The sequence below is a fragment of the Typopeltis vanoorti genome, chromosome 2, assembly GCF_054136105.1.
Source record: "Typopeltis vanoorti isolate ZY-2024b chromosome 2, IOZ_Tvanoo_1.0, whole genome shotgun sequence".
Taxonomy (NCBI): Eukaryota; Metazoa; Arthropoda; class Arachnida; order Uropygi; family Thelyphonidae; genus Typopeltis; species Typopeltis vanoorti.
In genome coordinates, this window is record NC_143550.1 from 154,990,493 (window position 1) to 155,043,350 (window position 52,858).

The following is a 52,858-nucleotide window of genomic DNA, read 5'->3' on the forward strand; positions in this document are numbered from 1 at the left end:
AACAGTTGGCTATGCCCCTGACCTGGTTATTTAATGAAAGTCTTGTAGTGGGTAAGAATCCTAAGGAGTGGAAAGAAGGCAAAATAGTACCACTACATAAGCATGGTTCTAAGACAGAAGTCTCCAACTATAGAACAGGCTGTATAACTGCAGTTTTGGTTAAGCTGTTTGTGAGATTGGTAAGGAATAGAATACAGGATTAGGTTGATGGACATAGCATTCTTTATGATGGTCAGCATGGATTTGTAAAGGGTAGGTCCTGTTTTAGTAATTTACTTGCATCTTATGATAAGGTGATAAATGTGTTAGATAAGGGATAATCATATACAGTGATATTCTTAGACTTTGCAAAAGCTTTTGATAGATTACCACATGATAAGTTGGTGTAGAAGCTGCAGAGGATAGGTAGTATATTGATTAGATGGATCAGAGATTGGCTCTCTGAATGATACCAGCAGGTTGTGTATAATGGAGCAGTCTCTCAAAAAAGGAGGGTAATCAGTGGTATATCCCAGGGTTCTGTTCTTGGGCCCCTGCTGTTTAACTTGTTTGTAAATATATCATGTGGACTGACTGGAGATCTTAGTTATTTGCTGCTGATGCAAAGTTAGCAAGAATTATAAGTAGCACTGTTGGTGTTAATTCCCTTCAGGAAGATTTGATTAGACTTTTTCTTTGAACAAAAGAGTGCGGTTGTAGTTTTAATATTAATGTGCAAAGTGTTGCATTTTGGAGTGTAGAAATATAAGGCTGTGTACTATATCAATGGTGCCGTACTGCAGGAAGTGGTTGAGAATAGAGATTTAGGAGTGATGGTTGAAAGTAGACTGAAGTTTAGAGGGCATGTTGCTAGTGTTGCACGTCGTAGCGCTTCTATGATAAGAAGTACTCTAACATGTAAGGATAAGGACGTGATTGTGCCACTGTATAAGGCACTGGTCAGACCACACTTGGACTACTGTGCTCAGATCAGGTCACCTGGTTTTCAGTGTGATGTGGAGACATTGGAGATGGTCCAGAGAGAAAGATGAAGACAATATTGGGACTCTGGAATGCTGCCTATGGAGAGAAGTTGAAGAAATGTGGATTGCAGAGTCTGGTCGATAGGAGGAAGGGAAGAGATATGATAGAGACATTTAAGTTAGTGAGAGGATTTTATTAGATTAATCCAGAGGGGATTAATCTAATAACAAGGTAGATGGTGAGAGGGGAAGAACCAGAGGTCCTGGAAGTTGTGTAAAAGTGTGGTGAGGAGGGGGTAGGTGTGAGGAGCAGATTTTTTTATGGAGAACTGTCAGTGAATGGAACACTACTAGAATGTGTTTTTAATTCAAGGAGTGTTAAGGATTTTAAGATTCTATGTGATAAATATGTTGTCAGTTGAATGAACCTCCCATGATGAGTCTGCCGACTCCATAGATAATAATAACAATGCAAATCATATCTATGAAAAGCAATTAGCCTATACAGTGGTATTAGTACTATGGGTGGGTGAAGGGGCTAGTAGTATTAGATTATTACTCATATTATTTCCATGGGTGGGCTTAGATGTTCTAGAAAACTTTCTCTAGAGACAAACATTTCAAACCACTTCAAGTTTTCAACAAGTAGAGTGGTGGTCTCACACCAGACAATCAAATTAATCTCCTCGAATGTCCCATAAATGAGGAGATAAGTGGAACTGTCAGTTCAATGTTACCAAGTATAAGGTTTTGAAATTTGGTAAGCAACGGTGGGATGCAAAGTATATACTTAGTGAGGAAACTTTAAAGGAGGTAGAGGAAATTAGAGATCTGGGTGTGGTGGTGGACAAGGACATGAAATTTAGGGATCGCATTGCACAATTTGTGAAGACAACACATCGGATAATGGGAAGCAGAGGACCCTGACATGGAGAAATAATTATGATGACATTATTGTGCACAGATCTGGTCGCTGGGTTTTCATGGTGACAAGGATATGTTGGAAAGGGTCCAGTGAAGATTCACAAAGGTTGTCAGTGGTCTTCTTTGGAATGTAGAGTATGAGGACAGATTGAGGAAATGTAAATTGGAAGGCCCTGTGAATAGTAGGAAGAGGGGGGGGTATGATTGAGATATATAAGCTATTCAGGGTTGTTGTTAGGTTGAAATGAAGAGATTTTTCATAAAATGGGACAGGCTGTAGAACAAGAGGCTATCACTGGAAATTGTATAAAGAGGATGTGAGCAGAGGAATGAGTCAAAAGTATGCATGAAGAGTGGTTGCTGAGTGGAATGCAATGCCTGAGTGTGTTGTGAATGTAGACACATGACACATTGAATCATTTCAAGGCATGGTTGGAAGAGTGAGCATTGTGCACAATAGCGTGTACCTCCCATGTTGAGTCCCTGACTGCATGGAGGTCAGATGTTAATAATAACAATAATAATAAATGCAACTGCACAATGTCTCATAAGTATATGAAAAATACATAGTCATTCTGCAATATGAGTGGTGAAGTGACAATAATTTCTATGAAAAAAGCATGCTCCTCTGACCAAGAAAACATGAGTTGCACATTGGATATAAAATGGAACATGAGAACTAGATCTTGTCTCCCTACATATTGTTACTAGTGTAAAGGACATTTAAAAGCAGTGTTTTTTTTAATTAAAGATACCAAAAAATTATATACTTGGTTTAATCTTTTATTATTATTATTATTATTATTACGGGCAACTCCAGGGAGTCATTAGACTCATCGAGGGAGGCCCCAAATCATTTTCATCACAACTATTCGACATTCATACAGTATCTATCATACCTCGCCTTAAACTCATTCACTGTCACAGCATCCACCACAGACTCAGGGAGCGCATTCCACTCATTCACTACTCTAAAAGTAAAGAACCCAGCTCTAACACCTTTACTAACCACACTTTTGCCCAGTTTCCATGGATGTCCCCTAGTCCTCCCACAACCAGCCCTGTTCTTAAAAATATCTTCTGAATTAATTTTATAGAAACCCTTCAGTAATTTGAATGTCTCAATCATATCTCCCCTCCTCCGCCTATCAACCAATTTATGCAACCCACAAATCCTCAACCTGTTCTCATACGGTTCATTCCACAGACCTGCTATCATCTTGGTCACTCGCCTCTGGATCCTCTCCACCTCCTCCCCATCAAGAAGAAACCTAGGTGACCAAATCTGAGCACAGTAGTCGAGATGAGGTCTTATCAAGGCTCGATACAGAGGAACAATAACCTGCTTGTCTCTGCTTGTCAACGTATTTTTCAGCAACCAAGTGATTTGATGAGCTGATTTGGCCACTTTTGCAATGTGTCCCCTAAATTTCAATTCCTTATCCACCAACACTCCTAAATCTCGTGCCTCATCAATTTCCTGGAGCACGGTTCCACCAATGCAGTAAACTGCCTCCCATCTTTTCACCCCAAAATGCATAACCTTACATTTTGCCACATTAAATTGACATCCATTCTCCCTAGCCCAGACCTCCAATCTATCCAAATCATCCTGCAAAATTTTGACGTCATCTGCATTCACTATTGCCCTACCCAACTTCGCATCATCCGCAAACAAATGAACTGTTCCTCTCAGATCCTTTCCTATATCATTTATGAACATTTATAAAATTTTATCCAAGTGTAAGCAAACAAAGTTTGCACCTGAAGTATTTTCAGGACCGGGGCAACTCATGGTAATAAGGTGGTATGACTTCACATCACTTGCCTTAATATCCCATAATCCAAAGCACATCTCCTTGCAGACATGTATAATGTTAGCATTATGGGAAGGGTCACTACCCAGACCGGTTTTTACCTTTATTGAGGTCTCTTCAGTGGGACCCAGAGGTGATACTAAGGTTGAAGTAATGCAGAAGTCATATTTCCATATGCAAGTTGCCAAAAGGTTTATGGAAATATCACTTCTGCATTACTTCAACCTTAGTATCACTCTGAGTCTGGCTCCCACTGTAAAGACCCCATAAAGGTCAAAACCAATCTGGGTAGTGATTCTATAAAATTAAAACTTACTATTGCATATTGTTTCAAAAAAAAAAATTAAAATTTTTTTTTGAAACAATATGCAATAGTAAGCATACTGGCACATTTATTAACAGTGACATATGGATGGGGAATCATTTTAATTTTCAACTTTTCCTGCTAGCAATGAATGCATACCAGCACATATTGTTTTACGAAACAAGTGCTAGTTAAAAGATATATATTATCAATTTTATTAATTTGCTATTCTATTGGTATATGCAGAGAGAGAGAGAGCATAAATAGTGAACAAGAGATTGCCACTCCTAATGAATAAAATATTATTAACTTTTTTTTTTGTGCAAAGTCAAAACTCTACTAAGAGACCTGAAAGTGCAGCAACAAGTTATCACGGACTGTATCTAGGATATAATACAGAATGACTAATTAAAAATCAATCAACACAATAATAGCTATACCAATGGCATTTGTATTTTATATAAAACCAACTTTTGGAAAAACTCAACAGAAAAACCATTAAAAGATCCTCTAATAGCAGCAATCAAAAGTCTCCACACTGGTGGAGATTTTTAGATATGTGGATGTGTGTGACGTGAAGGATCATAATATCCCCCCCCCCCCCACACACACACAGCTCTCTTTCAAGAGTATGCATGAGGTTATGCCTGCATATGTTTGCATATTTTGGCCAAACAAGCTGGCCAACAGCAAAACATATGAAAGAATATTTAAGGTATTGGTTATTAGTTAGAATTACTGCTAAAGCAACTGAGTCATATATTATCACTTTCAATATATTCTCTGACTTGTTTGCCTGTTTTCCAGGATGATAAACACCAACCATAACATTAACTACAACAACAGCAGTCTACTTCATAAAACTGAATTTAGAGAAGCTGAAGAGGCCACAATACATCAGCCCAATAAAAAATGTTGTTTAAAAATTATTATCGATAGGGAGATGAATCGTTGTTGAAGCACTAATACTCAACCTATCTTGCTATGCTTGAAATCTTGGTATTAATTTGTCATATTTGACCTGCCTCTCCAACAAAAGGCTACTATAATCCAGATGTGCTTTTCCTATTTATATGCTAGAGCTGAGTAATGTATAAGGCTGCCACATCATAAATCATCTAATAAGCTGTTCACATAGAGAACTAGAGACAGTGGTTTAATACTTCTTTTGAATTCTCACACCTTCCTGCTATCAGCATTCAATAAATTTATCCTTTTTTCCTTTTAATTCCTATGTAGTGAAAGAACACTGGGATTTCTATTGGCCTGCTAGCATAATTTCCTCTCTTAATCTGATTTTGTCTTCCTTACCATGTTAGTCACTGTTCTTACCAACATACTGAAAGTTTTTGAAAGTTTATCTTTCACTTGGTTAGACTATAATAAATTTAGTTTAATCCTTTATCCAAGTGTGAGCAAACAAAGTTTGTGCCTGAAAATATCTTCAGGACTAAAACTGGGGTAAGGTAGTACAACACCTACCTTACCCCAGTAAGGTAGTACAACACCATATTCAGTCCTGAAGATATTTTCAGGTACAAACTTTGTTTGCTCATACTTGGATAAAGGATTAAACTAAATTTATTATATCTTACCAATATAATTACTGCTCAGTAAGCATGCTGATCACAGCTGATCACTTTTCTCTTTATATTCCCTCCAGAAGTTTTTTTTTCTTGCAGCTCATACTCAGTGATCCAACTTATCTATTTAACTCCAAACCAAACCATTTTGCCGTGTTGATTATTACTGGCTCACATATACGGGGCGGCCATAATTAAACTTTCCCTATTCAGAGCCTTATGTAGCTCAATCTGACAACCGAAATGTCATGAAATTTGGCAGGGAGACTAATCAAGACATGGAAAGAAGGATTCCACAAAAAGTTCAAAAAGTCGTTGATATTGGAATATGGCACTGCACAATGTAAAAAAAAACAAAACATTCAAATGGACAGACAAATGAATTACAAAGACTGAACTGAAGTGAAAGATTATTATCTTTATGTGTTGGGCTTGATAATATGGCAAAAAAACATTGATATCAATTTAATTTAGCACAGTAATCACAGTATTACTGTTATTGGAGCATAAGTGTTGTCACAAACCTGTTGCACAACTTGAGCACACTGAGTTCACCCATGTGAAAGAGGACCTGGTTCAATGTGGTCACCATTTGAGTGGACCAGAACTTGCATCCTGTACACAGTATTCTCAACAGTAGAAATTAATATGTCTGAAGGAATGGTCATCACAGCCTGTGATATGTTGTTCTTTATGGCTGCCCACTTCGAGCCACTGCCATGATAGACGCTGGCTTTCAGGTAACCCCACAACTAAATATTGCATGAAGTAATAGGGGAGTAAGGTGGCCATGCAACTGGAAAGAAGTGACTAATCACTCTTTCTTATGTGAAGTGATGCCATAGAAGCTGTTGTACTGGTCATGCAATGTGGGAAGGTACTCCACATTGAAAAAAAAATGGCCTCATCTAGATATTGTTGTTGCTGAAGTGCAGAATGATAAAACTATTCAGTATATTGGAATATTTCTGTGTAGTAATGGAACAAGTTACTGGTGCTGTCAAAGTGATGTCCTCAAAAGAAGAATTGCCCTATTATAAACTATGCTGGGAAGCCACACCAAATGGTAATTTTTGGTGAATGTAATGAGAGTTCCTGGAGCATATGGGGTAATTTCGAAGCCCAAATTTCACAATTTTGGGTATTTACAGTCCCATTCAGATAAAAATGCACCTCATCTCCACAAAGAATTTTCCAAGGTCAAGCATTGTTGACTTCCAAGCTGACCAGAAACATCACAGCAAATGTCAGTCACTTATAATAATCATCATGCAACCTGCTGTACACGACTGATCTTGTATGAATAAAATGTAATAATTTTTCACAAGATTTTCCATAACGTGGAATAAGGCATAAGGCATATCCATAGGTGTTGCTACTGCCAGCAACACTGTCATGTGATCTGTTGACAATCGTGGTGGCAACTTCTTCAATTACCTGTGGTGGCACTAGTTTCCCATCCTCTATCAGGTCAAACTTCTAAAGATCCCGTTTCTTCAAACTTCCAAATCATCGATCTAACTGCATTAGTTGAGAGAAGTCTTTATGTAAGTTCTGGTAGGTTCTAAATTCATGAAGAGTGGCTGATGCATTGCAATCTTTAAGATATAACTTTACAAGTGACATGCGATAAGGTAAAGGTGAGGTGCATATTGAACACAACTATCAATAGGAATGCATTTGTAAAGTTTTCTCTTTACTTTATAGCTTTTATAATGCCAGCAAAATAGGTGTTTAACTTCGTTTTATGCAAATTTTCAGCTTCCTGGACTACAATAGCACCATATTCTCCATATCAGTGACCCTTTGATATAATTTTTTTTTTTCATGGAGTCTTTTTTCCCCATGTCTTGATTAGTCTCCCTACCAAATTTGGTGACATTCCAGTTGTTAGATCAAACTACATAAGGCTCCGAATAGAGGAAAGTTTAATTATAACCACCCTGTACTCCTTAATTTAAATTATTACTCACCCCAATTGGAAGCAAAGTGCCTTGGTTGTACTAAATTCTTTGATGCTATCAACAGATTCAGCAATCTCAAGCCATAGGTCCTCTTCATCACATGTTGATTCAGGTAATTATCTCTCAGCAACATAAATTCCATCCCATCCATGTGATCTTAGCTTTTTCTTCTCCATCTTCATTTACAGCTGTTAGCATACAGAAACAATCAACTATATATTTTGCCTGCTGTGCTCTATCTCACATAAAATAGCCTCAAATGAACTACTTTTCATATCCTTGCTTACTGCTGAATCCTTGTTGGTTGCAATTCTTCTGATATCAGCAATGCAATTTCTCCCATCCTGTTCTGTCTATCCTCCATGAAATACAATGACCCTTACATTCTATTCTTATATCATCCTCTGTCAACTAGGAATACTAATGAAAATAATTTTTGGCATTAGTAGAACCAGTACCAAAAAACTTCTCCTATTCCTGATGCACTTTTGCAGTATCTCCTTGCATCTTGTAATTACTGGCCCATTCCAATTCAAGATCTGAAAAACTGTATTCAGCATTATTTTAAAAATCATCCCTATTCTCTCAATCACTCGCCCAAAGGGTGCCTACACACACTCACCTATGTACTACTCTTCTAATACTCTAATTTTCCTGATTTTGCATTTACAGTGTCTTACTGGACAACACTTTCTCCAGATATCTAACTAGTGAATTCTATCAGTCATGGATAAAGGATGTACATCCATCAAATTCACAATCCACACCTGCAAACTGTACTTGCCTTGTTTGCAAACTGTACAGTGCCCTCATTCTCAATTCCTATCATAATATGCTAACAGACTTACAATCTGAATTCTCTCATTCTTCCTTTTCACTTCTTCCAGTAATTCTTTCATATTTTCTCTTATTCCATACTCATTACTTTTCACATCATTTGTACCCACCAAAACAATCTGCTGACCCAATAATTAAACCATTTATCATTTATTCTGTATTATTATAACGTTTTATTATTTTATGTATATAAAAAATTAGAAAGATATTATTACTTTTTATTAGAATGGGAGACCATAAGAAAATTCCAGCTGATATAACCTCTACCAACAACTGTGTATATAAAATATTTACATGCAGACAGTATGCTACAAGGGGTCATGCAAAAAAGTATGTAATTTTAAAGAAGTGAGAGGAAAATCTTCCTGGAGTTGAACTAAATAAAAAAATTATACTTAAGAATTAAAATGTATGCATTTCAATTATTTCTTTCTTTCTTTCAGAATAATTCAGATCATTCTTCAGAATGGTATAAATTAGAATGGAATAATTTTATTCCCTTATCAATTAAAAAAAAAATTCCCCATTGTTTCTGGTCTCTGTTATTAACAAAACAAACATAGTCATTTACATGATATTTGATCATTCCAAATTCCAACCAAACATTGCAAAATTTGATGCTCTGATGTCTGTTATTTGCAGCTTTACTTGTCATCTGAGCATCAAATTCCTACTTTACATCAGAAAATAGTAAAACTCAGTTTATTCCGATACCTGAATGTCGACCTTTCCTTTTCATCCTAACATTCTATTCTTCCAAACATCATTTTATAAAAAAACTGTTTATTTAAAAAAATGGTTTCAAAAGCTTAAATTTGTGTACATGTATATATATACACATAAAATATGAAAAATATTAATATATTTATAATTAGTCTTATTCTACGCCTCTGTGAAGTCACACATTATACCAAAGTCTTTGAATAAATTTTTTGGACTTTGCTTGGAACTTTTGTGGAGGGTAAATAATTTACCCATTATGTTTATTTTATAACAAATCAAAAAATTTATGGAAATCAAAATTAACAGTAAGTATTAAATAAACTGAAATGCAACAGAAAAGAAATAACTGAATCATGCCCCATCAACCCCATTCATATTTAATACTTCCAAAAAAGTGACATTATGAGAGATTCCTCATTATAATTTTTTTTTCTAAGGACATCATAAATATCAAATGGATATCACTGCTGATGAAAGCGTTTTTTATGAACAGATAATGAGTATCTCCAGCGAAAGGCTTCAGAACACACATCGCAACGATATGATTCAGGCAAATGCATTAGAAGATGCTGTCTCAACAAATCCCTAGATTTGAACATTTTTCGACAGCATGAACATGGATATTTTGGAGTTGAATGAACTATGAAATGCTTCTTCAAACTATGAATCCTCTCAAAGGCTTTTCCACAGTGATGACAGATATGTAAATTCTGTCTCAAATGACTAGATCCTGAAATAAATAAAAAAAAAAAGAAGTAAACTGTCAAATAAACAACATATATGTATATCATTTAATATTTACTTCCAAAGAGATAAATTAATTTAAACTAAGAACAGAAGAGAGAAGCCGAACATGAGTAAAGAGAACAATATTCTGTTTTATCACTGCTTTTTATTATAAATATATCCTACAAAAAAAGAACAAAAAAAGTTTTAATAGGATTTTACAATCTTTTATTATGCGATGAATAATAAACTCAACTGATTTCAGCACTTCACTATGAGATCAGTTCAACAGAAGACTAACTTCTCATGGACAATTAAAAATATAATCCATAAAATTTAGCATACGAGAAAACAGTTTTTCTCATAAATATAAGTTACCATTTATAATTGGAGTAAAAGATAAAGCAAAACATCAAATGAAAAATTTTTACCTCAGTAATTAGTTCTAATTTAACAGTTCAAAATGTTATCAAAATAAATTTATAATATTTCTGTCTTCACATGGTTGATGCCAAATCTTTAATTGTCAATACTTGTGTATGAAATGCATGCAACTGAATACAGCTTTAAAATTCTAAACAATTGTATAATTATCTTAAAAAAAAAATCGGGATGCTGTAATGAATTATAACAATGTATTTTATAAGGATGCTTTTATTGTACACCCACACTTCATAGAACCAAGGTTGGCAATGTGCCAAGAATAGTCAATTCATGCTGAAGGGGAGAAAGAAATAAAGGATGTACGAATTGGTCACCAACACATGAAATCACGTGCTTTATATGTAAATTTCCTGACTGTTGTACAAGCAAAATAGTTACCACTTTAAGAACTAGAATTTTCATAAAAGAAAAGCAAATTTTCTGACGTATAATAATAAACAACCATCTCGCGAAATGCATTGATTACCCTAATATTGGAATGGATTCTCCTTCTTCTGAAATGCACAGAGGTGTCGTAGTGTCTCGCATCTGTGTTCTAGAAAACTTTCTCTAGAGACAAACATTTCAAACCACTTCAAGTTTTCAACAAGTAGAGTGGTGGTCTCACACCAGGCAATCAAATTAATCTCCCTGAATGTCCCATAAATGAGGAGATAAGTGGAACTGTCAGTTCAATGTTACCAAGTATAAGGTTTTGAGATTTGAGGTATGGGATGCAATATTTGACGATGGGATGCAAATATATACTTGGTGGGGAAACTTTAACAGAAGTAGAGGAGATGAGAGATCTAGGAGTGATAGTGGACAAGGACCTGAAATTCAGGGGCCACACTGCACAAGTTGTGATGACATCACATCAAATAATAGCAATGATGTGGAGAACCCTGACATGCAAAAATAGAGAGGTTATGATTCCATTGTATAAGGCCTTGATCAGGACCTCATATGGATTATTGTGCACAGATTTGGTTGCCAGGTTTCATGGTGATGAGGATATGTTGGAAAGGGTACAGAGAAGATTCACAAAGGTAGTCAGTGGTCTTTGGAATGTGGAGTACGAGGACAGATTGAGAGAATGTAAGTTGCAGAACCTCATGAATAGGAGGAAGAGGGGGGGGTATGAGTGAGACACATAAGCTGGCCAGGGGTTGTTATCAGGTAGACATGTAAGAAATTTTTCATAGAATGGGAGAGGGAAGTAGAACAAGAGGCCATTGCTGGAAACTGTATAAGGAGGGTGTGAACAAAGGAGTGAGAAGCAAGTTCTTTGTATGGAGGGTGGTTGGTGAGTGGAATGCATTGCCTGAGTGTGTTGCAGATGTGGACACATTGAATCAGTTTAAGACGCAGTTGGATGAGCATTGTATGCAATAGTGAGTACTTCCCATGATGAGTCTCTGACTCCATAGAAGTCAAATGTTGATAATAATAATAATAATAATAACAGTATTGGACTAGGGAGATGCATATGCTGTGGTAACACTTAGATTTTGCAAAGGCTTTTAATAGAATGCCACACCACATGTTGGTAAGTAAATTGAGCCAGATGGAATTGGATGATAGATAGATTAGTTAATCGAATAGGCAACTAGCTCTAAGGTAGGTATCAACAAATTGTGTATGGGAATGCAGTATCCTGACAGTCACTAGTGATGTGCTGCAGGGATCTGTTTTGGGACCATTGTTCTTTAATTAGTATATTAATGATATTGGGATGGGTTTACCTGGTGATATACAACTTTGCATCATCTGTTTGCAGATGATGCAAAGCTGCAGGGAGTGATGAGAAATCAAGCAGATGTTATGGCCTTGTGGAAAAACTTGAATAGAATGTGTGAGTGGTCCACATTATGGAACCGTCAATTCAATATTGCAAAGCGCAAGGTTCTGAAATTTGGTCGGCAACAATTGGATGCAAACACGTTCTGAAATATATATTTGGTGGAGAAATTTTGAAAGGGAAGGTGAGGAAATGAGAAACCTTGGAATGGTGGTGGACATGGATCTGAAGTTCAGAGGTCACATTGCACAAGTTATGAAAGCATCACATTACATTATGGCAGTGATGCAGAGGACCTTAACTTGCAAAAATAAAGAGGTTTGGTTCCATTGTATAAGACCTTGGTCAGCCTTGTATGGATTACTGTGCACAGATTTGGTCCCCATTGTTTTTATGACGATGATGAGGATGTGTTGGAAAGAGTCCAGATAAGACTGACTAAGGTTGTAACTCGTCTTTGGGATATGAGAACAGATTTAGGGAATTCAGTTTGCAAAGCCTTGTGAATAGGAGGAAGAGAGGAGATGTGACTGAGAAATTTAAGTTGGTAAAAGGTTGTTATCAGGTTAATGTGGTAGAAATGTTTTGCAGATTGGGGTGAGGGAGTAGAATAAGGGGACATACCCAGAAGTTGTATAAGGAGCGTGTGAGCAGGGCCATAAGGAGTAGGTTCTCTGCATGAGAGTGGCTGGTCAGTGGAATGCATTGCCTGACATGGCAGGCAATGCAGATACCTTGAATGAGTTTAAAGCACGGTTTGATAGGCATTGTGTGTGTGTAACAGTGCCTCCTGCAATGAGTCCAATGACTCCGTAGAAGTCTAGTGTTAATAATAATAATAATTTTAGTATATTACTATTAATTTAATTACTATTAGGTATTAAAAAAGTAAAGACTCAAAGTTTGATGATTGTAAGCAATATATTAGGGAACTGACAGTGCCTTTGACCTGGCTTTTCAATGAAAGTCTGGCTACTGGAAAGGTGCCCATGGAATGGAAGGAAGGAAGGTAAGATAGTGCCATTGCATAAGGGCGGTAGCAGACTGGAAGTGTCTAATTATAGACCAGTTTTTGTGTCATCAGTAGTTAGTAAGATCTTGGAGAAAGTAGTGAAAGACCGTATACAGCACTGGGCAGATGAGGGTAATGTTATCTGTGAGAGTCAAAATGGATTTGTGAAGGGGTGCTCTTGTTTTAGCAATATGCTAGCCTTTTATGATAAAGTTACAAAAGCAGTAGATGAGGGAAAGGCATATACAGCCATTTTCTTAGACTTAGCAAAGGCATTTGACAGAGTGCCACATGATAAGCTGATATTTAAGTTGTAGCACATAGGTCTGGATGTCAGATTGGTCAACTGGATTCAAGATTGGCTGTCCGATAGGTATCAGAGAGTTGTGTATGGTGGGGCAGTTATAAGGAAGCAAAGGGTTACAAGTGGGGTCCCACAGGGCTCAGTGCTGGGACCTATATTGTTTAACCTTTATATCAATGACATTGCCAGTGGATTGCAAGGGGATGTTCAGTTGTTTGCAGATGATGCAAAGCTGGGAAGGATTATTAGTAATAGTGCAGATGCGGCAGCCCTGCAAGAGAATTTGAATAAGCTAGATAGATGGGCAAATGAATGGGGTGTCGGTTTAATGCAGCAAAATGTAAGGTCTTGAGGTTTGGGAAACATCAATGGGACACTGCATACTCTATGGGAGGAGTTATACTGGAAGAAGTAGGGGAGACAAGAGATCTGGGATTGATGATTGATAGAAACCTGAAGTTTAGGGGACATATTGCAAAGGTGGTGAAGGTAACACAGAGGATTGCTGCTATTATGAGAAGGACACTGACCTGCAGAGATAAGAGGGTTATCATTCCATTGTATAAGACCCTGATCAGACCACACTTGGACTACTGTTCTCAGATTTGGTCCCCAGGATTTGAAGGGGATAAATTAACTGTGGAAAGGGCAGATAACAAAGATGGCTTCAGGACTGTACAATGTTAGTTATGAGGATCGGCTGAGGGAATGTGGACTGCAGAGTTTGGTGAATAGAAGAAGGAGAGGTGATATGATTGAGACTTTTAAGATTTTGAGAGGTAGTTACAGGGTTGACATTGGGGAGTTCTTTCGCCTGGTTGAACAGCATGAAGGAGTGATGACAAGAGGCCATCCCTGGAAGTTACGAAAGGAAACTGTGAGCAAGAGGGTGAAGAGTGGTTTCTTTGCATGGAGGGTGGTTGAACCTTGGAATGCATTGCCTGATGTAGTGATGAGAGCAAGAACGGTCAATGAGTTCAAGGAGTGGTATGATAGACTTTGTGTTCTTAGGGGGGGGCCTCCCCTCGATGAGTCTTGATAGACTTTGTGTTTCTTAGGAAGGACCTCCCACGATGAGTCTTTTGACTGCATGGAGGCCTGAATAATAATAATAATAATAATAATAATAATAATAATAATAATATATATTTTTGTAGTAGAAATAAGTAATAAAAATACAAATAAAGAAGTACAAAAAACTTATACATTTGTCGAAAATCACTGAGTTTGAGATTAACATATAAAAAATGCAAAGTAAATACTGATACTGTAAATAAAAAAAATATAATAATAATAAGTAAATAAACTATTATTAAGATTTATCATTAAATAGTACTTTAAAAATAAAAAGTGTTAACTTCTCATTCAGAAAATCCAGATCTTTGTTTAGTTACAAATAAGCCAGAAGTAGAAAAATGTCTTTTATTTTGGAATGACATAAGCCTAATTTAGTATTGCATACAACAATATTTTTAGGTTTTGTGTCAGTATACCAAATATATCTTCCTATAAATTCATTTTACTTCTTAATGATAAAAATATTCTGCTTGATTCAGTTGGCTTTGATGTTGAAATGAAAATACTCTTGCTAACTGTTTTTAGATCCACTTCTAATTCTCCAAGTTCATAATTTTTCAATTCTTCATGTGTACTGTTTTCTGTTTCAAGCTCTTCTAATGAAATACGCTTTTCTTTGAAAAATAATTCCAATATTGATTTTCCAGACAGCACAATTTTATTAAAAAAAACAAAAAAACTCATCATCAACCTCCTTTAAACAATCTGGATTAGTCAATTATTTAATAAGTGATACTAAGACTTTATGATTAAAAAAGTTGCTGTTTAATTTCTTTCAAAAGCTTATTACGCAGAACAGAATTTTTTCTTCTAAATTACAAAAGAGGAATTTAAAAATTCCTTTACTTTGCAAAGCAGATTTGCATCATGATTGCTTTTCACTTCATCTGCAAGTCTTATGGGTTTTAAACAATTTAATATATTTTAAGCAGTTTTTGTATACTTATCCTTCCATAAATAAGAGAGATTTAATTATTGCAAATAATTATTACTGGTTTTAAAATCCTTAAAAATCTGTCAATTTTAAGGTATTTTGATGTGTTTTTCAGAGCTAAATTGACTTGTAATTCTTTTTTTTTTTTTTTTTTTTTGTTCTTTATTATTTCATTTTTGCAAAATTGAGTTTCTTGTTGGAGAATATTTAAACAACTTAACAATATTTACCATACTAGATAATGCTGCAGAAACATCATCCTGTAAAGCATATTCCATATTATCAGAAATTTATTTCCTTTCTTCATCATTCTAATCATATACAATATTTTCTTTGTTGTGGTTTTCACTACTATCATTGCTATCTTTCAGTTTTTTTAACATAAATCACAGAAAAATGAAGTGAGTGGTTGCAACATCACTAATGAAAGGCTGACAATAATTTTCCTAATTTTTCCATAACTGCACTGCAATTTTCAAAACAAATCTTGTGTGGAACATATACCATGAATTCTTATTAGACCAAGATTTAATGAACTGATTATTATTATCCAAAGACCTATATGGAGTGAAAGACTCATTGCAGGAGATCTCTTTGTCATACAGACAGTTCATCATATCATGCCTTAAATACATTCCAATTCTCTCAGACAATGCAATCTAATTATTCACAACCCTCCATTCAAAAAGCCTACTTCTCGATCCCTTATTTACACCATCCTTATACATCTTATGTGGATGATTTCTTGTTCTCCTCCCCATCTCCCATGATTTTATGAAAAACATCTTCAAAGTTAATCCACTAACAACCCCCTTACCAACTTGTATGTCTCTATCATATCAATCCACTTCCTTCTATCCACTAGATTCTGTAAATGCATCTTCTCAATCTTTCTTCACTCAAGCTTGCAGAGACCAGAAACTACCTTAGTCAATCACTTCTGGACCCTTTCCAATATCTCTTCTTCCTTTTGAAAACTAAGTGACAAAATCTGTGCACAGTGGTCATATGTGGCCTAATCAAGGCCTTATTGGATACCTTGATTTGGATACCTTGGTTGTGTTTTGGATAGCAGTTCAGTGTTGCACAATGTGACCTCTAAATTTTAGATCCTTATCCACTCTCATCCCAAAGATTTCTTATTTCCTCCTCCAACAATATATCCACTTCAAGAATAAATTCCACATTACATATTTGTTTTCCATATTTTAAAACTTTACATTTTGCAATACTGAACTAGTCACCCCACAAGAGTGGGGTGAACTAGTCTATTCAAGTCTTCTTGAATAGACTAGTTCAAGTGCTTATTTAAGTCTTCTTGTAAGGACCCAATGCACTACTCCTCAGATTTCTTTCTAACTTTGCATCACCTGCAAACAACTGAATATAATCATAGAAATTTTCTCCAATATTATTAACATAAAGGTTAAACAGTAATGGCCCTAAAACAGACCCCTGATTCATACCACTAGCAACTTACCTCTTCCAGGATACTGATCCCCCCATACACGACTTGCTGATATCTATCCAATAGCCAATCTCCAATTCAATGCACTAGTCAAATATCAAATTCCATCTATTCTAGTTTGACTATCATGTGGTAATTCTAGTTAATTTATCATGTGGTAATATATATATTTATATATATATACATGCTAACCACTCGGCCAACCAGGTCAGCCCGGTTGGCCGAGCGGTTAGCGTATCCTCTCTCCAGTCAAAAGGCTGCGGGTTCGAATTCCATCATGGGCATGGATGTTTGTTTGTGAAAATACTAGTGGTGATGGTGGACAGCGGTAAATAGTGTTGGTGTAGATGATGAAGGTAGTTGCAGCTGATGGAGTTGTAGAGCAGGTGCCCTCTCTCGATGAGTCTTTGGACTCCCTGGAGGTGTTATGTAATAATAATATCAAAAGCCTTTGCAAAATATCTATGTATACCACTGTGTATCCATCTCTCACATCCAATGCTGTTGTCACCTTATTGTCATAAGTAGTAGATTACTGAAACATGACCTCCCTTTAGCAAATCTGTGTTGTACATCAAAGATAATTATCACTATGTGTGGATAGGCTTATGTTCGTCAGACATTTTTGTAATAGATTTCACGGTTTGATATGAACACAGATGGATAAGAAAATAACTATTTATTAACTTAAAAGGTAATATTTTGCTGGTATTATATCCTGCATCTTCAGAGCACACAACACAAAGTTTGTTACAAATGCAAAACAACCACAATCTGGTGTAACAGTGGGGCTAGTAAAAGTAATTGCAGCGTGCAACACAAGACTAAAGTCCCAATATGGCACCATCTAGGTTAAAAAAAAAAAAAAATTCTAAGTTTTGAAATAGTAGTCCAAATGATAGTCTTAGAAAGCTTGAAAAAATAAAATAAAATAAAAGTAATAAATATTAATTTGGTCTTAAGATGACTGTCTCCCAAATCTTTGGTAGATTTATACAGCCATACTTGTTAAGGTTTGGTGTATGTTTTAAGGCTTCTGTTGATTCCAGAAACAACCTCTCTGACTTGTAGAAGCTTCTGTGCATTACTTTTGTTTCTTTCCAATTGATCCTGTGTGCAGGGGTATCCAAAGCATGGTCTGCCAGACCCGACTTGCCATAGCGAAAGTGTCAGATATATTTTTTGTGTTCACTGAGGCGGATGTCCACAGTTCTTCCTGTCTGTCCGTAGTAGGCTTGATGGCAAGAACAGTGCCCTGTTTTTGATGGCAAGAACAGGGCACTTCATAGACTCCTGGATGTGATAAAGGAGTGCATTTCTCTTTAGGTCAATGTCAGTCATCTTAAGACCAAATTAATATTTATTACTTTTATTTTATTTTATGTTTTAAAACTTTCTAAGACTATTATTTGGACTACTATTTCAAAACTTTGAATTTTTTTTTTTTTAACCTAGATGACACCATATTAGGACTTTAGTTTTGTGTTTCACGCTGCAATTACTTTTACTAGCCCCACTGTTACACCATATTGTGGTTGTTTTGCTTTTGTAACAAACTTTGTGTGTGTGCTCTGAAGATGCTGGATATAATACCAGCGAAATATTAGCTTTTAAGTTAATAAATAGTTATTTTCTTATCCATCTGTGTTCATATCAAACCATGAAATCTATTACAAAAAGATAATTATCACTGTTGTCAACCTAGTTCTGGACCCTGGTTCTCACTAGCCTCACCAGCTTTCCTTGTAATACATCTAAAGATTCATGTTTCTTTGGTTTCCATTTTGTTCATTCGTTGATATTATTTTCAATGTGATGTGGAAACATTGGAGAGGGACCAAAGACGAGTTGCTATGACTATATCAGGACTCTGGAATGCTGCCTATGGGGGGGGAGAGAGAGAGAGAGAGAGAGAGAGAGGTTGAAGAAATGTGGATTGCAAAGTTTGGTGAGTAGAAGGAAAAGAGGTGCTGTGATAGAGACATTTAAGTTGGTGAGAGGATTTTACCAGATAAATCCAGATGGGATTGTAAAAAGAGTAGAAAGCAAGAGGGGAAAAACCAGAGGCCATCTCAGGAAGTTCTGTAAGAGTGTGGTGAAGAGGGGTGTAAGGAGTAGATTTTTACATGGAGAATTGTCAGTAAATAGAATGCATCACCAGAATGTGTTGTTAAAGTAAGGAGTGTTAAGGATTTTAAAATTCTGTGTGATAAATATGTTGTCAGTTGAATGAAGCTCCCACAATGAGTCTGCTGACTCCATGGAGGATGAAATAATAGTAATAAATTTTAGTGCATACATGCTGTATATATTTTCATAATCAATATATATCAATGTTACAACATACGACAGATTGTTTGGTAACTGCCTGCCTCTTTTAAAGCAGCTTTACCAAATAAAACTGCTCTTTACGATAGTATTAATTGAAATTCCATCTACTGCTTCAGTTATAGCAACTAATTCATCCACTCCTCCTAGCTCATGCAGTTTGACAAATTGAAATATTATGCTTAGGATTTCTTTTTAGCATTTGTGAAGTGGACAGTATTTACACGTTATATTTACTGCTTTTCTTTCTTTTTTTTTTTTTTTCATACTATTAATATGTTCGAGATGATGATGATGAAGTCCAGTCTTGATGATGATTTGAAACACATTTCACAAATGATTTTGCCATCTTTTTTTAAAATACTACCACCATTCTTGTATGGTTTACTCATTGTTAGGCATCACTACAATAAGATAAGTAAAATAGTTTTTATTCAAAAATAATTATTAAGAATTAAATAATTATTTTACTAACCTCAATTTCAAATTGTCTATGTACGAAGGATATGGGATTATAGGGAACTCATGTGAGATCAGATGATATTTTTTTTAATAATTGGAAAAGATTATTAAAAAAAAAACCCAGCTTTTTTTGACATTAATAAAAAATCTTGAAGATAAACATATTTGTTGTCTTCACATTGCCAAAATTGTGAAGACAACATAAAGGCTTCTGGGAATGATGCAGAGGACACTGACGTGTAGAAGTAGGGATATTCTTGTTCCGTTGTATAAGGCTTTGATTAGGCCACACATGGACTATTGTGCCCAGATTTGATCACTGGGTTTTCAGAAGGATGAAGAGATGTTAGAAAGGGTCCAAAGGAGACTGACTAAGGTAGTTTCTGACCCTCTGGAATGTCGAGTATGAGGAAAGATTGAGAAGATGTAATTTGCAGAGTCTGGTGGACAGGAGGAAGAGGGGGGGGATATGATAGAGACCTACAAGTTGGTAAGGGGTTGTTATAGGATCAATGCTGGAGAAGTTTTATAGAGAATAGTGGGGATCAGGTTAGAACCAGAGGTCATCCCTGGAAAGTGTATAAAGAGGGTGTGAGTAGGGGAGTGAGAGGCAGGTTTTTTTTGTGCAGAATTGTGAATGATTGGAATGCCTTGCTTGAGAATGTGGTGTCTGCAAAGAGTTTGAATGTGTTTAAAACACAGTATGATGAGCTGATAAAAGGACCTCCCAGATGAGTCTTTGACTCCATGAGGTCTTGGGGTGGTAATAATAATAATAATAATAAATGCCCTAAAGGGCATTTATCATAGATAAACGAATAAACCCCCTTTTTCATTGGAGATGACAATAACTTAGTCATTTTCACTACTTCCAAAACATAGTTTTGTCTGTTTTCTTGCAAAAAACAATTTAGTTCTCCTTCATTTATCTTTGATAATGATCAAGACCAAATCTGTCTCTCTTCTTGGACTGACTCTTACTCTTAGCCTTTCTTGGCATAATCGCATCTTGAGCTACTAAAAATACATAACATCCTTTTTCACTCAATACATTACTTCTCTTCAATATCTCACTTACAATACAATATCTCACTTATGCTGTACATAAGATCTCTCAAAAATTCTTGATACTGTTCAGAATAGAGAGCGGTTTGGCTGATTGATGACTCTCTCTCAAAGAATCACTTTTTTGCCACTGTCTCACAGATATTCTGTATTGTGCCTTGTTCACAGATATTTCCATGTGTGTTAGCATGCTGTTTAGTAGAAATGGGATCCATTATCTTCGTCCTCCACCATTTCTGCTAAACCTACAGTAAAACAGCTGCTCAACATCCTTTTATGGTTGAAATGCTCATTCTCTGAGCATGCTACTCCCAGTCATTTGTTCCATATACTTCAGTTCTGTGGAACAGCCTTCTCAATGAAGTATCAACAGAATATCAACTCCTCATCAAAAGAATATGAAGAGATTATTTTCCTACTTGATCTCAGCCCACATACAACATTTATTTGCTATAGGTCTTGTGATCTCGCATGTATATATGGAAGAGATGTTAAAAAAAAAAGAAAGTTACATCTGATGGCTTTTGCAACTAGAATGTATGATCATTTGGATAGGAGGTGTAGTTTCTGTCACTAATCTTTCAAAGTCAAATTTAGACTTGCTGATTGGTTAGCATTTCTTTCATGCTTCTGTGTAGATTGAATATGAAATTTGAAGTTATTTTAATACACCACCTGCAGAATGCCAATTTTTTTCTGCACTACTTTGGTAATCCTGTTGTTAAACGGGTGCACTAAACCAGTGTTAATGGCTTGGCAAATGGCCAGGAAATTTAGAGGAAGTGGTGAATGAAGGCCTGCATGTCCATAAGAACAATTTCTGTGACTTGTACAGAGCAGGTGTTTGGATCAGAAGAGTGGAGGCAGAATGAACCATGACAAGGAAAAGCAGAAGTACATAGGTCATCCCACTTATCACCCTTGCTGTACCAAAGGACATGGGATTGGGAGTGACTTGGGGAAGAGAGGACAATAATTTTGTGGGAGAAAAAACTTGCACAAGATTATAGTCTAAGTAACTGAGATGAGAGGTTACTGCTGAAGTATACTTGGAAGGAGAATGAATTAAGAAAAATCAATGCCATTAGGAAAGCAGAGAGGGTTATCAGGAATTTAGGTTGGTAGATGTCCAATTTGCATTAGGTCATTGCTTATAGAAAATACATCTGCATCTCATCCAGCTTGGTCAGTAGAATTTAAAAGGGATGAAAAAGTTAATAATTAATTAACTTAATAGGTTGCAGAAAGCCAAACTTCAGAGATAAGCGGTTTTAGAAGTCAGAGTGATTTTCAGAATTTGAAGAATAGTAAATACAGCAGATGAACATTACTGAATGAGGAAATGAAAAGTAGAGGATTCTATATTTGGCATTTGCTGGCAAGCAATATTGAATTTCACCATGACACATGTGCCATCCTCATAGCAAAAGGAATTGTACGAAGCGTAATTTGAACAATTAAAGTCTGTGGTTACTGTTGCTGCAATTGGTCTTTGTAATAAATAAGGGATAAAGTCTAGAGCTGTGGTCTAGATGTTAGGAGAATTTGAATATATTAACTAATATTAATTATTAATAATTAACTTAAAGAAGAATCTGAATGGATAATGATGGATAACAGTTCAGTATTATATATTACATATATTACGTAGTGTAATTTTAAGCATTTCGGTATAAGGAAATTACAATCTGTGCACTGATGGAACATTGCAAAAGTGAGCAAAAGAGCACAAATAATCCCTTGAATGTTGGAAAACATAGCACTGAATAGGAATAAGATAATGTCCCTGTTGACCCCATTTGACCTACCATGCTTGGATTTGGTCATCTGGATAAGGAATTAGTGGAACAGATTCAAAAATAGGGGAACAAAATTATCAGGGCTTGTGGAATACTCATAAGGAAGACAGACTGAAGATTTGTAGGATGCAAAATCTGGTTCATACACACACACACACAAAAAAAAGAAGGCAAAATGTAGATATATGTATAATTAACTAAGGAGTTTTATTAATAGCTTTAGTAATAGATTTGCCTCCATGTCGGCATAGACAAAACCCTTTGGTCAGAAAGACCTGAGTTCAATTCCCATCTATGACGCGAGGAACCTTTTTCGACTAAAGGTGAGTTAGCCGATCTCATATGCAGGTAGAGGGTTTTTTCACCCGGAAACTCTGGTTTTTCATCCCTCAGAACAGGCAAACCGGACCCGTGAACACACATGGATTACATTCATGAATACCTACAATATGTGGAAGAGATAGGGTCCTCACCACATGTTGTTACACCCGTAGTTAACCATGAGTCACATCATGGTAGTCAACCTCCTTGATAGGGGACAGCACATGAATGGAACAGATTTAAAATTTATACAATAGCTTAATAATAGGCATGATTTGAAAGGGAACCCTTCCCTTAATGCATAGCATTATACATACCCATGCTTTGCAGTATGGAATACTAAGGCAAGTGATGTGAAGTCATTAGCTTCTATATACAAGTTGTCCCAATCCTGATTATATTTCAGGTGCGAGCTATCTTTAATTTATAATATAACCAAGTGGAAAAACTTCCAACAACTATCTCCAATCCAGTGTATTTTAATAATAAGGTGATACCTTCTGGCTACTCGTATATGAAAATATGACTTCGGCATTACTTCAACCTTAATGTCACCTGTGGGTTTGGCTCCCATTGATGGGACCTCAATAAAGGTTGAAACTGTCCTGGTAGTGACCCTTCCCATAATGCATAGCATTATACATATCCATAAGGATATGTGCTTTGCATTATGGGATACTAAGGCAAGTGATGTGAAGTCATTAGCTTCTATATACAAGTTGCCCCAGTCCTGATTATATTTCAGACGCAAACTTTGTTTGCTTACACTTGGATAAAGGATTAAACGAAGTATATAATTTCTTTGTATCTTTAATTTATTGTATAATCAAGTGGAAAAACTTTCAACAGATCAAACAGAAAATAATGCCAGCTGTAAATGAAAACAAAGGAAATATGATACAAGTTATATAAAATTTGGATTTATTAGTGTAGAAATGGATGAAATTCAAAAACCACAATGTGTTGTTTGCAATGTAGTCCTCTCAAATGAATATCTGAAACCAAATAAATTAAGAAGGCATTTAGAAATGAAGCATCAGCAATATAAAGATAAACCAGATGAGTTTTTTAATAAGAAAAAAAAGTATGAACTGAAAAATCAGAAGTCCTTCATGAATTCAATGACTGTTAGAAATAAATCATTAGTGAAAGCTTTGTTCATAACAACTTTGCTTATTGCAAAATCAAAGAAACCGTTTAAGATAGGTGAAAGTTTATTGAAGCCATGCGTGATTAATATTTGCGAGGAACTGTTTAGAATATCAGAGGCTAATAAAATCAAAGAAATACCTATGTTGAAAGATATTATTTCTACATTGATTGTAGACCACCTCCAAGACAGTTAATTCAAAATATTAAAAATTCTCCATGGTTTCCACTACAAATAGATGAATCAACTGACGTTTCCAACAAAAGTATCTGTTTGGGATATGTGCAATATATTGACCATAATAAAGAAGATATATTTGAAGAAATATTGTTTAGTCTTGTTTAGAATTAGAAACTGATACAACAAGTGAAAGTATATTTTACAAAAGAAATTCATTTTTCACATCTAATGACTTACAGTGGCAAAACTGTGTCGGAATCTGTACAGATGGTGCAGCCACTATGAGAGGTTGTCATATCAGTGTTGTCTCTTGAATAAAACAAATTGCAAATTTTAATATAATGGTTACTCATTGTTTCATACACAGAGAACAACTAGCTTCAAAAGAAATGAGTCTGGAATTACACAAAGTAATGACAGTTGCTGTAAAAGTTATAAATTTTATAAAGGCAAAAGTAAATTAATTCAAGACTGTTTTTTGCTCTTTGTGAAGAAGTTGGTGCTGATCATACATTGCTTCTACTTCATGCAGAAACTAGATGGCTGTCGAGAGGAAAAATTCTTGCTTGTTTATTAGAATTAAAAATGGAAGTCGAATATTTTTAAATGATAAAAAATCCAGCCTGGCCATTTATTTCTATGACAAAAATTGGATTGCAAAACTTCCATATTTGGCAGATATTTTCTCTGTTCTAAATCAGCTATATTTATCTTTACAAGGAAACCAGTCTAATATTTTTACTATGTTAGGTAAAATAGAGGCAAGGAAAATAAAACTGCATAGATGGATTCAAAGAGTATATTCAGATGTTTTGAAATGTTTGCAAACTATTTGCAAATGATTTGAGACTACAATTCTAAATTTGATAAACTACACATAAATTATTTAATTATATGTCATCCCCAGAGATTAATTGAAAAGTTCCATAAATATTTTCCAAATAATGAACTTGATTGTAGAAAATTGTGGATTCAGGATCCATATAATAACTGCAAAAATACAAATTTATCACCAATGGACGATGACACACTACTGGAATTGACAAAGGTTTAAGTCTGATCTCTGTTTTCAAGAAGAAAAGTTTAGTCCAATTTTGGATACATATCCAGAGGGAATATTTGCACCTGTTTACCATTGCATTCAAAATTTGTTGCCTTTTGTTTCTACATATTTGTGTGAAAAGGAATTTTCCACAATGATAAATATTAAAACAAAACAATGAAATTGACTCCAAATAGACTCCTGCATGTGAATAGCATTCAGTAACACAATTGAATCAAGAATAGACAAATTAGTAGAGAGTGTTTAACAACAGAGGTCTCATTAAAATACATTTAAGTTGATTTCTGTTTTCTGATTTTTTTTTGTCATTATAATCAGTAAGTAAAACCACTATTTTAAAAAAAAGTTTAATTATTATTATTATGTTACTACAAACTAGGGTGCCATGAAAATATTTTAGGACACTATATTTTAGGGGGCTGCGACTACTAAAAGGTTAAGAACCACTACATTATGGGAAGGGCCACTATATATCAGTTTCAAACTTTATTATTATTATTATTATTATCCCAAGCTCCCTTGGAGTAACAGATTCATCTGGTATGCCCCTTTTGTCATACACACAACACATCATACTGTCACATAAATATATTCAAATTCTCTGCATACACCACACATTCAGGCAATGCATTCCAATCATTCGCAATACTCCATGTCATGCAAAAACCTACTTCTCACTCGCTTGCTCACATCCTCCTTATACAGCTTCCAAGGATGACCTCTTGTTCTCTGCCAATCTCCACATTGAAGAGGTATGAAAAATTTCTTCGATGTTAATCCGATAACAACACCTTACCAACTTGTACGTCTCTATCATATCACCCCCCCCCCTTTCTTCCCACCACTAGACTCTGCAAACTGCATCATCTCAACCTTTCTTCATATTCGACATTCCAGAGATCAGAAACTATTTTGGTCAAACACCTCTGGACTCTCTCAACATCTTTTCATCCTTTAGAAAACCAAGTGAGCAAATTTGTGCACAGTAGTCCGTATGTTATCTAATCAGATCCTTATACAATGGAACCAGAATATCTTCTACAAGTCAGTATCCTCTGCATCATTGCCAGAATTTATGTTGTCCTCACAATTTTGGCAGTGTATCCTCTAAATTTTATATCCTTATCCACTGCATCCCCAAGATCTTTTATTTCCTCCAACAATACATCCCTGCCAAGAGTAAATTCTACATTTCATCTTTATTTTCCAAATTTTAAAACCTTACATTTTGCAACATTGAACTGGCATCCTCACTCTTGTTCTGATTCACTCAGTCTATTCAAGTCTTCTTATAAGGTTACAATATCTCTATTCTTCATAGTTTGTCCCAACTTTGCATCATCTGCAAATAACTGAATATCCCTATCCAAATCTTCACCAATATCATTGACATACAGGTTAAACAGCAATGGTCCTAAAACAAACCCCTGAGGCACACCACTAGTGACTTTCCTCTTGCAGGATATTGCTCCCCCATACACAACTTACTGATATCTATCCAATAGCTAATCTCTAATCTAATACACTAGTCTAATATCCAACCCCACCCATTGTAGTTTGACTATCAACTTATCATGAAGTAATCTATGAAAAGCTTTTGCAAAGTCTAAATATACTATACTACTGTGTATCCATTTCCCACATCCAATGCTGCTATCACTTTATCATAATAAGCAGCAGATTACTAAAACATTACCTCCCCTTAGCAAATCTGTTGTCAACCCAATTCAGCATCCTGATTCTCACTAGCTTTTCCAACACTTGAACCAACACACAGATTTGCTTATAATTTGATGCTTGAATTCTGTCAATGTATGGTACAATCTTGTTGTCCATACACTCCTTTGGAACTTGACCCAGTGTAAAACTCATATTAAACAAATATGTTGAGGCAGATGTCAACTCTCTGGCACATTCCTTCAAAATACACAGTGATATATCAGCAAGTTCCACAGTCTTATTAGTCCTCATCATCCAATGCTCTCAAACTCTCCATGATGTTACATTCACAAGGATGAAAAACCTTTATGAAATGCTCATTAAATATCTCAACTATATCCTTTGCAGCAGTTGTCTTTTACCATTTTCTCCAATTAATGCCATCCTGCCATAATCATTCTTTTTATTTGCTGGCTACATATTGAAAACTCCGTGATGTTTTTTTTTTTTTTTTGGCTTCATTAACTAATGTATAAGCAACCAAAAGGAGAGTTACCAACCAAAGTAACTCTCCTTGCCTGTTCCATGAAAGATATCCATGAATCAATTCCATGAAGAATATAAAGTATTCTTCATGGAATTGATTATTACCACTCTTATGTTGCCTTCATAATGCCCTTTTTTCTCTGTATTACATACTTATATTTTCATTCATCCATTTCACACCTACCTTTGGAATACATTTAGATATTGCTTCTACTAGATAGTTCTTGAATATCACCCAAGCAGCACTGATCTCCTTTCCACCCAACTCTTCATTCCATGTAGCTGCAAGCTGTTTCCTGAGCTTCTCATAATCATCCAACATTGTAGTTCCACGTATATCTTTTTCTCATAGAAGTTGTCACATGGTTGCTAACTACCCAGGTAATCACTGCATGGCCACCAAGAGGAGGGAGATTTGACACCTTATTTAGAATAAGATCCCAATCCTCATGTGCCCTCTGTTACATACTGCCTGAGGTAACTGTCTCTCAAAAACCCAAGAAACTCATTTTCTTTACTTCTGGTTGCTACCTTGTCAATCCCAATCTGTATTACTATAATTAAAATCACCCTTTTCCCATTTGCTTGGCTAATTTGCTTATACATTTCCTGGTCACTACTTTCCACATTACCAGATCCATAGCAACATCGAACAAAATATTTAGGGTCTTATCAGTGGGAGCCAGACCGAGAAGAGATAGAAAGGTTGAAGAAATGATACACCTTTTCAAGTGGTGAAAAAGGTGTATCACCTTATTATTAAAATACTGTGGATCAAAGATAGTAGTTGATAGTGATTTTTAAGAGAGGTTATGTTTTTGTAAGCTGTATTATGACAAGGTAGCAAATACATTACATAAGGGAGATGCACACACACAGTGGTATATTTAGATTTTATGAAGGCCTTTGATAGATTGCCACATGATTAGTTGATAACTAAACTAGAACACATGAGATTACATAACACATTAGTGAGCTAGATAAGTGAGTGGCTGTCAGATAAATTTCAGAATGTTGTGCATGTGAGTACAGAGCATCCTGAAAGAGGAAAGTCATTAGTGATGTGCAGCAGTGGTATATTTTGGAATAGTTATTATTTAACTTATATGGTAATGATATTGGGACAGGTTTAAGAGATATGCAGTTGCTGGAAGATGAAGTTAGGGAGAGCTATGTAAAGAAATTGTTGTGGCCTTTCAGGAGGGAGAGTTCTAAATAGACTACCAAGTAATCAAGTTAGTGGAGTTAAAGTTCATTCTTGCATAGTGTAAGGTTATGAAATCTGCTAGACCAGGATGGATGTAGAGTATATAATTAGTGAGGAAATTCTGAAAAATGTTGAGGAGATGAGTTGATGGGCAGGGGCACTGGATAGGAATGTGATTTCTAAACTTCGGGTTTTTTTGGGGGGGGGGGGATCACATTGCTAATATTGTGAAGTTATCACAAGAGATCAAGGCAATGATGAGGAAGACCTAGACATGTAGAAACAAAGAGGTTATGGTTCACTGTAAAAGGAATTATCAAAGACATATGCAATACTATACGGATTACACCTGGTTTTCAAGAAGATGAAGATATCTTGGAGTGGATCCAGAGAACATTGACTATGGCAGTGTCAGCACTTAGAAATGTGGGATATGAAGATAAACTGAGAAAAAGAATGCAACTTTCAGAGCTTAATGAATAGAGATGGAAGGGAAATAATTGAGACATATAAACTGGTAAGGTTGTCGCAAGATTAATGTGAATAAGATTTTTTGATAAAGTGGAGGGAGGTAGAACAAGACAACTTCTCTGGAAGCTGTATAACGAAGGTGTGAGCAAGGAAATACAGAGTGTTGGTGAATGGAAATATTTGCCTGAGAGTGTGGTGAGTGAAAAAAATGGTGAATGAGTATAAAGCATAGTTTATGCTCTTTCATATGTATAACAGTAGGGGTAGGGACCTTCTCTGATGAGTCTTTTAACTCTGTGGAGGTCTAACAGTGTCATAATAATAATAACAACTGATGATATGCATTTTTGGATATGTATAGTAATAATGCAATATTTTTCAGGATGTGTTTATAGCTGTCTGTAAATGCTGTACAGAATATCTGTTATGCCTTCATTACAAATGATAAATTATTTATTATATAAAATTTAAGAACCTGTTAACTTATTTAATAATTATTATTTATTCTTGATGGATAACAATAACTGTTAGTTTATAATAATGTACTGTCCCATATAAATGCAAATGTTTTTTTTAAATGAGAATTACATGTAATATCAAAATGGAATCAGCCAAAAACAAAATAATAATAATAGCAATACTAATAATAATATGTTCCTTCCTTTATTTGAATTCTGTTTAAAAAAAGTTTTTTTTTTATCTTTATACATATATGTATTCATTACACAAGTGTGTGTGTGTGTGTGTGAGTGAGTGAGTGCACTCGTGCATTCTCTGATTCAAACTAAAGCATTATTTTCATAAATAAAGAACTTAAAAAAACTTAAAAGGTTTCTACTTTGGAACTGCACATTATTAAAAGGAAGGATAATAAATATCTACTTGTCTTTTTTTTTAATAACAAGCAGGAAAGTTTAAAAGTTTGTCTACTTTGTCTAGAAAACACAAATGAATATTTATTAGCCTTCCTTTTAATATCATAGATTCTTTTATTCATTATTCGATATTTATAATATATGATTTATGGAGATAACAATCATCTGATATTTGAAATGTTGACTTCATAAATTGTATATAATGAGTGTTATTCACCATTTAATTTCACTGAATGAAAAGATTTATTATTTATACACTGACTGCAAGTACACTTTTGGAAAATATTGAGATGCTACACTGAGTTCCTGCATCTTTGATCAGAACCAAAAGTTTCAGAGTATTTCCAAGCAAGTGGAGTCCTTAACAAAATGTATTAATAAAAAGGCAAATATATGAACTCTTCTTCAAAGATTCCATATTTTAAGCAGTGTAATAATAAGGCAATTCATGCCAAATGTTATGTAACTTCATAGACTAATAATCGGATTCAAAACAAGCTTAAAGCATTAACATCCATTTCACATTACATATGAACATTACTCATCATCATCAAATTCCTGCCATGTACCCGCAAGGGGTGTACAGGATATGATAGTACTACATGAAAAATTTACATAATTATTAACTTCCTATCTACAATTTTCCTCCAAATCAGTCTGTTACTTGTCAAGACTCCAACATCATCAGATCTTATATTTCTATTGTCTAAGGAACTTTGTACCGTATTCAATCCACCTATATCTTGGTCTTCCTCTGGGTCATTTTCCTGCCAACCTGGCAGAGAACACTTATTCTGCTAATCTTTCCTCGCCCAATCTGTTTAAGTGACCATACCACCTGAGATTAGCTCTGCTAACGCATTCTTGGATGCCGACAACATCAAGTTCTTTCCTAATATCCTCATTTTTAATATGATATTGCCATTGATGCCATCTGTTCACGCCTCTAATCTTTCTCAGGACTCTCATATCTGTGGTCTCTAGTCTTTGTTCAAGTATTTGGAGAACTTCTCCAAATACTTGAACAAAGACTAGAGAACACTTCTGAGAGCTGGATCAGAAGTGTTTTACTTCTGATCCAGCTCTCAGATCCATAAGTTAAAACTGGTTTGAACACTACTTAGCATATTTATTACTTCCCTTTCGTCTCCCACTCATGACATTGTTTAGCTATAATTTCAGTGGCTTTTCAAATGTGAGAGTGATTAAAGAAAAAAAAACAACTTTACTCTATGTACTTTTACTTCCTTTACTGAACGAATTGCTGTCTGTTGTTTAACTTCCACATTTTGTAAATGAGTGACCCATGTCTTCTCTGGCCGTTCAGTTTATGTCATAGCAAATTACTTCCTCTCTTCAAGTTCTTATACGCTCTTTCTCCTGTATATTTTTCTTTAAATAACCTTGAATCCTATTCAGAGTTCTGCCAGTGATAGTAAACTCCTTTCTTCCTCCTCACTTGACAAACCGAATAGAGTTCAGGCATTGCAAAACATTGAGATATTCAACAATAAATGCCTGAAACACCAATTTCCATGTATTTAATGGAGTAACGAGTAGTCAATTTCAATGCTACCAAAATACAATCCTGTCCTCTCTTCTCCTCTGCAAAAAATCTCAGTTTCACTTCTTCTTATCTTAGATAATACATGGATTCTCACATAAGATTAAATCTCTCTCTCTCTCTTTCTCCTTTGACTAATATTTATCCCTATCCTATCCTGATGCAAATATTATATTCTAACTTACTCGGCCTCAATACATTTTGTATCCTTTTCTGCTCAAGACATAACCTCACGTATCCAGTTGCTAATTTTATACCAATTCCAAATCTGCTCAACCTTAGAATACTGTTCTACATTTGTTGTGGTACACTAAAACCTCTCTAAAAATCTTTTCCTGAATGGGCCAAGTCATACAACTTGTTTAATTCATGACCACAGTCTAGGGCAGTGGTTCCCAACTTTTTTCCACTTGTGTACCCCTTTTAAACTCATTTCTATAAATTGTACCCCTTGTTTTTAAAATAGTTGTTTTTAAATACTGACATTTATTGTTCAATAATTAACATTTTGCACTTTGTTTACTTTATTTTTTTTTCCGTCATTACTGATTATTTTTTGTGTACCACTGAACGGCCCAGCACGTACCTCCCGGGGTACGCGTACGACAGGTTGGGAACCGATGTTCTAGGGAATTTCCTCTAGCTGCTATCTCACAAATGATCTGTTTCTACATTATTTTTTTCTAGAGATAGTACCATGCCACTGAATTGCTATTAATCATTACTTAATTCCAACCCAAGAAGAACATAGAAATGGCTGGTCAACATCAATTCACAGACTAACTATACACTAAACCATAGCTTCTCCTTATCCACTATCATTTTTTAAAGACTATTGCAATATTTACCTATTCAAGAAAAAAAAATCAATATATATATATATATTGATGTTTTGATCAACATACAGTACAATTTTACAGTGTAACTAAGAATATTACATAGTTGAAACAATTCTACATAACGTAGATACAGAGGAATATAACACTGAGAGTGATATAACACAGATATATGAGGGTAGTATGAAAACTTCTCGGCCTATAAAAAAGGGATTTATAATTTCAAAATTATTTTTGTTTTTCAACATAATCTCCCTTAAGACTAATACATTAATTCCAGAGATGCTTTAGCGCTATTATCCCATCCCAGTAGTGGTTCTCAGTAAGATCTGCAAATCACCCCTCTACAGCTGCAATCACTTCTTGATTTGAAGAAAAATGCTGACCAGCGAGGAAGAATTTTAGTTTTGGGAAGAAATAGAAGTCAGACGCAATCAAATCTGGGAAACAGGGTGAATTTCCAACCATAGTAAGATCCCTTAATTTTCCCATTGCCAAAACATCTTTGTGGGCAGGTGCACTGTCCTGATGAAAGACGATTTTTTTCTTCTGCAAACAAGATCTTCTCTCACAAATTTTTACATCTAGTCTGGTTAAAAGATTGGAATAATATTCCCTGGTTATTGTTTTACCCTTTTCAAGATAATTAATAAACAAAATGCCTTTAGCATCCCAAAACACCAATGACATGACCTTTCCTGCTGATTGGAATCGACTTTGTCTACTTTGAAGCTGAACAACCGGCTTCTGTTCACTGTTTTGACTGCTGTTTGGATTCTGGTGTGTAATGGTAAATCCAAGTCTCATCCATAGTAATAAATCGACATGCAAAATTAGTTTTATTCTTGTTAAAACGCTCCAAGCACTGTTCAGAGATTTTCATGCGAGTGCATTTTTGATCTGCTGTGAGCAATCGCAGCACCCATCTTGCGCAAAGCTTTTTAGCAAATTCTTCGAGCAAAATATATCCTACATGTTCTTTTGAAATGCCTATAGTCTCAGCAATTGCATATACTTTGACTCGCTGGTGATCCAATACCATATCGTGCACTTGATCAATGATTTCTGGTGTTGTTACACAACGTCCTCCACGTGGATTATCTTCAAGGTTGGTACGGTCACATTTAAACTCAGCAGCCCATTTCTTAATTGTCAAAAACGAAGGAGAAGAGTGTCCATAAACTTTTATGAACTTTGAAATTTCTTTTGCTGTTAAACCTTCTTTTAAAAGATTTTTAGAACTGCACGATATGCAATTTTATCCATTTCAAGGAATACATACAACACTTTTGCTTCAGACAGCTGTATAAAACAAACTACTTGATAGAATGACATGCAACTTCACACGGATGCTTATGACCGATGTACCAACTAAAAAAAAAAAAAAAATCTCACTGATAGTGTTGCCATCTATGGCTGAGGCCGAGAACTTTTCAGACAACCCTTGTATGTATGTGTGTGTGTGTGTGTGTGTATGTGTGTGTGTGTATATATATATATATATATATATATATATATATATATATATATATATATGTATGTATGTATGTATGTATGTATGTCATGGTAGTCAATCTCCCAGGATGGATGGATGGATGTATATATATTGACAAGGATATAACACAGAGATTGACAAAAGCAAATATTGCTTTCAGAAGATTGAATAATATATGAAAGTCATCCAAATATCATAATAAAACCAAAATAAATATCTTCAATAGCAATGTGAAGGTTTTGTTATGGAAACAGACCAACAAACGAACGAACAAATTATATTCTTGTTTTAATCCTTTATGCAAGCATAATCAAACAATATTTGTACATGAAGTATATTCATGACAAGGCAGAGCTTCTGTAGCTCATTTGATATTGAAATGCCTTAGTTTGAAAAGATCAGGGTAAGAATCCTGTCTAGAATGCAAAGACTGTGGACCTCACAAGGACCTTCAGAAGGACTTTTCAACTGAAAGTGGGGTTAACCAGTCTCTATGGAGATAATTGGCATAAGGCAGTCAACACCACCATGATAAAAATTTATTACATCCCAGGATGCTTCTTTCTAAAGATAAAAACTGTTAAAAATGTTAAATTTGATGGCATTTATTGGAAAGCAACCATGCGCAATTTTCCAAGCAAGTAGGGAGCATAACTGTTAGTGTTCAGGTGTGGAAGTTCATTGTGGAAGAGGCTGAGTATTTCCATATACCAAGTTCTGATTTTACTGATGGATGGAATGTTTATATTGGAATGGCATAGTAATCTCAGGATTAGGCACAGAATGTTATAGTAATTAGTAAATTGTAATATAATGAATATTAAACTGGTGATATGGATATGAGAGTGGCTCATAGACAGATATCAAAAAGTGGATGAAGCAGGTGACCAGTGATGTGCTGCAAGTCTGTGGACTTGCAAATGCTTGGACCATATTGTTTAATTTTTACATAAATGATATAAGAAATGACTTGAAGGGTGATATTCAGTTGTTTGCTGATGATGAAAAGCTGGGTAGTGCAATAATTAATCAAGTTGATGTCGAGAGCTTGCATGATGATTTAAATAAGTTGGCGGTACAGGCAAAAGATAATGGATGTCAGTTCAATGTGGAAAGTGTTCGCTTGGAGAGTAGTGAATGGAAGGCACTGCCTGACTCAGTTGTGAGTGCTCTGTCTATCAATGAGTTCAAGGTAGATAGTTTGGGTCTCCCACGATGAGTCTACTGACTCCAGGGAGATGACTGTATAGTAATAATAATAATAATTGTATACAAATGAACAGGGAAGATTAAGGTTTTAGGTACCATGCTTTAGAAGAAAAGGAAAGTGATCCATTCTTCTAAGATTTGACACTTTGTATAAGTACTTGAACTAGTAGTATTGGACAGTGAAAAAAGAAATAGCTCTGAAATCCTATCTTCCATAAATGTTTAACTTTGTCTTGTCAGTATTGGAAGATAGTCCATTCATCAAGTATCTGTTACATACATCATCTGCATATGTTTTTTTCCCACTTGGTTAGACTATAATAAATTTAGTTTAATCCTTTATCTAAGTGTAAGCAAACAAAGTTTGCGCCTGAAGTATCTTCAGGACTGAGGCAACTTGTGGTAAAGGTGGACCAAGCTCTCCTCACTTCTTGTCTCAGTATCTCCCATAATGAAAAGCACATCTCTTTGCGAACATGTATAATGCTATGCATTAAGGGAAGGGCCACTACCCAGATCAGTTTCGACCTTTATTGAGGTCTCATCAGTGGGAGCCAGACCCCAGAAATGGTGATACTAAGGCAGAACAATGGAGAAGTCATATTTACCTATACGAGTTGCCAAAAGGTGTACTACCTTATTATTAAATTACTCTGGATTTAGAGAAAGATATCTTTAGAGAAACATTTTTCTCTAAATCCAGAGTAACTCAATCCCTCTGTTTCTGATGCTCCTGGCATCTGCATACAGACATAACAAATTACCACCTAGCCTATTCTTATAATTAGATATGCAATCTATTTGGCCTTGTTGTAAAACTTTCTTTTTTCCCTCTCCAGAGTATTTACCAAAGTTTGTTCTCTAAAAATTAAAAGATGTTTAGAAATTGATCAAGAATTTAATAGTTACAAACATCAACATGAGTTGCCATTGTACTGCACTACTTAAGAAACATGAATTCCACTTTCACTAGTTGTGATGATATGTTCCAGGGCCTCACAGTTCTTTCAGAGCACTGGCTTTTCAACAGAGGAAATTCAAAAATCCATTTGATTATAACTGTAAGCTTAATGCTTGATAATGACTATCTTTTAAATTCAAGGGCATTACTACATTAAATATGTCTGCAACACTGTTATAACTAAGGAAGTGAAAACCATTACAAGCAAAATAAAAAATAAAAATAAATAAAAATAATATATATATATAATATTCATCCAACCTTAATTTGCTTCCTCAGCCTTAAGTAAAAGGCTGGTTATATTTCACTAATTTGAGCTCTACCCAAGGGCCTCTGAATTATGGAAATACCTTCTGAATATGAATGCTGTGCCGAACCAAGTGGCCTTTTGCAATTGCCCGGTTTTTACTCCATCTAACTCGAGTGCTTCTATGTGTTTTTTCAGTGTTTGGGGGATGTAGCCTAAAGCCCCTATTATTATGGGAACAACTTTCATTTTCTTTTGCCAAAGTTGTTCAACTTCGATTTGCAACTTCCGATACTTTGTAATTTTTTCGGTTTCTTTTTCGGCAATCTCCTGGTACTGATATTTCGATAAACTGAACACCCTTGTTTTCACCTTTTTCAACCACTGTTATATCGGGTATATTACATTCCAAACTTTTGTCAGTCTGGATTTTGAAATCCCAGAGTATTTTAACTTTTTCATTCTCAATCACCTTTTGGTCAACTTTATTCTTCCATCCTTAGACATACTCATTTACTATTATCAGCAATCCTCAATGGATAACACAATAGAAAACCAACCTCACTACAGATTCATCGCAAAAGAAAGCTGAAACCACGCAAAATGCTTACAAGGAGCGGGTAAAATACTCACACTAAATTCTCACCCACAATCAAGAACTCAGATAAAGGGATGAAGAGTCACGGACTCAGTCCATCACCACAGAAGTTCACAGTTCACAAATTGTTTTGTGATGAATCGTATTTTTTTTTCTTTTATGATCTTTTGTTCATAATTTGAAACTAAAATTTTTTTATGGTTGATATAATGGCAGAGTTCCTCAATTAAGTCCTACTAACCTCAACTGCTCAATCTCTCGGACTATTCATCAATCAATGAATATATCAAATATATCAATGGGAGATGGAACACTTTCTGATAAAAACTTAAAAAAACAAAATATCAAAATTAAATTCATATTTTCCGGTAAATAAAAGATTACAAAAAATAGAAGAAATACATAATAAATTGCATGCTTTGCATAAATTCACTCGAGGTCGGCAACGGCTTACTACATATGTTTTATCTTCATCGGTTGCTACATCGAACTTTATCTATTACAAATATACTCAGAAGGAAAGATTCAGTGAATCACAATAAAACATTAGAAGAAATATCGCAACTGTTATTACACTAAAAATCAATGAGGTTGTTTGAAACAAGTCTTGATCTGCTGGTGTTGTTTTTGCAAGTGCTTCGTCTCACATTCATAGCTAAATTATAGTCTTTAGTCTTTAGATACTTTAAACCATACTTTTTTATATAAATGCCAGTGAATTATCTTAGCCACATTATCGTGCCTTTTAGGGTACTCAGTTTGTGCGATTTTGCTGCACCCACTTATAATGTTCAGAAATGTCTATCATTTCTTCCTTCTCTTTGCACAATCTGCATTTACTTCAATTTTTTTCAATTTTTTGTATTTTTGCCTTCATAACATTGATTTTAATGGCCTGTTCTTGTGCTGCAAAAATTACTGACTCTGATTCCTTCTTTAGTGCTCCATTTCTCAATCAGTGCAAGGTCATGTTGCTGTCAGTGCTGTCCTCTATTTCATAGGATGGTCACCCCTATGAAAGTAGTTTCCATGCAATGCCTTATTTTTCCATCTTTCGGTATTCACTTTTACTTGGTTGGTCTTGCACTCCAATTTTGTCTCCATGGATTTATATAAACCCTCTTTCCTTACCTCAATTAGAAATTTCTCCATTGTTTTCTGCAGATAATCATTCAGATTTCATTTTTCTTCTTCGACAATTTGCTTTACTTGTAGTAATCCTCTGCCTCCTTTTTTGTGTGATAGGTAGAGACTATCAATGTCACTGCGAGGATTAAGGGCATGGTGCATTGTCATTAATTTTCGAGTTTTTCGGTCTAAATTCTCCAATTCTAGCTGGGTCCATTCAACAATCCTATCCCAATGGCTTTAACAGGCCTTTAAGGCCCATAGCCTTCCAAGCATGCTTGGATTTCATAACCGAAATACGAGGATAGGATGGTCACCCCTATGCCTCTAAGTATTCATGACTGCATCCCTGTGTGTTCACGGGACCGGTTTTGCCTGCTTGCAGGATAAAAAAACCCAGATAAACTGTCGGAAAAAACCCTACTGTCCACGCCAAAGACTGGCTAACTTGGCTATGGCTGAGGAAGATCCTTAAGCTCCTCACGTCGTCGATGGGAATCAAACCTAGAACACTCCTCCCCAGGCATACGGTTGCGAAGCGCAAAGCCACTAGGCTAACCGCGCGGACTCCATTCAACAATGCCTGCTGAATATCTTAGAACAGGCATGGCCCAGGTGTTAATTGCTTTTATCAAATTTCTGGCATTAAGAATTGACTTAAGGAGTTTTCTTAGCCACCTTATGTATTCTGCTCTAGTTTTTTCTTTGATCTTATTGTGCAGAATTTCTAATGCTTCTAAAATTTCCAAATATTTGTAGCTATCTTCGAATTTTATTGCCTTGATTTTTTTGCCATTGAGCAGCTTGATTTCATTCAGTCTTCAAACTTTCCTATTGTTATTCCAACAACTGCATGTTTGTCTAATCCAAAATCCATTGATATATCTTGACTGAATATGTGCACAGTAATTCAAGCTCAATTTAGATTTGTCTGCAACACTGTTATAACTACATGTGTAGAGGCTTAAGTGCTGTGAGGACATCATGTTGGAGGCTTAATGGATTTTTTACAACACTCAGAAAGAATTAAAATAGAATTTAATACTTCCTATATTTCGTCCTAGTCACTAGGACATCTACGGGGATTACAAAAACAATTAATGTAACATGCACACAAATATCAAACAATACTAAGCCCAACCACGTGGGTGACACTAAAGTCCTATCTAGTTGGAGCACCCTCTAAGGGCAGTAGTAGGTGGCCTGGAATGTAAGATGGGACCTCTGGTGATGAGTGTTTCCCAAATCTTTGGAAGCTTAATGCAACCGTATTTATTAAGATTTGGTTGGTTTTTGAGAGCTGCTGCTGCTTCTAAGAAAAGTCTCTCTTTCTTGAATTTACTGTGGTGGAGCATGGTGGTTTTCTTCCATGATACCCTGTGGGTGATGTCCAAAACATGGTCAGCCAAGCCTGAATGGCCATAGTTGTGTTTACAGATGTAAGACTTGTGTTCCTCTAGGCGGATGGATGCTGATCTGCCTGTCTGTCCAAAGTACGCCAGCTTACAGGAACAGGGTACTTTGTAAACTCCAGGCAGAGAGAGAGGAGGGAGCTGATCTTTCGTAGAACAGATAAGGGTAGCAAGTTTGCGGTGGGGCTTATATGGGGTTGCATTAAGCTTCCGAAGATTTGGGAAACACTCATCACCAGAGGTCCCACCATTCCAGGCCACCTACTACCGCCCTTAGAGGGCACTCCAACTAGATAGGACTTTAGTGTCACCTATGTGGTTGGGCTTAGTATTGTTTGATATTTGTGTGCATGTTACATTAATTGTTTTTGTAATCCGCATAGATGTCGTAGTGACTAGGACGAAATATAGGAAGTATTAAATTCCATTTTAATTCTTTTTGAGTGTTGTAAAAAATCCATTAAGCCACCAACATGACTGTTATAACTAAGGAAGTGAAAACCATTACAAGCAAAATAAATAATAAAAATAAATAAAAATAATATATATATATTCCATCTTTCATTTTGTGTTAGGTTAAATGGCTTATCATGACCAAGTAAACCCCTGGCTTCTTGGAAATTGACTTAATGCTTATGATAGAGAAGTTAATCTTATCTTCATTATCTGCCATGGCTAAGAAATGAGTGCATTCTCTGTGCCAGTTTTGAGGGATGAAAAGCCCAAGTTTCGAGGAGGAACAACCCTGCACCTTCACATGAAACAAGCTAACTCACCTTTCCTTTAATGTTACATGGTGATCAGCATTGATTTTGGTAAATTATAGAGACTACAACCATGTGAGAAATAATTAATTTCCCAACATTTTGACCTTCATATTAAGGCCATCATCTATATTACATTTAAAACAGTATGTCAAAGTGACAATGATCTGATCAACCATTATTCTACTGGCTGACCTCTAGTGGGAGAAAAAAAAAAAAAAATGTTGATGGCTGTCGATACCTTTAACTATCAGCTTCAATCAATAGTTAAAGGTATCGACAGCCCAATTGTCATCTAGCCAAGAAACTAGCATCAACACTCAAGAAGTTCGTAGGTCATTCCCCATCCTATATTAAAAACACATAACACTTTGTAAACAAAATGAAGGATATCATACTTGAAAAAAAGTGACTTTTTAATCAGATTTGATGTCTCTGCTCTTTTCACAAATGTCTCAATGAATGACACAATTCTGCTTTTACTGAAAAAATTCCTGTCAAATATCATGGCACTCTTTGCCCATGTACTATGTTCTGGCTATTTTGTGTGGCAAAATACTTTTTACCTGCAAAAAAAGAAGGCACAGCCATGTGCTCACCATTACCTCCCCCCATTGCAAACTTTTACATGGAACATTTTGAGCAACATACTCTAGATTCCTCTCCTTTAAAGCCCAAACTCTGGCTTAGATACATTGATGATGTTTTTGCTATCTGGCCTGATTGCTGCCAGACATTAGACACTTTCCTCAGCCACCTAAACAAACAACATAAATGCATACAATTCACAACTGAGATTGAAAAGCAGAACATTCTTTATTTCTAGATACACTTGCACACACGTCTTCCTCCTGGCAGTCTTTCCTTCACTGTTTACCATAAGCATACACATACCGGTGAGTATATACGAGCTGGTATCAAAAAGTTTCGAGACTAGGTTTGTAACATGCCAACAGATGGCTGCACGCACAGTCACAGGGAGCACCTACCTTCATAAGTCAGTGTGCCAAAAGACATTGTCCTGTGTACATCGGGAGCTGTGCAACTGATGCTAATCTGACCACCAGTGTTACCACATCTGCGATTTCATCATGGACAGCAAGTTAGAACAAAGAGCAAACGTGAAATTCTGCATGAAACTGGGCAAATCTGCCACAGAGATGTTTGACATGATTCGGCAAGTTTATGGTGATGCTGCAATGAGTCGTTCGAGGTGTTTTGAGTGGCACGCGTGCTTCAAGAGCGGAAGAACATCACTGGAAGACAATGAGAGATCAGGAAGACCTTCAACGAGCTCATCCCACAAAAATATCGAAACCATTCAGCAACTTGTGCATGAGGATCATCGGAGAACACTCCACAACATTGCTGTCATTGTTGGTGTGTCATATGGAACAGTCCAGGCAATCCCCATGTGTGATTTGAACATGCGCCGTGTTGCTGCCAAGTTTGTTCCCAGGCTGCTGACCCAGGAGCAGAAGAAACACTGCCTCGAAGTCTGCCAAGAACTCCGTCAGCGTGCTGTAGATGACCCACCCTTCATGTCGAGGATTATTACTGGTGATGAAACTTGGGTGTACGGGTATGACCCTGAGACGAAGCAACAGTCTTCACGGTGGAAGAGCCCATCATCTCCATGACCGAAAAAGGCGAGGCAGGTCCACAGCTCGACCAAGTGCATGCTCATCGTCTTTTTCGACATTTGTGGAGTGTGCATCGAGAATTTGTCCTCAGGGATCAGACCGTCAATAGTGAGTTCTACTGCTAGGTTTTAAGGCATCTGAGGGAGGACATTCGGCAAAAGCGACCAGATCTGTGGCGTGCAAAAAACTGGATGCTCCACAATGACAATGCACCCTGACACTGAGCTCTCCTCACACGTGAGTTTCTCGCCAGAAACAACATGATCTCACTTCCACACCCACCCTACTCGCCAGATTTAGCTCCTGAAGACTTCGCCCTCTTCCCGAAGATGAAGATCCAGCTCAAAGGTCACAGTTTTGACACCGTTGCGGAGATCCAGCGCGAATGACATGCTTCGAAAAGAAGACTTCCAGGACACATTCCAGAAGTGGCAAGAACACTGAGAGCACTGTATTGATATGCAAGGGGACTATTTTGAAGGTGATAGTGTGTAAATGTAGATAAATAAAGAAATTTCTCGTAAACAGAGCTAGTCTCAAAACTTTTTGATACCACCTCGTATATATAAAATCTTACCACCACCCAACACAAAAAGTAGGTGTCATTAACACACTAAAAAACAGAGCATTAAAGATTTGCTCCAGTGAGCAAGCACTTAAATGTGAATTAAAAGTTATTAGCAATACCTTTTCTGAAAAATGGCTACAGCAAAATTACTATCAACAAAATTCTTCACAAGACTCCACTTAAAAACAAAAATAAACTAGATTACAATAAAACTGTAGCCATTTCATACATTAAAGAGAGATATCAGATAAAATAAACAGAATACTACAGAAATACAACCTTAATGCCACCTTTAAACCTCCAAAAAATTAAAGAACTTATTCAACTCATCTAAGGATCCATTTCCTCCACTGGCTCATCCTGGAGTATACCATATTCGCTGCATAATTTGCCCTATATAGGGTGAAACAGGATGCACAATTCCTATCCAAAAAAAAGAAACATAAATCCCCATTAAATTAAATAATTATAGTAAATCTAGCTTTTCTGATCATGCCCTGAATATTCTACATAGAATTGACTGGAAAGACACCTGTTCTTTACATTACACCAAAATGTGGTATGAGTGCAAATTTAGAGAGGCCTGTGAAATTCTTATCAACTGTTCATAATCTTAACAATGATGGTGGTCTAAAAATGCCAAGAATATAGATGGTACATATTCTATCCATATAACCTTTTGGTCTAAGAGTTCATTATAATTAGGGCTATAGTAATCAAGGCTTTTAGCTTTAATGCAACAAACACTTATGTTAAATTATTGATTAGGCCACCATTTATGCTGTATTAATAATAATAATATGAATTTGTTCTCTGATGATGTTATAAATAGGATATAGCTTTGATACAGTGTTTTTTTTTTTTTTTTTCACTAGAGGTCAGGCCAGTAGAATAATGATTGATCAAATCATTGTCACTTTGGCATACTGTTTGAAATGTAATATAGCTTGTCTTTGTGTATATATATATATGTGTGTGTATGTGTGTATACTCCAGATGATGACCATAATATGAAGGTCGAAACATCAGGAAATTCATATTTATTAATTAATTATTAATAACATGGCTGTAGTCTCCATAATTTACTGAAATGAAAGCTAACTCACCTTCACTTGAAAAAGGCTCTTCACATCCTATATGGGATTCAAACACAGGTCTTTCCGACTGAAGGGAATCATCAATACTGAGCTACAGTGGATCGCACATATATAGAATTACTATTGATATTTGTTATTATTTTTGCATCAATCCATGTGGACCTGACTCACTGTGTCAGGTCCACTCAACTAATAACATTTTTATCATATTTATCATACTACACATAAACATAAACTCCTTAATACCCCCGGCATTCACTATGTATTCTGGAAATGCATTCCACTCACCCACAATGCTCCATGTAAAAAATCTACTCTTCATATCCCTTCTTCCCTACACCTTTATACAATTTCCACTCTTTTTATAATACCCTGCGTATTAACTGATATAATCCCTTCACTGACTTAAATGTCTCTATCATATCACCTCTTTTCTGCCTATCCACAAAACTCAGAACATTACATTCTCCCAGCCTCTCCTCTCCATGTATTCCAGAGTCATGATATTCCTTTGGTCACTCATCTCTGAATCTTCTCTGATGTTACAATAAAAACTAAGTGACAAAATCTCAGCAATAGTGCCATTTGTGGTCTCACCAATGCTACAGCGGCACAACCACCTTCCTATCATTGCTCAATGTATTCCTTATCATAGCAGCAATGTAATGTGATCACACATCACAAGTGTTGCGATGTGTGATCTTACTTCAGTCCACTATGAACCACCACCACAGATCTTGAATCTTATCAACAACAACCTAAAGAAGAGTTCAACCAGTACAGTACAGTAACACAGCCTCACATTTCTGCACTCCCAAGTGCAACACTTGCAGTTATTAAAACTACAACTTCACTCATTCATCAAAGATAAAAGTCTATTCAAAATCTTCCTGAAGAGAATTAACACCAATATTCCTTATAATTCTCCCTAGCTTTACATCATCTGCAAATGACTGAAGATCTCCAGTCAATCCACATAAAATATCATTAACAAATAAATTGAACAGAAACAGTTACATAAGAACAGAGCCCAGGTATACATACATACATAACTGATAACCTTTCTTTTTTGAGAAACTGTCCCATCATCCACAGCTTGCAGGTATCATTCATAAATCCAATTTCCATCCATCTAACCAATCTATTATACATTCTTTTTGTAGCTTATACACTAATGTATCACGTGGTAATACGTAGGCCTGGTTGGCTGAGTTGTTAGCATAGCTGCCAGTTTGAATCCCACTGTGGGCATGGATGTTTGTGATTGTCTTTAGGTGGGAGATGATCATTGCCCAGTGTGTGACCATCACCCTGCTTATTAGAAGCATGAAGTGGTGTGAAAAAGTTCCATGTCTGGTCTGTAGATCTGGGTTTATGAACTATGTAAAAAATCAGTAAGAAAAAAACAACAAATAAATAAATAATTATTTAATTAAAATTAAATTAAATTAAATTAATAAATAGAAAAAATTCCTTAGTCCACCCATGGTATGAATGTACTATAGGTTTACAACTAAACCTTTCATGGGTGGGAGCCGCATTAAAGAAAAAAAAATCTATCTAATGCCTTTTGCAAAGTCCAAGAATAGCGCTGTATATGAATGTCCTTTATCAAAACATATTTTTCACCTATCATAAAATTCAAGTAGATTGCTAAAACGAGATCCATCCTCGTATAAAGCATATTATTATTAAATGACACTTCCAAGGAATTTAAGGACTCATTGAAGAAGGGCACTCTACACTATGCTACATGCACAATCCACTATCAATCAATATGCACTCGGCTGTCTATTAACACAATGCATAAGCTATATATTCTTGCTCCACAGCAGATCTCCTAGTTCAGTCACCCTATTCATCTTGGACACCAACCTTAGATGGAAAAGTTTGAAGAAGCTTGAGTTGTTGCTCTTGATAGAATATCCAAGTTATTGACTGTCTGGCATTGTAGCTTTCTCATCTTATGGGCTTCCTCCCTACCCTTTTTGAGTGGATCACCAGCTTTCTCTCTCTTTGACATCCAATCTTATTAACAGCTTGGCAAATATCAGTACTCCATTTCTCTTCTTCATTCACAAAACAGTTTAGTGCAGAGGTGATTCATGTTGTTCTTTAACTAATGCCCTAAATGCTAATCTCCTTGCCATTATCAAGTTGGTGAGGATAACCAGGTGAGATTTAATACTACAAAATTGCTATCCTGTCTTATCTCCTGAAAGGAAAACCACATTTCACACTCCTTCACTTTGATAATACTCTGCTTTCCAACAGACTAGTTTTCTCTTCATAGGTTAACATTCATACTAGATTATCCTGGCACAAACATGTATATCCACAGCCTCTTTAGCATCCAAAAAGCTCAATATTCTTTGTCATTGTAAATAATACTTCTTATGCTCAACTCCTGACACTCCATAAATCTCAAATCTGCCTGACCTTAGAATATTGCTCTCACAACATTTGGAATGGTGCCCCCCCCCCCAATGCTCAATTGTATTCATAAAAGAACTATTTGCTTAATACAGGATAGCCTATAAGAAGTCACAAAGGGATTTAAACAATTAATAACTTCTTTTTATTCATTAATTATTTTTATTCTTTTTTTTTGTTAAAATGAAAATTTTAACAAAATTTTAATCTCCAGAACATGGAGATTTTCTTCATCAGTTATGAAAAACCACATTATGTAAATGCCTTCCATTTTTGGTTTCCCATCTTTGGCAATGGAACATTATGGCATGTTCCATGACAGCTGTTAATGTTTCTGGCTGCAGCACTCTAATTTCAGCATGAATGTTCTCCTTCAGCTGTTGGATTGTCTGGGGCTTGTTCACATACATCTTTTCCTTCAGGTAACCCCACAGAAGAAGTCAAGAGCTGTCAGATCTGGAGAACATGATGACCAATTAATTGCAGATTTTTGCAGAATTATTCACTTGCCAAAAATGTGTTTCAAAATTTTAGTTTTGTTGGGTCATGAACTTTTCCATGATTAATTTTCCAAATGTTCCTTAGAATACTTGAAAAAAAATAAAGTGAAAAAATTAATAATCTAGAACTTTACATTTCAAATATCTTCATGACTTATGGGCTGCTCTATAGATGACCCCCACCCCCAAGACTCCCTTCAGTTGCTTACCCATAGACAGCCTGTTGCTGCATTATGACTATTCTATAGGTATTTCCATGGATGCTATCTCAATGAACTGGCTATTTGTAGAATGAAAGAAGGGGATAGAACAAGAGGACATACCTAGAAGCTGTATAAGGAGCAGGTTCTTTGCATGGAGAGTGGTTGTTGAGTTGAATGCATTGCCTGACATCACGGTGAATGCAGTTATATTGGATGAGCTTAAAACACAGTTTGATGGATTTTGTACATAACAGTGTTTGTCCCATTGATAAGTCTTTTGACTCCATGGAGGTCTAGTGTTAATAATAATAATTATCATTCCTCCATTTCTACCCAATCATGTCCAAACACAAACAACTGCTGTTCAATAGCTATATACATTTCAGCTTCAAACTTATCAAAGCAACTTCTTCTCCTCTTTCATTCCATTTACCTCTGCTCTTTGATATAGTCGTTCTCATATTGTTTTCCTCAATGATTACAACCTTCAGCTCTTCAAGAAACACATCAACAAATTCCTTCTTCTCTCTAACCACCTTCCCACATATGGCACTGTTGTGCCATATACCTTGGAACCTCTGTGTGTGTGGGGGGGGGGGGGAGTCAGCAGACTCATATATTCAACTGGTTCATTCAACTGACAACATATTTATCATACCGAACCTTAACTTAAAATCCTTAAGATTCTATGCATTCACAACATATTCTGGTAATGTGTTCCATTCATCCACAGTTCTCCATGTAAAAAATCTATTTCTCATATCCTTATTTGCCATGCATTTACACAACTTCCAGGGTAGCCTCTGATTCCTTCTCTCTGACCTTCTACTCTTTTTATAATCTCCTTTGTATGAATCTGATAAAATCTCCTCATTAACTTCATTGTCTCTATAATCACCTCTTTTCCTGGTATCCAGTAAACTGTAATTTACATTCATTTAACCTCTCTCTCTCTCTCTCAATAGTGCATGCCTCCATAGCACACAATTGGAAGAATGATGATACGTTGTGCTCTTTGGTTGGAAAAGGCCTAAGTTCAGTTCTCGTTATGGCAAGAGGAAACTTTATATGAGTTTTTTTCAATTGAAGGTGAGTTAGCCAAGCTCATAAGGTGGATAGCAGGATTTTTCCTCTTGGAAACTCGAGTTTTTAATCCTCAATTCTTCTCTCTAACCACCTTCCCACATATGGCACTGTTGTGCCATATACCTTGGAACCTCTGTGTGTGTGTGTGTGGGGGAGTCAGCAGACTCATATATTCAACTGGTTCATTCAACTGACAACATATTTATCATACCGAACCTTAAAATCCTTAAGATTCTATGCATTCACAACATATTCTGGTAATGTGTTCCATTCATCCACAGTTCTCCATGTAAAAAATCTATTTCTCATATCCTTATTTGCCATGCATTTACACAACTTCCAGGGTAGCCTCTGATTCCTTCTCTCTGACCTTCTACTCTTTTTATAATCTCCTTTGTATGAATCTGATAAAATCTCCTCATTAACTTCATTGTCTCTATAATCACCTCTTTTCCTGGTATCCAGTAAACTGTAATTTACATTCATTTAACCTCTCTCTCTCTCTCTCTCAATAGTGCATGCCTCCATAGCACACAATTGGAAGAATGATGATACGTTGTGCTCTTTGGTTGGAAAAGGCCTAAGTTCAGTTCTCGTTATGGCAAGAGGAAACTTTATATGAGTTTTTTTCAATTGAAGGTGAGTTAGCCAAGCTCATAAGGTGGATAGCAGGATTTTTCCTCTTGGAAACTCGAGTTTTTAATCCTGCACACAGGCAAATTAACCTTAAGAACCGACGCAATTTACAGACAAAAAAATATTAATGATGGGCAGTAGGTAGCATTGTGTATAGATAGTGATAGTCGTTCTGTGTAGTTGGTGGATTAAATGGTGGAGATGAAGAGTTGTAGAGTAGAGTGTCCTTTCTCGATGAGTCCATGGATTCCTTAGAGGTGTCACGTAATAATAATAATATAGTTAACATTCTAGAGTACCGATATTGTCTTAGTCCTGATTATTGTATATAGACACACACACACATACATATATATACAAGCTACATGTGTTTACATATATAAAGCTTATTTTATGCAATTACAAATTACAATTTTCATACCTAACCAACTTCAACATACAAGAATGAGTTTATAAAGTTTTGGCAAGACCTTCTCCACTTTATGGAAGTAAATTATGGACCACATAAAAACTGCAGAAGAAAACAGAATAGAAACTGGAGAAATTAAATTTCGGCAAAGGACAGCAGGCTATACTCTCTGGGACAAAAGAACAAAAGAAGAAGCACAGAAATACATAAAGAACTAAAAATAGACTCAGTATTGAACAAAGTATATGAATACCGAAAGAAGTGGTTTGACCATATTGAAAGAATGGACAGTTCAAGACTACCAAAAAAAAAAAAAAAAAAAATTACTCTGATACCATCCATTTGGAGGAAGATGAAAGGAGACGGAACAGGCCACTGGGCCTAAACCCCTAAAACAATGATGATGACAAATTACAATTTCTCAAACTTGGAGAAGAGAAAGTCCATTGTTGTGATTAAGATTATTTAAGGCTTTGAAGCTTTATTTGAATAAATGGTCACATTTTAAGATTTTTGTTATATGGTTTTATAAAATGAGTATAGTTTTTGCATTCAAAGATCTGCTTCTCAGATATATGGCAAGCATCCACCAAAACAAGATAGACTGTATAAGCATGATAACAACAGGATGGCAAATAACGGTGATATTTCTCTTTAAGATAGAGAAATAAATGACAGATTTTGTTGATAGGTTTGATGGTGGCAGTCAGAGCTTGAGATTTTACGTACGAAGAAAGAAATGATACTTTTTTATGAGTCATCACTTTAGAACTGTAGACATTTAAGGATATATTTAATAGTTAAAATTTCTTATTGGAGAGGTATTTGAGAGGAATAAAATCTTCACTATTGGAAAATATGATGTATAGAGGACTGATGGACATAACATCTGAAGAAATTCTGTTTCCCTCTCTCACTATCTATGCAGGTGACCCCCCCCCCCCCCTTCATGGACTTGTATGACACACAGCATTTAAGTAGAGAACCATTATCTCCTCCAATCAAGGGTACAGCAGTAAAGTAATTCTACAGCCAGCTCCTAGGTACTGTACATAGCACCAGACTGATACTAATGTCAGGAGCTTCCTGACCAACTGGTGAACAATCCTGCTGCCACTTACTCCATGATATAATGCCTGGGGTGGAGGTATAACACAATGCAGAGGACATCAAAACACTGTGTGGATAAGAAAGTTATCTCACAATTTATGTTTCTGCACTCAGTTTCTGATATAATCAATAATTAAAAACACTAACCAAAAATAAATAAGTGACACTGCCAATCATAAAAATTCATGCAAAAAAAGTACCAAAAAAAAACATGAAATACCTAATACGACAAAAGATTATATAAAACAACAAAAATCCAGCAAAAAAAAAAAAAATGCATATATTTGGGAGAAGGGGGATGACATCAGGTAAAGCTGAGCCCAGTGGAGTCTAGAGGGGATAATGCTAGGTATAGAAACAGTGGAATTTTTATGCTTTATACTAATGCCAGGAGTATCAGGAATAAAGGAGAGGAATTAGTGGTGCTGATAGCATCAGCCTGACCAAAGATTATTGGAATCACTGAGACAAGGTTGACAGAAGAGAATATAATAACAGGAATAGAAATAGCAGGGTACAGCATTTCTCGGCAGGATAGGAAGGGAAAATGTGGTGGTGGAATGCTGCTTATGATAAGTGATGACTTATGTCCTCTAAGAGTGGAGGCTTTGGAAGGCAGAGACACTAATGATTTTGAAAGCATATGGTGTGAGGTAGAGGTGGGTAAGAGGATATTTAGTGGGGTGTTGCTACAAACCAAGGAGCACAGAGGGTGGGGACCAGGAGATGTTTAGACAGTTGAGCTTGGCAAGTGCAAGAAGAATGATTGTTATGGGAGTTTTTAAATACAGCAGTATAAATTGGGGAGAGGAAGATGCATGTAGCAATAAGCGAATGGAATTTCTAGAATTCTTGAGGGACAAATATATTAGGCAACATGTAATAGAGGGAGCAAGAGGTTCTGGATTTGGTCATAGCAACAGAAGAGTTGATAATAACTGAGCTGACATCTCTACCACCAGTTGGAGAGAGAGACCATGTGGTTTTGACTTGAAAGATGAATAGACATGGAGAGTATCAGAGAGATGGGAACATATGCGGAATTATAAGACAGGTGATCATAATAGTCTTAGATATCAACTTCGGGAAGTTTCATGGAGGGAGGAATCAGAAGGCTGGGATATCATTAGTGCTTGGGAAATTGTGAAGGAATATTTGTTAGCAGCAATAGTAAGTTGTATTCCACAAGCGAAGAATAGGACACAATTTGGTGTAAAGTGGATGACAAACAATATTAAAAAGGAACTGCATATGAAAAAGAGGCTATGGAAGAAATATAAGGAGACAGATGAAGAGCAGATGCATGAAGAATATCAGACACAGGCCAGGAGTGTGACTAGTACGTGAGGAGGGCAAAACTGGAATATGAGAAGAGACTGGTCCAAAGATCCAACGAAAATCCTAGGGAATTTTTTACTATGTGGCCAGTAGGAGGAGAAATGATTGTGGAAGAATGACATTGTGGGATAACAATGGGAATAGAGTGACTGATGCAGAGGACATAGTGGAATTGTTCAATGAACACTTTATTGGAGTATTTCATCCTGCAGGAGTAAATTTTAATACTAGAGGGATACAGAAGGTTTGAGGTTTAGAGGAGAGTATGTTCCAAATACTGAGTACTCTGAATGTCAGTGGAGCAGTGGGACTGGATGGTATTTCATCATGGGCTTTGAGAAAATGTGCTAAAGAACTGACAGCTCCTTTGACCTGGCTTTTCAATGAAAGTCTGGCTATGGGAAAGGTGCCCAGGGAATGGAAGGAAGGTAAGATAGTGGCATTGCATAAGGACAGTAGCAGACTGGAGGTGTCTAATTATAGGCCAATTTGTGTGTCATTAGTAGTTGTTAAGATCTTGGAGAAATTAGTGAAGGACCGTATACAACATTGGGCTGATGAGGATAATGCTATCTGTGAGAGTCAACATGGATTGTTAAGGGGCACTCTTGTTTTAGTAATATGCTAGCCTTTTATAATAAAGTTACAAAAGCAGTAGATGAGGGAAAGGCATATACTGCCATTTTCTTGGATTTAGCGAAGGCATTCTACAGGGTGCCACACAACAAGCTGATATTTAAGTTGCAGGAGTCGAGTTGGTCAACTGGATTCGGGATTGGCTGTTTGATAGATATCAGAGAGTCATGTATGGTGGGGCAGTTTCAAGAAGGCAGAAGGTTACAAGTGGGATCCCACAGAACTCAGTACTGGGATCTATATTTTATAACCTTTATATCAATGACATTGTCAGTGGATTGCAGGGGGATATTCAGTTGCTTGCAGATGATGTGAAGCTGGGAAGGGTTATTACTACTAATAGTGCAGATGTGGTAGTCCTGCAAGAGGATTTAGAGAATTTGAATAAGCTCGATAGATGGGCAAATGAATGGGGTGTCAGTTTAATGCAGCAAAATGTAAGGTTTTGAGGTTTGGGACACATCAATGGGACACTTCATACACTATTCGAGGAGTTGTACTGGAGGAAGTAGGGGAGAGAAGAGATTTGGAGTTGATGATTGATAGAAACCTGAAATTCAGGGGGACATATTGAGAAGGTGTTGAAGGTAACCCAGAGGATTGCTGCAATACTGAGAAGGATGCTGACCTGCACAGATAAAAGAGTTATCATTCCGTTGTATAAGACCCTGATAAGACCACACTTAGACTACTGTTCTCAGATTTGGTCCCCAGGATTTGAAGGGGATAAATTAACTGTGGAAAGAGTACAGAGGTGGATAACAAAGATAGTTTCAGGATTGTACCATGTTAGTTATGAGGATCGGCTGAGGGAATGTGGACTGCTGAGTCTAGTAGATAGAAGAAGGAGAGTCGATATGATTGAGACTTTTAAACTGTTGAGAGGTGGTTACAGGGTTGACACTGGGGAGTTCTGTCACTTGGTTGAACAGCAGGAAGGAGTGATGACAAGGGGCCATCCCTGGAAGTTACGAAAGGAAGCTGTGAACAAGAGGGTGAG

At 36.0% G+C, this 52,858-nt stretch overlaps 1 protein-coding gene across 1 annotated transcript; it reads left to right on the forward strand.

The window, feature by feature from the left end:
- Nucleotides 1-23,769: 23,769 nt before the first annotated feature.
- On the forward strand, nt 23,770-24,180 carry LOC150109549 (protein ZBED11-like). The gene has a single exon (XM_090402631.1). It carries the CDS (start codon nt 23,770-23,772, stop codon nt 24,178-24,180), a length of 411 nt encoding a protein of 136 aa, XP_090258757.1.
- Nucleotides 24,181-52,858: the final 28,678 nt, after the last annotated feature.

Bases quoted from the DNA above. Each gene is read 5' to 3' on its own strand.
- LOC150109549 (XM_090402631.1), top strand. From the start codon at position 23,770: ATGGATGAAATTCAAAAACCACAATGTGTTGTTTGCAATGTAGTCCTC.